The sequence below is a fragment of the Lytechinus variegatus genome, chromosome 7 (assembly GCF_018143015.1).
Source record: "Lytechinus variegatus isolate NC3 chromosome 7, Lvar_3.0, whole genome shotgun sequence".
Classification (NCBI taxonomy): Eukaryota; Metazoa; Echinodermata; class Echinoidea; order Temnopleuroida; family Toxopneustidae; genus Lytechinus; species Lytechinus variegatus.
In genome coordinates, this window is record NC_054746.1 from 18690999 (window position 1) to 18763087 (window position 72089).

A 72089-nucleotide genomic window follows, 5' to 3' on the forward strand; every position below is an offset into this window, starting at 1 on the left:
GTTGAAAATAATACCAGTAAACCTCAATCTGGAATAATATCTCATGAAGTGGATAGTGTTTTCTAGAGAAACATCTAGAAGATGGAAAATCCTAACTTCGATGAAATTTTCTTCTTGAATGTATGCGAAAGAATACAATGAGGGACAATGAATGTTTTTATGTGATTTTATTATCAAATGGTGCCAAAATATGAATTATAGTGGGACTACTTTCTGCGTAGATGTAGTTTCTTTGTGAACCATCGCTTGACACGCCTCCATCTACTCGGCCCTGGAGTTTGTCGATTTGAGTTTGGATGGTATCAAGGCTTGGGCGGTGATCAGGATCATTTGCCATGCATTCAGATCCTATCTTGGTCAGTGCTCGAACCACGGGAGAGTGGAGATCTGAAGTTAGGAGAAACATAAAGAGACGTAAAGGAAACGGAGATTTTTATGCATTGAAACAAAATGATATTCAATGAATGGGTGAAAATCAAAAGGAGAATCAAGAAAATGGTTGCGGTTTGATTATTTCAAGAACAGATTTATTATAGACATCTATTATTTTTGAACAACGAGTTTTCCATTCAATATTATGAGATGGTTATAAAGATAAGATAGTTACCTTCGAATATCTCTCCCATATCCGAAAAGATACGGCCGATCGAAAACACATCTGAAGCAACTGATGTCGGCTGTTCATCCAGGACAACCTCAGGTGCTATGTAGTCTGCCTCCCCTCCATGCACATATGCCATTTTCAGTTCTTTGGTGACCCCAACCATTTTTGCTGGTGCCGTCATTGTGCTCGCCATGCCGAAGTCGATGACGACGGCGTTGTATCGCTTACCGCGTTTTTCTAACAGCACGTTATCATTCTTCAAGTCATTATGGAGAAGTCCGTGATCATGGAACTCCTTCATTCCCTTGACGATATCCTCTGCGATCTTGACAACGTTGCTGACTGATAGCCGTGGTGGTGCGTGGAGAGGGTAGCCAGTGCCTGTCTTCTTGCATCCGATAAACTCGACGGCCTGGCAGAGTTCGTTTCCGAGGTCTAGTGTACCCCAGAACTTTGGAAAGTAGGGACTTCCTGACAACAACTGTTGGATCAGTGCCTCCTTTGTAGCTCTGGTCCTTGTTGCTCTGAGTTCTTCAACCATTTCACCGGGCGACATAAAGTCGTCTGACCAAGACGGTTCTTTGACGGCAAGAGGGACGCCTGTAGAGCGATGACGTGCTAGAAGGACACGACCGTAGCTGCCCCGCCCAATCTCCACGAGCGTTACCAGGCTCTGCCAAATGAATTAAAAGATGTCCTTTAATCCAACTAGAAAGGTAATTCGTATTAATCGATGGAAGTGTGTGTCACTGTTTCGTGTTTTCATTTACGGTTTAAATCATAAGTGAAAATAATATTAATACCACAATATGGGGGTACATATTATGATCTACTCTCCTTTAACTTGTCTTCCCGAACAACACTAAATCAATGTCATATTTGAGATATTGTGCATGTATTTAAGATGAATTTGATCGACATTACCTTTACAGTCCATCCCATGTCAAAGGTCGAGAGGTCATTGAGTTTGAGAGTTTGACACGTGACACTGGTTTGCAGCATTTTGATGACCTCTTCGTCAACACTCTTGTTTTCGTGGACAGATGTCTGTGGTGCAGACTGGCTGTCACAGTGGCTATAAGGTAAGAACAAAATACATTATGCATAGTTATCACCTCTTAAAACTTTACTTTTATTTACTGAAAAATGACTGCAGTGAATAGCTTTATCCATAGTGATTTATAAAGTGTTTAGTAACTGACTTTTCAATGAAGCATCGATTCGCCTAATTGGCTACATTCAAAATGAATGCAATTTTAGAAGCTACATCCCCCAAGCCCTACCTTACAATAGAGGTCGATTTTTCAGATGTGGGTTTCCTGATCCTTCGTCTCAAGGAAATCACCACCGGGGTAAGCTTCAGCTTCTTGCTTAGCTTTGACTAATTCAATGGCTTGAAGGATCTCATCACCGTGATCCGACACTGGTCCTTGGGCTAGTCGTCGAGGCCGATTTGCCATGCGTTGAGCTCTTCGTTTTCTCTGAGCTGACATACTGATGTCTGCCATTTTCAAAGTTTCTGAGATTGATAAAGGATAATGATACGTAAATCGTTTGTGAGATAATCATGCAATGCTCTGAAACAAGAAAGTTTCAGTAAGTCGTCATGTGTATTTAGATTGTATTCTCAGATTTGATGTCAAGCAACATGACTAGAAAATCAGATTATTTTGGATTTCTTGTAATTAATATTGTAAAAAGATCTTGCATAGGTGTAAGACTATTATGTCAGAAAATCAATTTAAAATAATATTACAAGACTTGATGATTTTCAGGAGCGGTTTAATTGCAATTCGATTACCTGGTCAGAAATGGCCAATAAACCTGAGACGAATCGATTGAATAGGGTAATTCAATTGAAGAAAAGTTTCGAAAGCGAGGAAGAAGCAATAGTTGCACTCCGAAAGCTAAATCAAAACTGAGACAAGGAAGGTCACTGTTTGTTACTCAAAGATACCATTCAAAGGGCGCCCTTGTCAACCATTGTTTCGTCATTAGCTTAAAACTTTCAGCCAGTGAAAAAGCGTACCCAACATCACATCAGTGTGCATACCCTATTGACCATTGTGTCGTCATGAGGTCAAAACTTTCAGCAAATGAGAGCGCGTATCAAACGGCACATTTCCCAATATAATGTGCGCGCGGGAGAATCAGCATCATAGAGATGTATATTATTGACACTAAGGCGACTTCATCAAATTGCTGTGATCCATGTTCGGGGCTGCCGCCATCTTAAAGAGGGCAAGAGCGCGGATTTATAACACACGGCTCTATGGAAGAATATCACATATTTCACTTTTTTACATTATATTTTCAATTTAATGCTGTATGCAACGTTAAAATCTCAAGGCAAAACATTTTTATGTTAAAATATATGATAACCATGCATATTTTATAAAGGAGATGGACTGAACATCCAGAAAACGGGGGAAAACGACGAGGTCGACTGATTCTATTAGCCATCATATAGCATATACCGTGACAAGGGTGTCAGATAAGGTCAACTTAACACTTTAGAGTGTTCATATGTTCTCTTGATTTGGTGCTCATTTGATACTCAGTGTTCAAGCAATATGTATTGAAACAACACTTAGAGTGTAAAATAAACACCAAATACTCAGAAGTGTTGAAACAAAGGCACCGTGACAGGTGTTGGATAGAAATATTTTAAAACAAAAATTATTGTTGAAGTTACACTTCACTGGAGTAACTCAACACTGTCTGTTGTTGGGGTATTTTCCGGGGTATTTTAAAAATACCCTAGTGTTAAGTTACACCGTCAGGCTGCAGGTGTTGAAGAACTTGAAATCGGACACCAAATGGTGTGAATCCGAACCGTGAAACAACACCAAAGCTGGTGTAAGTGGTGTTGGTATTTTTTTTACACCAATGGGTGATTTAAACTTTCGTTTAAATGTTCGTTTCTGCAGGTGTTCGAGGGTGTCAAATGAACACCAAATGTTGTCAACTTCATAACATTCTCCGACTCGTGTTCAAATCGAACACCAAGACTGGTGTTGATATATTTTAACATCCTTAATGTTGGTAATCTTAACACCAGTGGCAGTGTAACTCCAACACCAGATGGTGAGGTCCTTTATTGATTGGGCTGCTAGATTTAACACCCGTGGTGTTAAATATAGCTATAACGTCGCATAGTCTCCAATATTATATTTGATGTTATTATCAGGGATTCACCATATGATTTCCTCAAAATTAACTGAAAGGAGGGAAACTTCAGACCAAGCCCTGATCTGTAGGTAATGCACGTACAGCAAACTATTTCCCCTTTTCTCGGGATGTTCAGTCCATCTCCTTTATAAAATATGCATGGTTATCATATATTTTAACAAAAAATGTTTTGCCTTGAGATTTTAACGTTGCATACAGCATTAAATTGAAAATATAATGTAAAAAATGAAATATGTGATATTCTCCCATAGAGCCGTGTGTTATAAATCCGCGCTCTTGCCCTCTTTAAGATGGCGGCTGCGCAATACATGGAATCACAGCCGCATTACGCGCGCGTCAATGCGAGCGATTACTCTAGTGTCAATATATATCTCTAATGATCAGCATGCAAAGCAATATTTTCTGGCGATTCGAAAACACAAGTGTCGATTCGCGTGTTTTTCCTAACTTGCCCTTTATGAGCTTTATTTTGTCCAAATCATGTGTTATGTTCATGTGGTTTTCATTTGATCATTATATGCCTATTTCACGTTTTGAGGGAGAGGGAGAAAGAATTACAGGCGACAGAATGAAAAGACCGAATCGGGGGGGGGGGGGGGTAAGATTCTAGTTTCTTTAATTTTCTGATGATTTATATGTTTTTGTTGAATAACTTTTAAAACACATTTTCTTCGTTAGTATTTTTTTGTATCTGGGAAGTAAAATGTGATTCTAGTATTGAATTTGTTTAGGTAAAGAGTACAATAAAGACAACTGTGAACCCTATCACTATTCGATTTGATTTTGTTTAATGGATAATTCAACAAAGTGCTTGAAGTTTATAAAGAGACCTCAGTAAGTTATTCTTTGGAAAAACATATTTCTCTTCGAAGATACCACACTCGTAATGGCACGCACACACGAGTTGTTTATTCCAGTGCAGTGCATGCCGGACAGGCGTAGGTAAAATTCGAATGTTACCCTTGAAATAATTGATATTCATTATCCATTGTTGTTTACCAAAATAATTCTGAAACAATATGATAAATTGATAGTACTTTTTAAAAAAATTAACCTTTCCAATATCTCTTTTTCTTTTCTATGGACTTCCTTTTTGTTGTATACAAAAGAGTTCAGTTGTTTTTAGTCTTATTTCACCATTGATAATTATTTGTTCAGTACTCAATTTAGGAACTTTTTTTTTTTTTTTGCTTTACAGAGGGCTCCCTCTGAGTGAATACATAAAGAAAATCTCATGGTTAATGGATGTTTTCTTTTTATTTTTTTAAACGAACTTCATAGGAGAATTTGGATATTAATCTTGTCAGCGCGGATGAGAAGTTCCTAGGGAGTGATCTTACTGCTTGAATATTGATTTTGAGACATTCATTGAAGGATAATTATAGGTCTGAGAGCGGGATAAACTTAAGGAGAGGGAATAACAATTCATGATTATCTTGAATAATGCAATGATGGTTTATAATGACAATTTTATTATTAAGGCTTAAGGTACAAATTATTAGGGGAGTGTTGGGAATCTACTGCTGATAGCAGACAGAGCACGGTATAACGATACCACTTTGACACTTGAATGTCTCCCTCTCAAGGTCACGATTTTATTATGACTCTTCAAACCTGGCCACCACAACCCTATCCCCTCCCTCTCTCTTTCTATCTTTTATTCTACTCTCACGCAAATACGCACGCCCGCTTTCCCTCGATGTCTCTTTCTATCTCTCTCCCTCTTCTCACTACCTCTACTATTGTTTTGAGTGATATTTGTGAGGATAATAGAAACCCTCCTTATCATTTTGTCATTGTTCTTGATATCGTTGTTATGATCGACTCTCCTCTCTTTCACAATCGTCGTCGCCCTCATCACATCGGCTGCTGTTCTTATTATCTATTTGGAGCTCACTTCGTTTTCTAGTTGAAAATAATACCAGTAAACCTCAATCTGGAATAATATCTCATGAAGTGGATAGTGTTTTCTAGAGAAACATCTAGAAGATGGAAAATCCTAACTTCGATGAAATTTTCTTCTTGAATGTATGCGAAAGAATACAATGAGGGACAATGAATGTTTTTATGTGATTTTATTATCAAATGGTGCCAAAATATGAATTATAGTGGGACTACTTTCTGCGTAGATGTGGTTTCTTTGTGAACCATCGCTTGACACGCCTCCATCTACTCGGCCGTTGGAGTTTGTCGATTTGAGTTTGGATGGAATCAAGGCTTGGGCGGTGATCAGGATCATTTGCCATGCATTCAGATCCTATCTTGGTCAGTGTTCGAACCACGGGAGAGTGGAGATCTGAAGTTAGGAGAAACATAAAGAGACGTAAAGGAAACGGAGATTATTATGCATTGAAACAAAATGATATTCAATGAATGGGTGAAATGAAAAGGAGAATCATGAAAATGGTTGCAATTTAATTATTTCATGAACAGATTTATTATACACATCTCTTATTTTTTGAACAACGAGTTTTCCATTCAATATTATGAGATGGTTATAAAGATACGATAGTTACCTTCGAATATCTCTCCCATATCCGAAAAGATACGGCCGATCGAAAACACATCTGAAGCAACTGATGTCGGCTATTCATCCAGGACAACCTCAGGTGCTATGTAGTCTGCCTCCCCTCCATGCACATATGCCATTTTCAGTTCTTTGGTGACCCCAACCATTTTTGCTGGTGCCGTCATTGTGCTCGCCATGCCGAAGTCGATGACGACGGCGTTGTGTCGCTTACCGCGTTTTTCTAACAGCACGTTATCATTCTTCGAGTCATCAGGAGAAGTCCGTGATCATGGAACTCCTTCATTCCCTTGACGAAATCCTCTGCGATCTTGACAACGTTGCTGACTGATAGCCGTGGTGGTGCGTGGAGAGGGTAGCCAGTGCCTGTCTTCTTGCATCCGATAAACTCGACGGCCTGGCAGAGTTCGTTTCCGAGGTCTATAGTGTACCCCAGAACTTTGGAAAGTAGGGACTTCCTGACAACAACTGTTGGATCAGTGCCTCCTTTGTAGCTCTGGTCCTTGGTGCCTTGAGTTCTTCAACCATTTCACTGGGCGACATAAAGTCGTCTGACTAAGACGGTTCTTTGACGGCAAGAGGGACGCCTGTAGAGCGATGACATGCTAGAAAGACACGACCGTAGCTGCCCCGCCCAATCTCCACGAGCGTTACCAGGCTCTGCCAAATGAATTAAAAAATGTCCTTCAATCCAACTAGAAAGGTAATTTGTGTCAGTCGATGGAAGTGTTTAGTAACTGACTTTTCAATGAAGCATCGATTCGCCTAATTGGCTACATTCAAGATGAATGCAGTTTTAGAAGCTACATCCCCTAAGTCCTACCTTACAAAAGAGGTCGATTTTTCAGTAGTGTGGGTTTCCTGGTCCTTCGCCTCAAGGAAATTACCACCAGGGTAAGCTTCAGCTTCTTGCTTAGCTTTGACTAACTCAATGGCTTAAAGGACATCACCTTGATCCGACACTGCCGTGTGTTGCTGCCCTCTGCGTTCGTTGGTGCATACCTTATCTGGCTCACATGAGCATTACAGACCCCCATTCACTCGCGTGTTAAATCATAGCTCATCAAAAAAAATCATAAAAAATCAATCCCACGATCGATTTTGGTTTAGTTCACTGACATTTGTCACAATTGACAGTACATTAAGACTTGATACGTCAATCGGGTACTTGTCCAGCTCAATCAAAAGTTAAATGGCCTAAAATAAGACCAGCCATAATTTCGGCCAGTTCATTGCCAGAAATTTCCGAACTGCATTGTGGATAATAATAATTAAAACACCTTAAAGGGATGGTTCGGGCTGAAAATATTTATATCTTAATACATAGAGTAGAATTCACGGAGCAAAATGCCGAAATTTCATCAAAATCGGATAACAAAGAATAAAGTTATTGAAGTTTAAAGTTTAGCAATATTTGTGAAAACAGTCGTCATGAATATTCATTAGGTGGGCTGATGATGTCACACCTCCACTTTCCGTTTTCTTATGTTATTACATAAAATCATATTTTTTTCATTATTTCATACTTGTGTGAATGATTTGTCTCCCTTATAACGAAATAAGTTGCAGCAATAAATATCTAATGCACTAAATCAGTTGTCAATCCAATTTTTCTAGTTCTTGGAGGAAAAAAATTGAATAAACCTCATTTCATATAATAAAATACAAAAGAACAAGTGGAGATGTGACATCATCAGTCCACCTAATGAATATTCATGACGACCTTTTTCACAAAATATTGCTAAACTTAAAAATTCAATAACTTTGTTATTTGTTATCCGATTTTGATGAAATTTTCAGCATTTTGCTTAATGAATTCTACTCTATTTATCAAGCTATACATAATTACTTTCAGCCTTTAACATCCCTTTAATTATGAAAGAGTATGAACATGACATTGTTTCTATCATTTGCATTTTGATATACAAACATTTTGTCTATTTTTAATGAATTATTTTAATCAATATGAACCGCGAGCCAATGCAGAATCGGCTTTTTTGTTGCACTGTGTCTTACGCCTTACGCCTGTCCGACATGCTTTGCGCGCGGATGAACTACTCTCGTGTATAGACCATTGTGTCGTCATATTAGGTCAAAACTTCCAGCCATTGAGAACACGTAACTAACGCGACATTTCCAAACATGAGCGTACGTACGTAGCTAGCCGTAGGTGATTTCAAGTTCATTGTTGACCCTTTGGTGTTGGTATTAGGTCAGATTTTACACGAGTATAACACCAAACATAAAATACAGATGGTCTTGAAAAGTCACTCATTCCTTGTTGAGATGTCAATAGTGTGATCTTTTTCATTAAAAGTCTATTTCATGAAAATTGGAGAGGAAGAGAGACAAGGGTCCCGTTTCATATAATCTTGATATAGTAAAAATGCACAATTTCTATAACCAAATTACTATCAGCCAATCAGATTGAAGGAGTTCAGTAACTTTTAACTGCTATTGCAATTATGTTATTATAACAAGCTTTATGAAACAGGCCCCAGAAGCCTTTTTTTATATTTCGAAAAAAAAAATTGCGACGCCACATTGAACCACCAACTTCTCCCTCTTACGGTGATCATTTTACTTCACGTCATGTGTGATTTAATACAGTGATCTAACCACCCCTCCTTTTCTTTGCCCCCCCCTCTCCTTCTTTCTCTCTCTTTCTGTCTCTTATTCTCTCTACCTTTTATTACGTTCTCTCACTAACTTTGCTCGGGTTTTTCCCCTTCTCTCTGTATGTATTTCTTTTATAACTGTATTCGGTTAAGAGTTGTCAGTTGATGTAATGTAGTCCTTAGATGATTACGTTATCCATCTATTTGGAAGAGTTATTACAATTATTATGTACATGGTGCCACTACGACACCTAATATGCAGCTATTAGTATTTTGTAGTATCGTTTTACCAAATATATTTCTTTTTTGTCTGTATACCAATTCTATTATCTTTGTATATATACTTTGTACGTGTGTGTGATAAAGTTTAAAATTCAACTTCCCCTCCCTCCCATCCCTCTCTCTCTCTCTCTCTCTGGATGTAATAACTGCCTGAGTAATTTTTGTTTTCCTTAAGCTTCCCAATGGAGTAGGCTGGCAAGGCAAGATAATACTAAATGTACACACTTGTCAATAAAACAAATAAGCACATAATTATACAAATATGTATTTGTTTAATATTATGCATAATTTGTTTTTGTTAATCCACAAAAATATAGCACTATTCTATAAAAATAATAGAACAAAATATTTCAAGTGAAATTTATCTTTTTGAACAAATTTATATTGTAAATGTTCTTAAATTTAAGATATCTACAATTCAATTTAGGTCACAATGTTACTAAAATTATTATGCATTCTTATATGATTTATTGTCCAATAATTCTTCGTCAAAATTATCATAAAATAAACAATTACTCTCTTTTAATCATGACATATCTAATTAGATAAAAACAACCTATTAACTGAGGGATAGTAAATTTATTCAACAACTTTATCTGGATACGAGTCTGAATATACAAATTCATTTAGTTGAATCGACTTCTATGATAATTATGTACTTAAAATGTAAGTTATATTGTTTGGTCCATTCTTTGCAAAACAATAGATGATATAACTCTTTGGCATTACCATCTAGATTACAATCTGCCAGTAAAATGAGTTTACTACAAGAGGAAAGGTATTGGAAATTCATTACAAGTATGGTGAGGAATAAAAACATCATCAAAATGATAGGAAATTTGCATTTTTAAAAAAATTTCGTAACCAATTTAAAGCTACGACCACAAAGGTTCATACGAACCATGAGTTCGTACAAATCTAACTGTTCGTACGAAATCTGGATTTCGTATTTCGTATATGGGGTATATATTCTTCAGACCTTTTCAAGAACAACTCAAGGTCTTGACAAACGCAAAGATTATCGGTCATACAGTGGTCCTTGAATTACTTTTTTCGCAAGATGGTCGTGAGTGCAACTCACGGTACTCTCAAGCAATTCACAATAAGATTTTATTTTTAATAGTAACCTACGCCTTACGAGTCACATACGAACGCCTTTTGAACGCCGTAGTATTCCTCTATGAATAGGTTAAGGCGTTTTTACGACCATCGTAAGAATTGTCTCTCGAGCCTACAAAGTGTTGCATGATTCTTTCGAAGTTCATAAGACGTTTGTACGGCAGCCTTACGAGGAGACAGTTTCGTACGACCTTAAGAATTCTTACTAACCATTGAAAATCTTTTATTGGAGGGTTTCCACCTCTGTATTAAGGTGTATCTAATAATATTTCTTGATACAGAGTTGGATTGTCAAAGTGGAAGAAAATTATGTTTACACCGAGCAAAGTTTGTACCTGCAGCATTTTGTAGAAATAAAAGCAAAATAGTATTTTTTTTTAAGGGAGAGTATGGAGAAGGGGGGGGGGGTCTCACTTTCCACATGGCATGTCCAAAGGGCGTCAAAATGATCATGTTTCAGGTACCATAGCGTCGTCGGCATACTTTGGAAACAGGGTTGCTTTTTCAGCACCATCGGCCAACAATAGCTACCATCAAATCAGGGGATCGTTCCCTGCTCACGCCATTTTGTGCATATAAATCAATAGTTAATCCTGTTCGCGACACTAAGGTAATTGGATATTCTTGATACGCCACAGGGTTGAAAATCTGGTGATGTAGATTACACCATTTAGCAGCTGCGGATCCAGGTGGGGGCACGTCCGGTGCGTGCCCCCCCCCCCCAACATAATATGTCGTGCATACGCAAGTGAAGACCCTTGTTTATTTTTGTTTGCTTGTCATTTTTTAAAACAAAAATTCACCCCCCTTGTAAAATCCTGGATCCGTCCCATGCCATTTACGGTGCGTTTCTGAGGTTTATGGACACGGGTGGTTAGCAAAATGTGTGGAGAGTGAGGGTAAGCGGTCAAGACATAGAGAGAGAGACAGAGAGAGGGTGAGAGACGAGGGTAGAGGGGCAGCTACAGAGAGAACAGATTACTGAATCTAATCATATGTATGTACCATTAGGAGATACACATTAAAGGCCAAGTTTATCCGATAATAATAAGTAAATTTGAAATATTAGAGACATACTGCCCATGACGTGCATGTCACCATTTTGCGCAAATAGCCAAAACTTTAGAATCTCAGAACCTTTTTTTTAATCAGGTTACAACAAACTTTCAGTGTTTTCCCCTCTATTCATTCAATCCAATGTATTATTTTGGAGTGAAATTGACCTTTAAGTGTACATCGAAAGATTAAGCGTCTTTGGCAAAGATTTAAAAATATATGATCTATAATATTGTAACTATGGATTGACTAACTTTTTGTTACACCCGCTGATGTAATATTCGTCCCGAATTCGTTACCAAATTGCATTTAAATTCATTTTCTCACTATTTACTTTTGCATTGCACACTTTCTTAAACAAAATGTTTACATAAGCACAATTTTCCGTATACGACATTCTGTAAAGTACTTAATTATGATTAAATAGTCATTTACTCAATTTCACAATATGTAGACTTAAGAAATTATATCCATAATAACCTAGTACAATAAATTGTAATTTCAATCTTAATCAGGTAAGTCGGGGCAATTTAAAATAGTAGTTTTTCTCATTTGTAGTATGGATTTCAAACATTTTGAAAAGAGAAAATGACAATTTTTAGATATCATACGAATGGAATATTGCATACATTATGATATGAAGTGTATTTATAAGGGGAGTGACGAAATGATGTTTTAATAGATGATATTGTCCTCTAAAACAATTGGACGAAAAATATTATCCTAATATCATAGCCATTTCAGAAATATCAATCGGTGCAGTGCAGACCAATTGCGGGAGAAGCTTTATATCGTTATTAAAATGCAACCAAATAATATGCATTTAGGAAAAGTAGGGTCATTCATTTGCCATCTGACAAAATCATGCATTTTAGTTAGGCTCAGCGAGGGATGAAATATCACTTAATATTTTTTCCGTGGTCCTAGTGCTTGCTGTCGTAAGACGCCTTTTTAAATATCGTGAGCGTTTTTTTAAACAAATAACAAATTTTTGACATAGTAAACCCCTTTAAAAAAACATAGTAAACCCTTTAAAAAAAAAAAAAGCTCGTATGGGCTTGCCTTCTAAAATCTAACACCGGGAATGTGAGCGTTGAATTCATACTCCTTTGAACTATTGATGCCTGTTTATACTTTGGTTTTTCGTCAAATTCTTTATAATTTTCGGTTTTTCGTTTCCCCATTCTTTTCCTTTAGTCTCTTCGTGTTACCATTTTGACCCCTGTATATTGCGTCTGTGGCACTTTTCCCCTTGCCCGTAGATAGCCCCTCCTCCAATCAACGTAAGCCTATCTTGTCCTTGTTATTTTTGGCCAACCAATGAGACGCTCTTCTTCACATGGTGTAAACCCCAATGGAAAAGGTTCAATGTTGCACCTTTAGCACTGCCATACCAGGGGCATCTTTTACACATGCAATTTTGCACCTCTCCGATTTTAAAGGTAGAATGTTTCATCTATATAATTGTGCTCCAAAACCAGAAAAGTGCTCACGGTGTGGAATTGGGCTTTAACTTTTATATAGTAAATCAAGAAAGTGTGCAAACCGTAAGCACTGATCGCATTTCAATATCTTCTTCAAGTATGAAATACAACGCTCATTTAGGCTGTTCTTACATCAGCCGACCCGTCACGCTTCCTCTGGACAAATAAACCTGTGCAATAACTCCGTGAAATTGATAAATCTATTCGAAATGAATGATAGAGAGAAAATTGAGTATATTCTATTATTGCCGAAACCCTTTGAAACATCATAATGACTCAACAAATGCGAGTGGTTCAGCGTCATGGCTCCATCTAACATTCTGGTGTGGCAGTACAACGTCGAGGGATGAGTTTTCAAAGGCCACCTTCTCCTCAGCAAAATCGAGTTCCTTTCCCTGATACAGGACACGAGACACGGAACATTGACCGAGATTCACTCTCATCACACAGTCACTATTTATTGATAAGTGCTGGAGCTGCGAACATCCAAAGAGGTTTAAGTACCTCAGGAGGGGTGCGTCTTTTGGTACCGACACAACCTTGGTGTTCCGACACTTCTCTAAGCTAAGATGCGTGATGTTCGGACAAGCATTCAGCATGCATTTGAGTGTGTAGTCTCCAATCATACACCGATACAAGATGAGAATAGATATACACGGTGATGAGAGGACAATGGTCGCAATGGCACAGTCAAACAGGCGAATCTTTCCAACAAACCTCGACGCTTGGATCACACACGACCTTAGGAATACCCTCTCATCACTGCACATGTTGAACTCGAGTTCATCCAGGCTTTCACATTGGACCAAGATGTTGTGAAGAACGGGACACCCAGTTAGGCAGATGTCTTTGACCTGATCCGCAGCGACGATGAGCTGCCTCAAAGACAACAGCTCCATTTCATCTTCAGTCTGCAGATACTGGAGGGTTGGGCACCGGATGGACAGGACGTCACTGCTGAAACCATGAAGGAGACACACAATGCGTACGCTAGGACATCGCTGGGAGTCTAGAAGAAGCTCTGGTGTTGAGACATTACCCATAAGAAGAGTTGATATGGTCGGATTCTCTGACAACAGGTTGTAGAGACTACGAGAGTCTAGGACATCACAATTACGAAGTTGCAGCGTAGTAAGGCGATTACTCTGTACATTTATACTCTTCAAGACTCCAGCACCATCAATCTACAAAGAATCGAATGAAAATCAGATAACATTATTAACTAGATATCTAAATATCTTGTCTACTTTTGCTCTTGTAAAGAGCAATTATTTGTGGCTTATGCACAGGCATTGAAATTTAAGTTATTTTTTATATGACAAAATACAATTGGTAGCTTAAAGCTGACACAAAATTGATATTTTTTGACATTTTTTCATCCGCTTTTCAAATCTCTTATTTCATTCCAATGTTTGTTTGCTGTTGTGTTTTTCAAATCCAAATACAAGTAGGCCTACCAACCGTCATATTTTATCGAGCATGTTATGACTTACATAATTTCTAGGGAGCTGTATGTTAATTTCCATATGATATTTTTGCAATAATTACGTAGAAGTATTACCATAAAGCCAAAGATAGTGATGCATTTAGTGACATTTTATGTAGTGGTGGCGTTGAAGTGGATTGATGTGTGTATGAGAATGCGTATGTGCGAGGTTGCGTTGGGATGTGTGTGAGGGTGTGTGTATGTATGAGAGAGAGATAGTTAGCGCGTGCAATGTATTGATCTCATTCGGGAGATTATCCGCCAACAGGAGAAAATGTGCTTACCTCTAAAACCCTGAGCTTTCCGGCGAAGATCTCAACATGTTCGTTTGATTCTAGTCCGTCATCGAGGTGGAGCATGCGCAGTGAAGGTGCAGTGATGCTTACGAAAAGCGCTGACCAGAGATTAAAGAATACTATCTTCTGAAGAGATGAGGAATGGATGCGTACACCATGAAGTCTCTATAATGACAATGATGTGAGGAAGAGAGTGAAAGATAGGGGGAGAATGACACAGAATGGGAAGTGGACAGAGAGGGGGATAGAGACATTAATTAGGGCAAGTGATTCAAAAAAGTGATCCAATTAAGGGAGTGGAATACAAAAGGCAATGTGTTATGGGAGACGGTGAAATAAAGAAAAAAAGAGGGAGAGGTCAATAAAAAGTGAAGGCTACAAAATCAGACATTTAATATCATATTATAAAATAGAGAATGAAAAAATGTATATTCTTCTTAAATGTTTGAATGACATTCATTCTACAAACACCATAATATGCTTAGTTTACTATGCTTGGCTTACGTCATAATATTACAAACAAAATGCCTTTGTTTTTATGCCGTGCATTTTTTCTTATACTTACATCTGTAACTGTATCATTTTTTCCAAACATCTATCTTGAACGGCAAAGCCGAAAAGCCTACATTTTCGTGTAATCAGGGGCCGCGGAACGGTTTTCAAAGTGGGGGGGGGGGGCTGACCATGCAAAAAATCACAATCATATGGTCATTTCTACGTTTTCGTACACGGTTTTGGGAAAAAGTGGGGGGGGGGGCTGAAGCCCCCCAGCCCAACCACCTCACAACAAGCTCTTTCATAGTTGCAACATGAGATTTGAAAAGAAAATGCAGATTGTACACCGAGATAAAATGTCACAATTGTTTTTTTTATATACATAATGTGAGATCCTTTAAAAACACTGCTGGATGTCAGTAATCGCGTGCGACCAGGAGAACGTGCAAATAACGGAGGAGCAACGTATGGGCGCCACCTGGTTTTTATCGTTTTCATCATCACCCATAGTGAAGGAGTTTTATTCATGATTATACTTTGATAGTCTATACATACGCAGGCTTTATTTTCCCTGAATGTCATCGTTTCTTGCGATTTGCTCATAAAATGACGACAATAAGGTAAATTACGCTTTTAACTTATCTCAAGCATTATTGTGTGGCGCCATTCTTCAGTGGAATTTATTAACGGTGGAGAAGTCTTATGTGATCTCTCTGGTAATATCTAATAACAAACGACAGAATAATGTATTCACATTGCTTCATAACGATATATATTTACCAGCAATTGTCAAATTTCTTACTTTCATTTTAAGATTTCTTGAAAGTGCCTGGATGCGTAATTCCAGTGGCTTAATTTGCAAAAAAAGGCGTGTCTGTTTTTCGTGTAAAATGATGCAAAGTACTTTGTAAATCATATTCAGTGTTGCGTTGAAATTTACCCCGAAAATGTGCATTTCTTACAAGATTGGACAAATCTTACCCAACAAAGATGTATTTACTCTTGATACCCCCAAATTGGGTATTTTTTTAACCCAATCCTTTTACTCGTCGCAAATCGGGTTTAGAATTTAAAAAGAAAAACTGAGAAAATTGCCAAATTGTCCGACTTGAATGTAGTTTAATTCCCTTCTCGAAATTCCATTCCCTATAAGACTGAATTTCGAAAAGGTCATTCTCGTATAAGCAAACACCCAATTTAACAAACATTATTTTCTTTCTAATTCAAAACACTTAATATATCAATTTCTTAAGTGTGGATGCCTGCATGTAAGTAGAGAAATACTGATCGGATACAATGTAATCCTTTTTGGGAGGTTAAATTCTATATTATTTAACTATGTCTTTTGTGTTATATGCTCATGATTGCTTCATTCTTTGTTTTTATTTCATAATTTTTTTTATATCACATGTATATTGCGTCTTAGATTGTGTTTAACTGAGTACACCTATCCTCTTTTCTAAATAATTTTTGAATGAATTAATAAATAAAATTCTCTTTGTTCTTTATGAATATGTCTTTCCGTGTTTGGACACTAGGCCTATTGGACATGAATAAATACTAATTTGAATTGAAATACGAATGTATTGATGTACTTCGATATACACGGTAAATAATTGGAAATATCACGTTTGTTATACAAGTCATGTCCATATTTCTTGTATCAAATAACTTATTTGATGCAAGAAATATGGACATGTATATTTTTACTGCCTACACACGGCCACATCCTCAACCCGACAGGCAGTTGAACCATTTTGTCATATATATGTTTAAGGAAATTAATCAGAAAAATTGAAAAAAAAGAAGAGTATAGTGTCTTTTCATCTTTTAACTCTGTCCAACATTTCTTTTTCCACGCATCCACCTAAATGTATTAAAAAGGAAGACAGTAATGATTAAAGATAAGCTTTATCCCACAGAACGGCAGTACATCTATCCCTTTAAACGTTATCTCACAATCGCTGTCAAGATGATGAGTCACGGGGGCATGATTTCACAAATGACAAGTATGCATTCAAGTTCGCTGTCAAATATGAAAATCCGCAGAGTGAAGTTGATAATTATTTAAATAGGTGTTGGTGAACCTGGGCTTATAGCCGCCTTGTGAAACGCTGCCTTAATAAAAAAAAAAGGGGGAGGGGGGTCAGTTGTAATAAATTGACCGACTGCATCAAAATCATCAATTTAATTTGCGTTGACTTACAGTTGTCCTAGATAATAATGCAAAAATATATATTTTCGGGGAGAGGGTGCATACATCACACTCCAACTGAAAATTAATACCTCAATAAGTCTACGTTTTGGTCCCAAGAAATTTGACGAGCAAATTAAAAAAAAAGGTTTCAACACAAAATGTTTGTCTTTTTAGATACATCTCTCAGATTTTGCACACCTATCAGATTTCCAGGGGGTGCTGCCTATGGAAAATAATACACGCAGCACCCCCTGGGAAAATCTTGGAGGTACTTCAGCACCCCCGATTACCCCTGTTCCCAGGGCCATGGGATTTAATTCTTTAAACTATAGTATAGGGACTATAAGACAAAGCATCGAGTTACTAACCCTAAAAAAAATTACCCCTGAAAAATAATCTTTGTTAGATATGAAAGAAGTGGTTTTCACCAAACTGTAAAATCCATTATTTTTTTTCCGTTCAGACTTTTATAAGAATGGATGCAAACACCATTCTATCGAATGAATGCAATCATTCTATAACTCCAAACAATTTCTTCATCACTCACCAACATACTCCGATATCGAGGATTGATTTTCTCTTTCATGGAGATCAGAAAATCATAATCAATAATATAGGATTGATAATTTCACATCGTCAATAATTTTAGGATTTCTTTAACAAACACAAAGAATATAGATAGGAGATTGGAAGCGTACCTCTTTATTACTTTTAGAGGTCTTTTTTTAATACAATATTAAAATTACTCATATGGGAAGAAGTGATGTTGCTCTTCTCTTTGTATGCGTGTGTATGCATTTTTTTAACTGCTTTCTGTAAGATCTGGCTATACTATTTGTTCCTAATTTGCTACATAATCGTGACATAATTCGTATCGGCGGTGTTTTCATTTCCCCTACTTGCTTTGAGCATGTAAAGCTTATTAGCGGATTTTTATAGGGTATAGAACGGGCAGACGATAAACAAGTCTGAATGTTCTAAATATACCGACAGCTCACCGATATTCCCTGAATCAACAAGCCAACTTCCCGGGCAGTCTACATTGCCGTACTTTGGCAAAAGGAAGCAAGTTACAAACGTATAATTTGTTGTAAATGATCAATGTGCTTTCGTCATTTACATATATGCGTCAATGCAATTGAACATCATATTTTCTTCAATATCTTTCGATAGAATGATCATTTTTCCCAAAATTTTGCCTGAACGTGCAACATACAAAGGGTGTTTCAGAAACAACCATAACCCAAATTTGACTGGTGTGTCACTTGCTTCCTTTTGCCAAAGATGGGCAGTATAACGATTGATCACATAGAGCAAACATTAACACTAGTCTACTTCCCCCAGACCACCCTTCCTCGCCATATGTCATCATTAACATGCATAATAAGAACAGATTGTGTTGGAAAAAAAATCATTGAAGTGATTTAGCACTTTTGCAGACTTCGCGACAGATTTTGAAAAACATGTTTAATTGGCTGAAATTATGATTAATGAAGTATCTTTATTCACCTGTAAACAGGTAATAGAAATAACACTGATTTCATTTTTCAATACAATAAAATGTCCCACCTAAGTTTTTTTATATCTTTTTAAAAGGGATTTTTATATTTTAATATCGTACTTTGCTAAATTTGTGCGTAAAATGTTTTAGGGGTATTTTTTAAAATAAGAAATATACATACTGTTCTGCATCATTTTTTAAACGATATTAATTTTGTTGGGTTTTTCACTTCATCTTTAAGGATAGTTTCTTTCCATCGTAATACAAACCTGACGAAATTAGAACAAATAAAAGTTTGCGCTCCCTCTGATAATTTATTCTGAAAATTACTTTCTTTTTGTGATACAGACCGAGCATCAGAACATGGCGTCTATAATAGTAGACTGTACTTTCCCAGGAATAGAACATGACGTCAAATCCACAGAAATAGAACCATGAAATACGTGGGCGCAAGATGCTTTTACGTCAATCGAAAGTTTGATGGGGGGGGGGCGTCTGTGAATAACAATATGCTGCTAAAAGCTGCCGTACGGCACCCTTTGCGATAACACAGAATCGGCTGATTGTCATGCTCAATGCAGAAATCACTTGGATTAAAGACATGACGGATGTACATCATGATTATGCTGTAATAATGTTTAAAATTAAATTTCATTCATTCTAGCATGCTCTTTGTCGCTATCTAATGAAGTAACAAAAGGTGATTTCGTCACTAAATCCCGTGTTCTTTCCTTCTTTCTCTTGTGCAAATATATATTATTAGAAAAAAATCTTTCTCACACTATAAACATCATCATCGACATCCTCAAGGTTACTGTTATCACTTTTCTTTCTGTTTTACGATGTCATCATTGTAATGTTTTAATTGGTAGTGGTATTGATGAGAAACATTAGTCGTATAGAAAAAAAGATAGAAAGAAGAAAAAGAAAGTAGTAAAAGTAGTAGTAGTAGTAGCAGTAGTAGTAGCAGTAGTAGTAGTAGTATTAGTAGTAGTATAGTAGTAGTAGTTGCAGTAGTAGTAGTAGTAGTAGTAGAAGGAATCTTAAAAAGATGATTGAATCAAGGAAGCTAAAATGACTTTATTTTAGCATATTGATAAACGAATATGAAAATATGCCTGTTTATAATTTACATGCTACCTATATACGATACCTCGCAGTTGGCCACAACCAGTTTCTTGAGTCTTGGTAGCGCGTTGACAACAGCCCAGAGTTCATCCATCTCTAAAGCCAGGAAACTAAGACTCAGGGATGTAATGGCTGCACCTCGGACCCCTTCTTCAAGATGTCGGGTTAGTTGGTTTCCACGCAGCATTGCCTGCTCGCTGCGGATATCACTGATAGGCAATCCTGCGTTGATCTTAAGCTTGCAACGCGTCAGGTTCGGGAGAGCCTCGAGGAATACTTCAATGCCTTTGTAGGTAATCAACCAACATGCGTTCAAGGTCACGTCTCGAAGTGCAGGGAAGTTACAAGCTGCAGAGATAAGGTCTTCATCATGCAGTTCAAATGCGCCATTGATTTGAAGTTCTTCAAGACGGGTGAGGGGTGAGAAGGTGTCCACAACACCGCGATTCCAGATGATGGGTAATCTTAGCACTGTAAGGGATGTCAGATTAGGGATAAGAAGGAAGACCGATTCATAAACTCGTGTACCAGGCATCCATGTCAACTTCTGGACATGGCTGCCATAGACGGTAAATATGGTACAAAGGGTTGCGTAGTGTTTTGGACGGTAGTCTTCAGGCTCGATGTTGAGTTCTCGCCAGACGGTTGAAGCTTCAAGAAGTACCTTGCGCCACTTACGACAAACTCCTGCATAGAGTGGCAAGCCATCGTTGACGGGGTGTAGGAAACTAAATATCCGTACAAGAAGTTCCTCGGGCAAGCGATGGAAGTGGCATCCGGCCTGCTCAACAGTAGGCACCTCGTAATCAGAGAAACTTGACGACTCGGTACGCGTCCGCTGCCGTCCCATGGCATTCTTGACAGCTGTCAACGTCACTTCCATTCTCTGTTTGCCCCTGTATCTGTAGAGTCACAGGAACGCGTTATCTGTGTGGAAATATCATATCAGCTGCCGGTACAATCAGCGAGGGCACATGGGAGATCTCGCGGCGTGCAATAATTATCGAGCGATACATTCCATTGCATGGGGCAATACTGCAGCACATCTACGGTAGACAGCAGCTGTACGTTCAGGTCTCCTGCTTCTCAGTTGCCAGACGACACATGCGAATGTTTTACAAAGCATCGTCTACCATGCTGATGTGTCTTCCCAAATGCCTCTTGAAATAGGTCAAAGTATCACAGGAAAGGAATGGGAAGACATAGCTCGATGCAGCGTGCATGTATAATGCTTGATAATACAGCCCACCAACCACTCACACGCCACCGGCTCATTGCTGGCATCGAGTGTTACGGAGGAAGAGGGGATGAAATATTGTTCCCATAGTAACGAGAGAATGACGTCAGATGCAGACAGCCATATGTTGAGTGTCCCACGCCTCTTTTGAATGAAGTGCTGTGTCGGATGTACTTTGAACTTCGTCCCAGATAAACCATCCTGTTTAAAGTGACACGTTTAGCTTTCAATATTAGATTAAAGCATGGAACGTCGTGACTTCAAAATTCTCTTCGGAATTTTCCCAAAAGCAGAATCTGTCCTTTTGAAGGATGTTTGTTAGCTGAAAATATAAACATGACATTATTCAGTTAAAAATACACTGTGTTTAAAATAAGAACGGATAAAACTAATTCCTCTTTCCATGGAAAAATAGATATAGACCTACACACACTCATACAAATACATAAATAGACATACAAACATGTTCATGAGCATTTCATTTTCCGCAACATAGGGCGTAGACAAACAGCTGCAAATCAGATTGTTACAAGAGAATCGGAAGTAAAAATGAACTAGAACAAAACACACACACACACAATCACCCTCACACAAAAAAAACATGTTTGATAATTAGAAAACATATACACCAGCTGAGAATTCAAGTCAATAACTTCCATCATTTCATTCGATGCTGATATATATTTAGAAACATATGCAGGTATGTTAGGGTGTATTTGTTATATTCATGTTTCTTGTATACGTTTTATATATTTAATTTATAATAAAATATCACACACGACACAGGATTATATACACCAGCTGACGATTCAGGTAAAAATAACTACCATCATTTTATTTCATGCTCCTTATATTTAGATACATTAAATCTGTGCTCATGATACATGTAAGTATATAATTTGTTTGTTGTTTCACGCTTCTTGTGAATGTTTTTATTTTGTTTGTCTGTTATAGAGCCAGTGTAGAGAGGCCTTTAGGTCGAAAGCTTTACAAAATATTGTTACTACGTCTACAGTACTACTACTATTACCAAACTACTTTAAAAATATATTAAACAATAAATACGTTTTATTAATACTACTAATGCTGCTGTTACTACTGCTACTTTACTACAACTACAACTACAACAACAAAAACAACTACCGGTACTACTACTACTTCTACTACTACTACTACTACTACTACTAGTACTTCTACTACTACTTCTTCTACTCCTACTATTACTACTACTACTACTATACTACTACTTCTACTACTACTACTACTACTACTACTACTACTACTAGTATACTACTGCTGCTGCTACTGTGCCTCTTCCTCTCACTTCTACAAGTACACTGCCTCCCCCCCATATTGCTCTACATAAACGATTATGCCACTCCTGTACGGGTGAATGGACTGTCACCCGTAATCGATAGGCCCTAGTATGAGATCATACTGGTGAAAAGTGATACATGCACCTGTTATCAAGCTTATACGACTAAATAGAGCAAAATCCAAAACAGAGAATTTCGTTACATAAATTTAAGAAAGTTGTGCAATTGTTGAATTGTTAAGTTTTGCGTTTAATATGTAAAAATGTGATGCCTACTGTATACTGTTTCATAAGTTAGAAGAATTTCCATTACGGATTTCTATATACCCTCCAAAAATTGATTAAAATAAAAATACATACATTATTATTATTTGCTTTTTATCTATTCCAATGATTAAGGAATACATGGGCATTGACACCGAGTGAGTCAGATTTAAAAAAATCGTCAATTTATTGGGGGAAAAACACGTCATAAACACAAAATTATCTTCAGATATCCTGAAAGAGTATATGTCTTCATCCAAAATCTGGTATTATTTCATGTGGGATATGTTTACGCTTGGATAATTAGGAATCATTTTTTGTTATGATGTAAAGTTCGATGATTGTCAAAGCAAGGCATAACTACAATTACTTAATCCAGATAATGATATCCATCATGTCTAAACTCATGAATAAACTCCATTGCAACATATACCTTTCTATTTTAGTTAACATGAGAATGCATACTAAAAAGTGTTTTTTTAAATAATGATAATGATAATAATAATCCTTATTATCCAGGTGCAAACATAATACCGCATATGAATCGAATATTACAAGCAGTATTTACAAGCTCACGTTGATTAATAGCAATATGTTCATCAGGGTATTGTGTTTGTTTATAACCGTCTTGTATCGGGTTTTTAAGGAATAGTCCCTTTTAATTTACTGAACACTATTATGCATAGTTTTATCCAGTCTTTCTGCTCTAGTGTTTTTCTTCGCTTCTTTTACTTTCTGTATTTACACTCCTTAGATTTCCTCTCATATTACTTCCTGACTGATCTCTTTTTCTTACTTGACATTTCTCCCATTCCTGTGCTCCAAGTTCTTCCAACCCTGTGTTCTTCACGTCTATCACTATATTGTCTCTTTTGCTGTTGCACCCAAGTAATTATATTTTAGAACACAATGGGTTTTTTTTTATACTTTATTATATTTTTTCTCAATGTATCATTATTTGATGAGCTTCTTCCCGCTTATATATATATATGTGATAATGTGTGTAAAATTGAAGTGTGCATTTTGTACCCATATTTTTAAAGGTCATTCGGCTAGTTTAATAAAGTAGTATAAGATTGAATGGAACAGCATAGTTTATATTATCAAGGGAGACAGTACTCTTCAATATTACTGTTTTGTGTTCTTTTCATGCCAAGAAATATAATTATATTGGCGACCTTTAAGATGCGAAGTTTTTCTGACTCCCCCGGAAAGCGTATAAACTAAGATATTTACTTATACAAACTTAAAAATCTCCTCACATTATTGGTCCAGGAGTGTCGTTCTGGGAATGGAAGAATATTCTATAAACAAAAATGAGCTACTGCATTTCCCATCGTATATTGAAAATACACTCAGCAAAAAAAGTTCTTGGACACTTATAAAAGTTAAAATATTCCATATAGATATTTGATTAAAGGCTAATTATTGTATGTCAACATGACCAGACAATATTCCTCTTCCAGTATGACATGACATTTTCATGTGAACAGTCATGCATGGGTGGTTAAATGCTTTAAACAATAGCGATGTCAGTAAAAGAAAATTGCAAGAAATGGACCACTCAAATGATAATGAATATGGCCATTCTGTAGGCATACATTCAACAATTTCAATAGGTGGTTATCATTCGAATTAAATGCTTAGGGATGCATCATGAGATGGATCATTTTGGACACTCACTTTCAAGATAAAGCTATCAAATCAAGAGCGTGCAAGGGCAATAGGAATGCATTCTGGGCAGTCATGTAGACTAGTCGCTCGATATTTCCAAGTTTCACCAACAACAATTTCACATTTGAACCAGCGGTATTTGGCTTCTGTGAAATTCAGAGACCGCCCTAGGAGTGGTCGACCTATAGGGCCACCACCCCTGCAGAAGATAGGAGGTTAAGGATGCTTGCGTTGAGAAGGCGATTTGTCACTGCACCAACTATAGGATCTGAAATTCATTGACTAACTTTGACTTAAAATTCCAGTGGAATAGTGATGCGTCCAAGTTGGATTACTTTCTCTTCTCTTTTAGAGTGGTATTCGACTTTACGTTTGCTTTTATCGTTTAATGGATATTTATGCCATATAAACTTTCACAACTGAAAGAATGGCTGATCATTTTCTTGCAATTTCCTTATACTGACATTGCTATTGTTAAATGCCTGTAAACAGCCATGCACTGACTGATCCATTCTTGCAATTTACTTTTACTGACATTGCTATTGTTTAGAGCATATAACCACCCATGCATGGCTGTTTACATGAAAATGTCATGTCATACTGGAAGAGGAATATTTTCTGGTCATGATGACATACAATAATTAACCTTTAATCAAATATCTATATGATATTTTAACTTTTATAAGTGTCCAAGAACTTTTTTTGCTGAGTGTATATCCAAAATAATTTCACGAAATATTGGTATTATTAATAGGCTAAAATTTTGCATTCCCTCCACATCATTAATCATGCTCTACTCATCATTAATCTTGCCTTATTTAAACTATGGGATTCTTATTTGGGGTGATACCCATCAATATTGCTTGCTTGCTATTTATACTTATATAGCCTACGTGTGTAATGGTTGTTCAGCTTAGTTATGCAAGATATCAAAGTTTTGTAACATAACGGATTTGTGGAAATAAAACCTAAATGAATGAAATGAAATGAATATTTATGAGATAAATTGTTGCTTTTGCAAAAGAAAGCACTTCGTATTATTCATAGTACATGTTTCCGTTCTCATACGGACCCACTTTTTCTAGAAAGTAAACTGTTGAAAGTCAAAGACCTGTATTTACTACAGTTAGGGCACTTCATGTATAGTTATAATAATAATGCACTTCCCCATATTTTTGATGCCATGTTCCCTAAAAATCAATTTTATCATAACTACCCCACGAGACACTCTGACGAACTTCACATTCCACTTTACAGAACTTTACTGGCCAAAAATACATTCCTATTCAACGGTCCGAAATCCTGGAACTCACTCGCAGATAATGTTAAAGACAGTGTCTCCTTTAATTCATTCAAACGTAAACTCAAACTTATCCTGCTTAATTCCTATAATTCTTCGCAACGGAACTAACACTTCATTATCTTCATTATAACCCTTACATTTTTCACTTTTATTTTATTTCTTTCATCTATATTGTCCAGTCATGTCTTTTGTTATTTCACCAGATCAAACTCAAGGGCGCCGGAAGCGGGGGGGCAGGGGGGCACTTGCCCCCCCAAATAAAATTTTGGGGGGGCAAAACGAGATTTTGCCCCCCCCCCCCAACGTGCCCCCTGAAAGATGAAAAATGATAAATTATTTAAGGACAAAAGTAAATGAAGGCATTTTTCTGCCTGAAAATTGTCATTTCCATTGTCAAAAATGAAAAAATTTTGCCCCTGACGGGGCAAATACATTATCATAGTAAGCCTCGCGTCTTTTGACGAACAGTTCCTCTGTGAAACATAGCTTTGATAAGCCCCCTTTCCATCTTATTACAGTGTGATAACGTTTAACCTTTTAATGAATACATTTCAGACTAAAAGCGAATGGCAAATTGATAGTGGTCCATCAATGATTAGGTTTACAATTCTATGATGCTGGCTGTGTCGTCTAACAAACGCGCGGTCGCCCAGAAACGCTCAGACCGGACCCGATATCACTAACGCGCGTGAACAATAGTTACTCGAGCAAGATATGGAATCTATGTCATAGCTGTCAAGCCCAGAAACCATAACATCTCGAGAAACTTGTTTCAATTATTTCATTTTCAACTAAATATGAATTGAGTTAATACAGTGATAACAAGAGAGCGGTGTTGGCTCAGTCGGTAACGCGTCTGCCCGTCGAAGTCGAACCAAAGATCGTAGGTTCGAGTCCACCCTGGGCGGATGACTGAAGTCAGTGCGTTGTGTGTAAACGTCTCTCCCATGTTTCATAGATGCAGGCTATGTTACAATGGAAAACACTCCGTCCCTCGGATAGGACGTTAAATGGAGGCCCCGTGTAGAGGAGAGTCACCACCCTTGCACGTTAAGAACCCACTGCACTATTCGTATAGGGGGAAACCCCGGTGTCGAGGTCCACCTGCACCCCCCCCCCATCAGTTATATCGGGAGGAGAGACCTGTGGATCATAGTGATTCAGTTCGCTTTTCGCCTCCCAGGCACAGGTGACGCCAAACAAATAATAACAATTCAGCGCCCTAAAGAAAATACCAAGGTCATTCCAACTCAATATAGACATGTTATCAGAAAATTACACTCAGAATAATCATGTGTAGAGGATTATAATTTATTATTTGTAAAAATGGTGAATCCAACTCGAAAGCAACTTAGAGATAATGTTCATATTATCCGAGATATGAATAAAAATGTAAAGAATATAAAAGAAAAAAAAAGCGTTACAGTACTGCTCTACTATATAAAAAAAAATCTTAAGATATTTTCACAGCCCCGTATTTTCCTCTATTCCTTTTCATTGGCATGATTGGAAGGCGTTTTGTCTGATACTATTTCAGCTCATATATAGCACTTATATATGTATTTTAGATTCCAAAACTTCTTCCCATTACCTGTTACTAATCAGATCGAGATGGCAGCTATGTTCTCTGGTTCATCCCAGCTTTTGTTATTCATGGACGTTTGCAAAAATAAAAAAAACAACCCGGGAGTGGGTGGGGCTGCAAGACCTAAATTTTCGAAGAAACGTAAGAGCGAGGGGATTTGTGATGGGGGAGCTTTTGCATTTTCTAGAATAAAATTGAAGGATTTCGTGCACACTTTTGGTGAATTTTGTGAATTTTGCCCTCTCGATCGGCGGCCCCGGCTCGTACGGTCATGTTTGTCATCTTAAAGTCTTTAAAAGGCCTATATAACATTGGTTTGAAACAATTTCGTTTGCAATAAGGCTCGTAATTTGCTGGAACTGCGACCCTGGTCATGAAGAAACACCAGGCTGGGTCAGAAGGGAGGAAACAGAAGGAGCAAAAAGAACTCCAAGACTGTTTAATTCTCAAGAAATTCATTTTTGAATGCACTTAGAAACGCAACTTTTATACTAAATTTTTACACAAAATCCTTACCGTGGGTATATTGTACTGTACTAGGGGGGGGGGGGGTCCCATAGCCTCTCCCGCTCGATCGCTTCGGTATCTCACGCTGTCAAAAATATTGTGCCCCCTTCGGGATTTTGCCCCCCCCAAAACTGAAAGTGTTCCGGCGCGCCTGATCAAACTGGTTCATGGTCAGCCCTTTCCCATTCTTAGTTTTACTCCTTTTTAATAAAATAGTTGTCTTGTACTGTCCTGTCTCTTGTTTTGTCTTGTCTTCTACGTCTTGTCATCCCCTCTCTCTGTTGTTTTTTCTTCTGTCTTGCGCAACATATCCTTAACAACGAAGACCTCTTTGTGTGAAAAGCTTTGCATTTGTTCAGTAATTATGTTTCCATCAATATGATTTCTTTTTCTCTTTTTCTTTCCTGTAATACATGCATGTACGCATATAGTAAGTCGACTATAATTCATTTCCAAGGGGGATCCACAATTTTACAAGCTTTGCTTTTTAGTGGATCTCCCTCATTTCCATTTATGCTCTATATTATACTGTTGTGTGTTTTTTACGAAGTAAGAATGTCCTTCTGTAAAATTGTACTTGATTTGTATTGTTTTATATTACTTTGTGTTATGTTTTGAATGGAAATGAAATGAAAGAATTGAATTGAATATTGTAATACATACCAATTGCATTCATAACACTATAATTCACTTGAATACAAATAAAATTCCCTTTATATTAATTGTATGAATGGGTTTGTGTACAATTTCTAATATTCTTTTTACAAATAATTTTGTAAAAAATTTGTAATTCATTTAAAAATTTATTTTTAAATGAATACATTCATTATAACATGAAATACAGCACTCATTATATTAATATATTAGGGGGAGGGTAGAATAGGAGAGACAAAGGGGCATCGAGGGGGCAAGTGAAGGGCAAAATAAATTTATGTGGTGCAAGGGCGGATACTCCACAGGTTTTTCCTCCATTTTCAAAATGTCATGGGGCAAATGAGGGGGGTGGGGGAACGGTTCACTGGAGGGCCAAATGCCCCGCTGCGTCCGCGTGAGAACAACAGCAGAAACAGGACAAGATATAGATACAACACAAAATAAAATAACCAAAAAAGACGACTGTACTCGAAGATGTATTATCATTTGCCAATTGCGAGTAACTTGTCTTTTTTTCATTTCTGGTTTATTTATGGATATATCATAATGTATATACGCCCCATACAACAACTGTATATTCTTATTATTTTGGGTGTGTCGGTGTGTTTTGTAGTTCATGCTCAATCATGCATTTATATTTGCATTAATTCTTTCCCTTTTTACCCCGTGCTCTCTTTTTTTATGACGGGGAGAGCAAAAAAAAATCAGGTAAACCGAAGCCTATGCTTGAGCTTCTGAGGGAGAATGGGGTGGATTTTTTTTTCAGTGTGCATACATAATAACCTAAAATTGTGTTATTTCGGATAGAAATTTGATAAAGGTCGATGCGCTCTCCTTGTCTATTGTCTTTTCGTTGATGCCCACGATAAATTATTATCTTCATGAGAAGAATATTGCCCCTGCTCCTGTGATATTCTTTTGATCTATGCCCCGAAAGTCGAGGGTCCCCAGCCCCCATACCATGATTTATCCTAGTTTTATTTTGGGATGGGATGATGCGGAGGCCGAGGAGGGGGCGTGGTCTGGAATGCGTTACGAAGACAAGTTGACCTGAGGCCGAGCTGAGCGAGCTGTGCAGGTTGCAGTTATTGGAGAACCTGCTTTTTAACATGAATGATAAATTGTGGCTTTTATGACCTTTTACATGTTTGTGGATAGAGATTTGACTGATTAGATCGTCACCCAGGATCACTGCGCAGATTTATAGAAGGCCTATTGTACCAGTGACTACCGTACCTACTGACTGGTAAGACTTAGTTGCAGTCCCACTCGTTGATTTTCGCGTTTTGTCCAAACTGATAATATTGTGACATCATGCCTTTTTGGGATGGGAAGATTGGACTGAAGACAAGTGCTAGAGAGAAAATTTCGGGCAGTTATTTTAAGATAACTTAAACTCAAGATAAGGCTAAGCAATTTTTTGTGGAGGAGGGGGAGAATGCTGGACAAAGCCCAATATTTTTTTTAAGTAAAGATTGCTACAGTCCAGTCCAAAATCAGATAGAAACTTTTCCATCAGGGCTCTCATCCAATGAACAAGGCTATCAGGGTTTTATTTTGCTGGCAAGCACTTAGTAGTCAAGGCTCAAGAAATAACTATTTTTAGCTTCTTTTCTTTTAAATTATTATTAGCTTATAAAGTTATATCATATTTGAGTTTTTTTTTCATTTTTTCCTTTCTATTTTTTTTCTTGACTTTTGCCTTTTTTTTCTTCTTTGATGTTATTTTCTCTTTTTGTTCCTGTACTTTCTGTTCATTTTTTTCATTATTATGTTTTAAAATCTGATCTGTAATTGTCATTAGTTACAGATCTGCAACATTAGACTTTAAGCAGCAGCCCCATGTTACTGTACAATATGAATTTCTCAAGACAATATAATAATGGATGAGAGTGAATCCACAAATTGCAAGAGTGAGAGGAAGAGCTGCTGATAGTTGCCAACTTCTGAACAGTACATGTTATATTAGATATTAAATATATTAACGTTATGATGAGGAAAAGAAAGACTTGATTATGAAGACAAGTAAGCAAGATTAAGAATACAAGAAAGAAAGAAGTAATGGAGGAGAGAAGATTGAGGAAGGGAGATGATTATTAATAAAAACATGTAAGCAAGGAAGAGGACTTGTAGGTGTGTTTATTGTTATAGTTACCTGTAAATGCACTAACATTGACATGGTGAGTCTGAGAAATATCACTAACTCCATCCAAAATTATTTGAGTTTCTCTTGGATAAAAAAACTTATACACACACACCTTTAAGTTATTTTTAAAAAGAAGGTATTGTTTCATTAGGAATAAATTCCTGAACATGCTGTAAAATGAATAGATTAGTCTATTATTATTAAAAAGTAATAAGCAAAATAAAACTAATATTTAGGGATATCCCTAAATAAATGTCTTGAAAAGATACTGGAACTGGGCAAATAATCAATTATAGGTGTAAAATATTCATATATTATATAACATATACCTTGAAACATACCTTGTTGCGGGCGTAAAGTTTGACCTATGAAACTTGTTTGCCCCTTTCCTCCTTCCAATTTCTTGATTTCTTGATTTCATAAAGTCAGTATAGTGGAAAAAAACTGGAACTAGTTGTATGGAATGTGTGCTTTCAGCAAGTTAATAATGAAAACATGGGCATGTAAAAGATAGGTTTGGGTTAAACTTATCCTTATTCGGCTTCCAAGATTTCTGCAAGTTTGACTTGAAAGAGTTTATGGAAGTGCTCATCACTACTTGGCTTGGCAAGTTATTCCACTCAGATACTACTCGATGTGAGAAAGAATTTTGTCTTTTTTGAGTATTTGCTCTAGGTTTCTCGATCTTATATATGGGTCAATCCACGTCAAATCAACCAATTTTCAGACAATTTGTCACCCGACCCTCTTCGATTTTCTTTAAACTCGCACCAAATGTTGCCCCAAGTGTCTGACGGAAAAATCTGAAATATTTTGCCCCAAGGTCAAATGGTTGCTAAGATACGGCCTCCCATAGCAACCAATGCGCACACAACAAAATTATTTTAAATAAAATTGCCTATATTTGATTGACTGCTGCAGCAAAGTTTGATTGATTACAGTCTTCATTTTAAGTAAATTGGAAGAACTTTTTGGTCTTAACATGCAGAGTATACTGTAGCGCGGACCTGTCAACCGGATTTCGCACACGAGGTCACCGAAAATGGCGTTAAGCATCCGTGTCAATGATTTCAGAAGCATGTTTGGAGGCTCATAAATCCAAAACTAAATTAACTTAGAACCAAATATTATGCACATTTATGGACTTTCAGATACTCAACAGAATTACAAAAAATTGACCCAAGAGTATGTGTCGTTTTCCTGTAGGGCGCCCTCAAAGTTGGATTTTTTTCAAAAGATGCCAAGTTCAAGGTCACGGATCACCTCCCGTCCCATTGAGGAGGGGGACCAATTTCAGTGTTTTGATAGACATTTACCCATATTTTCAAGTGTTACTTGAGAAATTTTGCTACCGGAATGTTTAGGGGCTGATTTGCGCATTCCAAAATGGTCGTAAACACCCTAAAATTGATGTTAATGACACATACATGCTTTTCAACACTTTTCAAATTGTCATAACTCAAAGATGAAGAGCCCAAAGACATTGATATCTTCTGTGATGATAGTCTGTAATTAGTATTAAAAGAATATATCTTAAGAAATAGTTTTTATTGTTGGTAATGACCTTGAAAACACACCTAAAATTCAATAAAAACAGTAAATTGGTTATTTTCCAGAATCAAATGGCATTAAAAATGGTGTTTACATTGACTTTCAAATGGGTGTCATTTCAATACAAAGGGTGAGCTTAAGCCAAAACTTGAAAGACATGTTCAACTTTTGGTCTACTTTGAGCAACATAAAATATTTGAACTCAAAACCATATCATTTGACCTTGAAATTATTCCAAATATAGCTATTTGTTGCTTCATAAGTAGCATATTCAAATTGCGCGTGTACATTGTACTTTGCAACACATTTCAAAATGGATTTTCTCATAGAGAGAATACCTGATCAGGCTGATATTTGCAGTATAAGTATTCTGTAATGGGTTCTTGGAGGATCTACAGATTAAGTACCTATTCTCTCATGACAATGACCTTGAAAATACAGCTGAAAATCATAAAAATCAATAAATCATACAATTTTCATTAATAATCAAGTGTTTTTATCCACTTTTAATTGTGTGTTATTCCATCTTAGATTGTGAGTTCATGCTGATAATTGCAAATCATGTTCCACTTTTGGTCTACTTTAAGCTACATAAAATATTTGAACTAAAAACCATATCATTTGACCTTGAAATTATTCCAAATATAGCTATTTGTTGCTTCAGAAGTAGCATATTCTAATCGCGCGTGTACATTGTACTTTGCAACACATTTCAAAATGGATTTTCTCATAGAGAGAATACCTGATCAGGCTGATATTTGCAGTATTAGTAGTCAGTAATGAGTTCTTGGAGGATCTACAGATTAAGTACCTATTCTCTCATGACAATGACCTTGAAAATACAGCTGATAATCATGAAAATCAATAAATCATACAATTTTCATTAGTAATCAAGTGTTTTTAACCCACTGATGATTTTCAGCTGTATTTTCAAGGTCATTGTCATGAGAAAATAGGTACTTAATCTGTAGATCCTCCAAGAACCCATTACAGACTACTTATACTGCAAATATCAGCCTGATCAGGTATTCTCTCTATGAGAAAATCCATTTTGAAATGTGTTGCAAAGTACAATGTACACGCGCGATTTGAATATGCTACTTATGAAGCAACAAATAGCTATATTTGGAATGATTATTAGGTCAAATGATATGGTTTTGAGTTCAAATATTTTATGTTGCTTAAAGTAGACCAAAAGTTGAACATGTCTTCCAAGTTTTGGCTTAAGCTCACCCTTTGTATTGAAATAACACCCATTTGAAAGTCAATGTAAACACCATTTGAATGCCATTTGATTCTTAAAAATAACCAATTTACTGTTTTTATTGAATTTTAGGTGTGTTTTCAAGGTCATTACCAACAATAAAAACTATTTCTGAAGATACATTCTTTTAATACTAATTACAGACTATCATCACTGAAGATATCAATGTCTTTGGGCTCTTCATCTTTGAGTTATGACAATTTGAAAAGTGTTGAAAAGCATGTATGTGTCATTAACATCAATTTTAGGGTATTTACGACCATTTTGGAATGCGCAAATCAGCCCCTAAACATTCCGGTAGCAAAATTTCTCAAGTAACACCTGAAAATATGGGTAGATGTCTATCAAAACAAAGAAATTGGTCCCCCTCCTCAATGGGACGGGAGGTGATCCGTGACCTTGAACTTGGCATCTTTTGAAAAAAATCCAACTTTGAGGGCGCCCTACAGGAAAACGACACATACTCTTGGGTCAATTTTTTGTAATTTTGTTGAGTATCTGAAAGTCCATAAATGTGCATAATATTTGGTTCTAAGCTAATTTAGTTTTGGATTTATGAGCCTCCAAACATGCTTCTGAAATCATTGACACGGATGCTTAACACCATTTTCGGTGACCTCGTGTGCGAAATTCGGTTGACAGGTCCGCGCTACAGTATACTCTGCATGTTAAGACCAAAAAGTTCTTCCAATTTACTTAAAATGAAGACTGTAATCAATCAAACTTTGCTGCAGTAGTCAATCAAAAATAGGCAATTTTATTTAAAATAATTTTGTTGTGTGCGCATTGGTTGCTATGGGAGGCCGTATCTTAGCAACCATTTGACCTTGGGGCAAAATATTTCAGATTTTTCCGTCAGAAACTTGGGGCAACATTTGGTGCGAGTTTAAAGAAAATCGAAGAGGGTCGGGTGACAAGCATTGGTTGATTTGACATGGATTGACCCATATATGTCCTCTAGTTCTGGAGTCTTCATTGAATTTGAAGAATTTAGAAGTCTCTAGATCGTCAGTCTCTTGAGTTATTCAGAACACTTGGATAAGATCTGCTCTGTGATGCCTCAAAACTCAAACAACATGTGTTGTGGCATGCACCTGTAATCCAAGGTAGACAGGGGAAGTTTGCAATTTGATGCAGATGTTTGAGGTTTGAGAGCTGGTCACATTTTTTAGAATAGGGACATTATGTCGGTCCCAAACGTAAATAATCATATCTGATAGGTCTATCGTAATTTTTTCTTGCATATTTTTAATGCAATGTGTTCTGTTATTACTATAACTTTCTAGGGTTTTACAATGACTACTACTCAACCCACCAAAAAGCTTACAAATGACGTCGATCGATGCGTTGATGAAGCGATAGAAGGACTCATTGCTATAACACCGGGTATCACCAAATTAGCTGGTCACCGAGTGGTTTTGCGAGATGATTTGAATGATGTTAAAAAGAGTGGAAAGGTGACGTTACTTTCTGGGGGAGGCTCTGGCCATGAACCAGCCCATGCAGGTAAGGATTGTTGAGATGGAAATTTGAATGAATATAGAGACTACTGTAAAAAGCTGATGGACAAATGGAAGGGAGTGAAGTCATACAATTTTGATTTTAATGATTCATTAATAAGGATCTCCCAAAAATACAACGACTTAAAGAAAGCTGCTATCACCTGAGTAATTTTTCATGAAACGCAGGTGATGGGTTATAGTCAGTGATATTAGTAAAGACATCCCCAGCAATTAAATTGAAATGGTGAAATGGACCCACTCTCTCCTACTGTCTCGATACTGGACTTACTAGATCCACTGTCAGTGCAGGCTGCTACTGTGCACACATTTCCCTACACATATCATTTCGTACACATACATCCATGTGTATGGGGGGGAGGGCACAGTCATTAGAAGGCGAACACCATGTTCTTCCGCATACTTTTTACATCCCTTTATGTACGTGTATTTATACATACTTTTCTGGACAAACAAAACTGTTTGCTTTGCATCCATATTTTGCCTACCTTATATATTCCTGAACTATAACTCAAATATTGACACCATTTCAAGTATGAAAATGAGGCTTTTTGAATAAAATCTCACAAAGTTAATATTTGCCTTTAACCTCTGTACAGAACTGAGTCTCAATTTAGCTTGTATTTTGACCCTGAAGGGCTAATCATATCATATTTTGTCCCTGTGCACTTCCAAAGAAATTCAAGGCAGTTTGGTAGGATGTGCAACACTCATCATAAAAGTTGGTAAAGCAAAAAAATTGCTAAGATAGCCTGCATTCAATGCTTGGTGAGATACACCCTTTGATGGGAAGAATAAGATACCAATGTAGTTTGTTCTGTATTCATTATGCCCAGAAGCCCATCACAGAAATATTTGTGATCAAACACATCTCCAAAAATCAATCACAACTTGGTTTTCAACCAATGGAAGAGCTGTGGTCTATTGGTTCTGACTCTGGTCTTGTAATGAGAGGGTTGTGTGTTCAAATCCTACCATGGCCTAGCAACCTTTGGCAGGGTGTTAATCCATATTCTGCACTCTCTCTGTGCTAAATGGGTACCTGGTAGGATGTAAAAGTCATGATAACTTGTCGAGTACTATGTGCAACTCTGTGCCTCAATGGCGAATGGCTGAAAACATTCCCCAGGGAGTGGAGAATGTGCATACTGTACATTGTGTGTGTGTGTGTACCAATATAGTTTTGTTATGCATTGGGTTTATTTTTTATTTTTTGCTTTTATCATTTGCATTCATCATCCACTTCAGTGATCATCTCATTGCTCTTGTGATATGTTGTAGGTTATGTAGGACGTGGAATGTTGAGTGGTGCTATCGCTGGATCTGTGTTTGCTTCACCCCCTACCAGCTCAATACTAGCAGCTATACGGGCTGTTGGTACGGATCATCCAGGTAAGATGACAATGGATTCAGAGTCCTGTTTTATAAAGATTTGTTATCATAACACTGCACAACTTCTATAACAAGTTAACTTTCAGCCAATTAAATTGAATGATTTCAGTAGCTTTTAACTGTTATTGCAAGTTTGTTTGTAAAAAAAAGTTTATGAAACAGGTCCCAGAAGTAATGCTTGAGAATTATTAGGCCAGAGGTCTGCCTCATAAATTTATTTGCTGTATTTTGCTCTGCTTTATAGCATGATGGTTCATTTGAGGTGTTGCTTTAGGCCCTTTGAAAGGTTTGGGTTAAAAGCTATTTGTAAATTTAAGTAATATTTCATTATTAAAGATAAATTCCAGTTTTGGTAACGATCTCTAAATGACTTTTTACAGAACCTAATATAATGACCACCCAAGTGTCTGTTAGTATGAATAAAAAATATGTGCCAAAGGATTCTGGAAGAAATTGCTGAGAAATAAGCAAAATAATCGCGGATTCTGTCACTTCCGTCGGGTCTTTATTCCAGCAATTATGATATACTGTCCCACGTGTGCCTATCTGTGTTGGCGATCTTCAGTGTGATCGTATTTCAGCTTAGATTTTATGATTTCACAAAGTTTAGTTTATGTAACTGTACCAGATCTAGATCCACGATGATATAGTCATACTTAACCTTGGTTTTTACAGACTTTCTCATGAAATCAGTGTTTTACTGCAACTACTATCATTTAGCTATGACAAATTAGAGTCTTGTTTAAGTTTTTAAATCTATTTACTCAATTAGAAATGTGCAGATGTTGGTTACCATCTTTATGGTAACAAATATGGTATTAATTTAAATGATACTGGATGGACAATCAGGTTTGATTAAAGAGCCAATGACATTAATTAGAATGAGATGATGCAGTCACATTTCAGTCAGATAACTCTGTAAATATCCATGCAATGCAGGGGTGTGAGAGTTCAGATTTTCATCTGATTTCAGATTTTTTTGTGTGATTTTCAGCTTATTTTGGCTTTCATCTGTGCAAAAAGAATGGGAGCTCTTTCTATTTCAGACTTTTTCAACACTCTTCAGCTTTTTTCAGATCTTTTTATTTGTGATCACTCACACCCCTGGCAATGCAAGTGGCGCAATGAACACCATACATACAGTACAAGCGGCTAAAATTGATAACACGAACTAATACTTCTCACAGATACCTGCTCAGAATTTATGCATTATTAAAGGCTCAAAAAAATTGTTTTATCTTTCATTAATGTTCATGTTTCTTGTTCATTTTTTTACTTTTGCATTACTTTATACTTTGAAATAATGTGTTTTCCCTTACCATGCTAATGAATTTCACGCCCAAATGTAAACATTACAATTTCAAATTTCCATTTGATAGTCCATAAATATTTTAATTTATGTACGTATCCTCATGTGACCAAATAGCAATCACTGATGGAGCGTTCCCTACTCACATTGAATGACTAGAATGACTGGGACGTGGTGATGAGAATTTAGGTTTCTGTTTCTTTATTAAAGCCTGGCTTCCGAGTGTCCACTCAGCCTGTTTCTCCAATTCATCAGTTCACCAACCACAGTCATACCAGGGAATAGAATAATTTGTTTGTATATATAACAATAGTACTTTATTAGTAAGTGGCAACAGATTATTTGGTAGCTTATCATAAGCTATACTCTGTGGCTTTCTTATTACCGGAGATAGTATGACCACATAATCTCAGTTTAATGACAACCTGAAGACACTACAGGTGGCACTGGAATAACTGGGCATCCTATGTGGCATTTAATGTTTAACCTCTGTTTAACTTTACAAACATCCTCAATTTTAAGCTGGAACATTATTGATTGTCAAGAATTATACTGGAGACTGCATCAACTTTGGAATCGCCTTGGAGAGGGCCAAAGCGGAGGGCATTCGAGTAGAGATGGTAGTGGTCAAGGACGACTGTGCTCTCGCAGGTCAAGAGTTAGATGATCGGAGAGGCCTGGCTGGAACTGTCTTTATTCATAAGGTATGATGGACAAGATCCTCATAGTTGTGATATTTAGTAGTGTTTCTATAATATTCAGTAGAGTGCTGAATCATGTTATTCATGAGAAATCATAAGAGAAAAAAAAGAAAAGAAAAATATAATAGTATAGTGGGAAAGAAATCAGACCAGAAATACTATTATTTCCTGCAGTCACAAGTTGGTTTTGATGTACATTAAGTATCGTCAGATCTTTAGTTCATGAAAAGGGTCATGCATCTGATTATGAAAAGTATAAAGTAAAATATGACTGCTATTAAGTTCTATAGTGTTATGAAATCAATACTAAATGTAGGATGTTTAATACAACTTCTTTTCTTTTTTAATTTCACCTCCCTACTATTTGGTGACAGCAGTGGGATGAAAACCCTCACTATCAATATTGACTAGGCCTGGAATGAATACCCTTTTTGCCATTTGATTGTTCACCCGGGTAAACAGTTGAATAATTTGAACAATCTAGTTTCCTGGATTATCAGAAATTTACTGATAAAAAGTTTACCTTTTCACATGACCGACCAGTGTTCACACATAATGAGCGAGCTGACACAGTTGAGTGTCCCAGTACAGTGCCTATGAATGATGCATGATTGCTGGAACAGCCATAATTGTCTTGATAAAGTTACAATGTTTGGAATTCATTAAATTTTATATTTTATCTTGCATTTTGTTGTCCAATATCAAAGATTATAGCTACATGTATGTACTTTTGGTAATCGGATGTCTCAAACCAGATATCAACATCTGATTTACATTTGATTAGTGTAAAAAGTAGTATTTGGTTCCTGATAGTTGGTAAAATGATCAACTACATTGATTGTTTGAGTATTACTCCCAGGCCTAATATTGTCTTCAAGTTGATTCATCTGTGACGGGCAATTAAATCATATTTTCTTTGCTTTGTATTTTGTTGTAAGATGGCAGGTGCAATGGCTGAAAATGGTTTATCATTGGATCAAATAAAACAAACTCTTGAATCTGCCTGCTCTTCATTGGGTAAGACTTTAGATAAGTAATACATTTTAAAAATCTTTGTAAAGAATAGAAAAATAATTGAGTGTGGTTTTTAGTCAGGCCAAATTATTTTTATTGTAACATATTTTTATTGTTTGCCTTGCAGTTCTAGTTGTGAAAAATGTCTAAACTTTATTATGTTTGTGTTCCAGAAGTTTGTAACCTATGTCTGAAAAGGTCTAAGATAGAAACAAGTGATTGTTGATATCAGTGCATTGTCAGGAATATTTAGCACAACAAAGGAAATGTCATAGGTAGAGATTGGAGTGGAAAGGGGGAAACTGCCCCTTGCCCCCTTCCCCATTCTTAACAAAGTAAATCAAAGAGGCAAAATATAAAATGAAGGAAACAGTGGGAGAGATGTAAAGAAAGATGACCCTCTGGGTCTGCTTGCCCCTCCCCTTATCAGAATATTATGCGGGTGTTACCCCTGACATCAATGGTGCCATGAAGATCGTAATCATCCATTTTCTTATCCCTTCCCATGACAATACAGGGACTGTCGGAGTGTGTTTGTACCCCTGCAGTGTACCAGGAGCTGGCCCATCATTTACTCTTGGTCCACAGGAATTAGGTCTTGGACTTGGTATACATGGAGAAGCAGGGATCAAACAAATACAGGTGAGTATACTAAAATGAGGGTGGAAAGAAGATCAAGTTGGGAGGCTGGTTACCAAAATAGAACTTGAATACCCCTCACTGCTGCACTTTGTCCATGAAAGTGGTTCTGATCATTATTCACAATTCATCGTTGGAGGAGACTGAAAATTTTGAATTATTACCTATTACTTTTGGGGTCGAGTGACCCCCCCCCCCACTGGTATATGATTTGCTGACCCTGCCTGTTGGGTAAATTGCCAATTTGTCCACTGCCGACTTGTCCACTAACCGCATGGTCTAACTTCATTTGTCTAATGCCTTTCTGCCCATCAACATGTCGTCTAACAACCATTTGGTCCAATCATCACTTCGTCTACACTCCAGTTGGTCTATGATCATTTCGTCTCTCAACCAGTTGGTCTAATAATCGTTTTATTTTCATTCATTTTGCCAAATCATGCTAACACTAATTTACTTAAATCTGTCAACTTCCGTTCCTGATAGATATCAAGTGCAAATGAGGTTGTAGCTACCATGTTGGATCACATGAGGGACTCTACAAACAACTGTAGACTGGACTTAAAAACTGGCGATGAGGTTGCACTTCTAGTAAACAACCTAGGTGGTACATCAAATCTTGAGATGTCCATTGTAGTTCACTCTGCACTTCAGTATCTTAGTAAGTACATTAATTTTTCAGAATCTGCGGAGTGATTCATGAAACACCTTGTCAATGATTTTCACTTATGAAGTTAGTCAGGGCCAATCAGATGTAAGGATTTCAATAGCTTGTAACAATTGATAGCAAAATCACTGACTATTTTGTGTTTCATGAAATGCTCTCCTGTTGTTCCATTTGGCAAAAATAACACCGCTTTACTTAATGCTACAGCAGAGCTGCCAAGTAGTACTGATTTTCAGTATTTAGTACTGAAAAGTGAGAAAAAATACTGATAGTTTAATGTAAACTTCTGATAGTTTAATGTAAAATACTTATTTCTAAAGTTTCAGCTTTATGTGTTGTCCTATGGTATTTTTTTTTAAATACTGATTTCCTCACCGAAATACTGATTTTCAACTTTAAAAATACTGAAATGTTCTTTTTCAGGTTGGCAGCTCTGCTACAGTGTTTGCGTTAGAGATTAAATTTAATTTTGGGTGTGTATTTTAATTATGGAGCAAATTGTTTCAAAGTGATTGTGGAAGGCTGTACGTTGATAATGCACCTATTGACTGGTGTTTGCTGTAAATACCCTAAGATGATAAATTGATTAACTTGCTTTGAAGGTCAGTTGCCTTGCTTGCAAATAAGAATGTGTGGGACTTAACCAGACTTGTCAGCCCAACAGTTTGCGTTATTGCTTGTTAAATTTTGAATGCGAGACCATTCCTTTGCAGTGGACCACTTTTCATAATTATCTTCCAAACACTAAGGAAAGAATGTGTCAGCTCACAGTGATTTATTTCCCGCAAATTTTCTTTATCTTTAAAATTCAAACACATGAAAGACATGAAAGAAACTTATTGAAAATTTAAAATAAGTGGAAAATATCAAAAAGCTCTACAAATTCTTCAGTTTTATTAAACAGAACCTTTATGAATTTGTGCATTTCATAACACTTGTGACACCTACAAAAATTACTAGTATCACGAGAGGCCTACTTTTCCAAGCGGATCAACATCTTTATGAGGCAAGTGAGACTTGAAAAAAATACAGAAACATCAAACTGAATGAATTCAAAGCACTGAGAAGAAGGATTGATCAGTAAAACTACAAGTGAGAACCCAAGAAATCTGTAATTGGGTGCAGATTTTATGAAATGCATGAATCCAAAGAGTAAGATTTTGTACATGTATTTATTTCAGATAATGCAGGAGTGAAGGTAGAGAGAGTGTACTCTGGTTGCTTCATGACATCATTGGAGATGGTCGGTATCTCACTAACTATCCTCATCCTTGATCAGGATGGATGCCTTGCTTCGTATCTTGGTGAGTTTTTGCCACAGCTGTCTTAAGAAGGTGTTACAATCTGGCCCTCGTCTTGCAAAGAGTTACGATCGATCCGATCAATCATAACTCCATAGAAATCCATCGGTGTCATAATTTTTTCTACAGGAAAAATGCAAAGTGTCTTTTGTAAACAAAAGGGAACACAACAAATTGTCAAGAAAACAATGAATGTATGAATATACATCATATCTAGAATTTTTTTTTGAACAACCATGCATTTTAGATGTGGGCGTTGCTGGCTTTCTATAGTTGAGATTGATCAGATCAATCGTAACTCTGTGTAAAGCAGGGCCCATTCATTCAGTTTGTTCAATATGAAGAATTTTTATTAAAAAAACCTGAAATACAACTCACTGTTCCAATGCATCGCCAATCATTAATTGACTTCTGTAGGCAAATGATTAACCCATTAAAAGGAAGAGCCTTTTAATGTATGGTTTAGAGGTATTTTTATTCTAATATCAAAGCTATTTTGGGTAATTATTAAAAGACGTAAAGCCTTATTACCCAGCTTCTATTCTTCAAATTGGCAACATTACCATTTTCCTTTCAATGTCGTACTTTCAACACTTGATTCAATGGTAGAATTGAACTGAATTATAATTCTTCTTTTTCAGCACTGGTTCAGGTATGATATTTCATTTATAATTTTGAGTCTATCACTCTTTCTAACAAATTACTAAAATGATAGTCTCCCGAAGGAAAAAATGCTTATTGAAATGTATCAATGATTTGAAATTAATGATGTTTTAGTGTTTTGAATGTGTTTAGAAATATGTTATATTTATGTCAGACTATATCATTCATTGTCAAAATGTATTTATTATCACATAACTGATATTTTTTGCAAGTTTTGTTCTTGCAAAGAAATGAATGTTTATAGAAGAAAAGAAATAATGCCAAACAAACAAACTAAGATTAATTTCCTTAATTCACAACTTGGCCATTTCTTCTCATCATCAATAGACCAGCCAACCTCAGCTCCTGCATGGCCTTCTGTTTGTCATCGTCATGGTAACATATCACTTGGTAAAGAACTTCAGGTTCCAGAGCAGGATTCATCTGTATCTAGTTCTGTGACAAGCAAAGGAAAGAAAATGAGTAATGGTAAGCTTTTCATCATTTCAATAAGGAACTTACTGCACAAGCCATTGTATTCAGGAGTTTTTAAGCCGCTGTGCTGTAGCCACATGGAACAATGCCATCTCAAATCCTAAACTTCCCTATATAGACACTTCATCTTTATCAAATTCAATTTCAATTTATTCAGTGTCAATTTCATTTATTTTATCCAGGAAGAAAGTCTCATAATATTTAGTCACTTATATGTTCTCATGACAATAGGGAATAATTTTTGTCTCACCTGCGAAGCAAAGTGAGACTATAGGCGCCGCTTTTCCGACGGCGGCGGCGGCGTCAACATCAAATCTTAACCTGAGGTTAAGTTTTTGAAATGACATCATAACTTAGAAAGTATATGGACCTAGTTAATAAAACTTGGCCATAAGGTTAATCAAGTATTACTGAACATCCTATTAGAGTTTCATGTCACATGACCAAGGTCAAAGGTCATTTAGGGTCAATGAACTTAGACCATGTTGGAGGAATCAACATCGAAATCTTAACCTGAGGTTAAGTTTTTGAAATGTCATCATAACTTAAAAAAATATATGGACCTAGTTCATGAAACTTGGACATAAGGTTAATCAAGTATCAATGAACATCCTGCATGAGTTTCACGTCACATGACCAAGGTCAAAGGTCATTTAGGGTCAATGAACTTTGGACGAATTGGGGATATCTGTTGAATTCCCATCATAACTTTGAAAGTTTATGGATCTGATTCATGAAACTTGGACATAATAGTAATCAAGCATCACTGAACATTTTGTGCAAGTTTCAGGTCACATGATCAAGGTCAAAGGTCATTTAGGGTCAATGAACTTTGGCCAAATTGGGGATATCTGTTGAATTCCCATCATAACTTTGAAAGTTTATGGATCTGATTCATGAAACTTGGACATAATAGTAATCAAGCATCACTGAACATTTTGTGCAAGTTTCAGGTCTCATGATTAAGGTCAAAGGTCATTTAGGGTCAATGAACTTTGGCCGAATCGGGGGTATCTGTTGAATTACCATCATAACTTTGAAAGTTTATTGGTCTAGTTCGTTAAACTTGGACATTAGAGTAACCAAGTATCACTGAACATCCTGTGCGTGTTTCAGGTCACATGTCCAAGGTCAAAGGTCAATGAACTTTAGCCGAATTGGGTGTATCTGTTGAATTACCATCATAACTTTGAAAGATTATGGATCTGATTCATGAAACTTGTACATAAGAGTAATCAAGTATCACTGAACATCCTGTTCCAGTTTCAGGTCACATGATCAAGGTCAAAGGTCATGTAAGGTCAATGAACTTTGGCCATGTTGGGGTTTTTTGTTGAATAACCATCATATCTCTGTAAGTTTATTGGTCTAGTTCATAAAAAGAGGACATAAGAGTAACCATGTATCACTGAACATCTTGTGCGAGTTAGAGTAGTATGCAAAGTCAGCACTGCTGCTATATTGAACCGCGTGATGCAGGTGAGACGGCCAGAGGCATTCCACTTGTTATTATAGTCTTTACAACACACATACGTGAAAGGATATATGTATTAAGACTATCCTATTGCATGTAGGCTAATGGCAGGCAATTTACAGATCTGTATATGGTGCCCCTTCAAATCTTTCAAAATTGCAAATCACTCCCAGTATCATATAAACAGAATTTTTGTCTCACCTGCGAAGCAAAGTGAGACTATAGGCGCCTCTTTTCCGACGGCGGCGGCGTCAACATCAAATCTTAACCTGAGGTTAAGTTTTTGAAATGACGTCATAACTTAGAAAGTATATGGACCTAGTTAATAAAACTTGGCCATAAGGTTAATCAAGTATTACTGAACATCCTATTAGAGTTTCATGTCACACGACCAAGGTCAAAGGTCATTTAGGGTCAATGAACTTAGACCATGTTGGAGGATTCAACATCGAAATCTTAACCTGAGGTTAAGTTTTTGAAATGTCATCATAACTTAGAAAATATATGGACCTAGTTCATGAAACTTGGACATAAGGTTAATCAAGTATCACTGAACATCCTGCATGAGTTTCACGTCACATGACCAAGGTCAAAGGTCATTTAGGGTCAATGAACTTTGGCCGAATTGGGGATATCTGTTGAATTCCCATCATAACTTTGAAAGTTTATTGGTCTAGTTCGTTAAACTTGGACATTAGAGTAATCAAGTATCACTGAACATCCTGTGCGCGTTTCAGGTCACATGACCAAGGTCAAAGGTCAATGAACTATGGCCGAATTGGGTGTATCTGTTGAATTACCATCATAACTTTGAAAGTTTATGGATCTGATTCATGAAACTTGGACATAATAGTAATCAAGCATCACTGAAAATTTTGTGCAAGTTTCAGGTCTCATGATTAAGGTCAAAGGTCATTTAGGGTCAATGAACTTTGGCTGAATCGGGGGTATCTGTTGAATTACCATCATAACTTTGAAAGTTTATTGGTCTAGTTCGTTAAACTTGGACATTAGAGTAATCAAGTATCACTGAACATCCTGTGCGCGTTTCAGGTCACATGACCAAGGTCAAAGGTCAATGAACTATGGCCGAATTGGGTGTATCTGTTGAATTACCATCATAACTTTGAAAGTTTATGGATCTGATTCATGAAACTTGTACATAAGAGTAATCAAGTATCACTGAACATCCTGTTCGAGTTTCAGGTCACGTGATCAAGGTCAAAGGTCATTTAGGGTCAATGAACTTTGGCCGAATCGGGGGTATCTGTTGAATTACCATCATAACTTTGAAAGTTTATTGGTCTAGTTCGTTAAACTTGGACATTAGAGTAATCAAGTATCACTGAACATCCTGTGCGCATTTCAGGTCACATGACCAAGGTCAAAGGTCAATGAACTTTGGCCGAATTGGGTGTATCTGTTGAATAACCATCATATCTCTGTAAGTTTATTGGTCTAGTTCATAAAAAGTGGACATAAGAGTAACCATGTATCACTGAACATCTTGTGCGAGTTAGAGTAGTATTCAAAGTCAGCACTGCTGCTATATTGAACTGCGTGATGCAGGTGAGACGGCCAGAGGCATTCCACTTGTTATACAATATAGATGATGTAGGTTAAGTTTGAAAGTTAGTCACCTGTTGATAAGATTGAAATGAATATGGAATGTTTAAAATTGTATGCTGATAGACTCGCCAAACTCGTAAAACAGATACATCGCTTAAAGAAGATTTTTTTTCTAACTAAAATAGTTTTGACCAAGATTGAAGAGCATTATTATTTAATTGTATTTCATCTTCATAAACTGTTAACAATGTTTTACTTTCAGAGAAATAGCGATTTTACCAGTTTTGACCATCGATTTGAAATTGATCTATGCCAAAGAAATACCTGTCTTGAAACTGCTTTTGGTTATGTGAGACTTATCCTTAACTATGATTCATTGTAATTACTCATACCTCGTTTCATACCATTTTTCATATTCTTCTCATGAATGACTTTTTCTTTTCTTTATAATTATGTTATATATTATTTTATTATTCAAACTCATACCACAAGTACATGTATGAGATACAGTAATTACCTTCTCATTTTACTGTTTTGTAACAGTACTCTTTGGAGGTTTATGCACATTATTGAAAGAAGGAGAACTCCTTTTTTTTTCTTTCCAGAGGAGAGTAAACGAATTAAGGCTGTTTTGAGTCGTGTATGCAATAGATTGATAGAGAGTGAGAAACTTTTAAATGATCTTGATACGGGCAGCGGAGACGGTGATTGTGGCTCAACACTCAGAAGGGGTGCAGAAGGTGCAGTTTGTATTCTTTTTTCAGGAGATGGTATTTGTAGCTTTCTAATATCCAATCATTGAATTTGTAAAGTAAGTGCTCAAAGGGCTGTTTTAGAATGAAAATTTTGTATAAGATATAATATAATGTAATATAATGTAATTATATTATATTATATAATATAATATTATATAATATAATATAATGTAATGTAATCTAATTTACTGTAATGTGATATGAAATAATATAATATATAGATGGCAAACTGAAATTCTAATGGCTGAAAACATCCCATGACTACTACACTTTTGTAATATTAGAATGGTAGATGATACTCATGTGTAATTCACTTTTCTGACTCTTTACCAAAAGTGTAGGCGGGCTTTAAAGCTAAAACTGTTTGTAAAGATAAACCTAACGGCTGACTGGAATATGATTAGATATGCATGCGGTCTCAGTCATCATTATTTTGTTAAAGTTGATTAATGCACGCTGAATTACATATTTAAAATTAAACTCTTTCACATCACTTTCTGATATGACACACAGCAATGAAGACCTGGATTGAAAGTGAGGAGCTGACGTCAGTGAGTCATGTGACTGGTCGCATGTCTATCATAGCAGAGGAGGCAATGGGAGGAAGCTCAGGAGCTGTAAGTTACTTTTATGATATTCTTATTCTGGAGGAAAAATTGATCCCTTGCAGAAATTGCAATGTGTATTTTGATTTAATTTGAAGCTCTAGTGAGCTGTGAATACTCTCTGTTTTTGCACCAACTGCTTTCATGATTCTACTTGTGACTTTTGCATACAGTCAACAAGAATTTCTATAATGCTTTTAATTTTTACATAAATTTCATGATTTCAACATTCTGTCAGGTACCAATTGAATACTTAGGCCCATTTGCATATTTGTTTTTATTATGGTTACTTTATCATTCAATGGTAACTACCATGGTAACAGTCCTCTACACCCATTAATGGATTATATGGTAGTTACCAATGAATTGTAATTGTAATAGTAAATTTCATGCAGTGGGACCGTTGGTAAAGAGTGGCAAATGCCGATTAACATTTTCAAAGGATATTGATATAATCTTGAGGAGTTCCTACACACAAGTGAGTATCAGATGGCATAATGTACAAATAATGCACATAAGCACGTGCATGTAGGGCCAAATAATGAATGATGTACGAGAAGAGCGAATGGATATACCGCACCGATTTGATCTGAATTGTAAATAATTATAGATAATTCCAGATCTCGCACTATCCTGCACTCTGATATCAGAGTGCAGGATAATGCATTTTGGATGCCATAGTGCAATTCGCTGAATATCATGTGATATGATTTAGACCAATAAGATAAAAGAACATTCTTGGGAGTTGTATAATATTTTTTATTACATTTCTTGATCTTGATTGTAGTTCTATGGGTTGTTCATGCTAGCGGCTCAACAAGCATTGGGAGATCAACCAGGATTAGGTGATTGGGTAGAGGCCCTTAGGCAAGGCATGACAAGCATCATGAAGTATGGTAAAGCAGCAGTTGGAGATAGAACCATGGTAGGTCTTTATTTCCTTCAGGGGTCTGTTTCATGAAACAACTTGCCAGAGATTTGCATTGGAAATATTTGCACTCCACCAATAGGATTTGTGGATTCCAGGAGCTTTTCAACACTTGTTAGTGAAAAGAAATGATGAATGGCTTCATGAAACAGTCCCTTGGACAGGCTTTATTTATGAGGGCTAAACTTACTTTTATATGATTCTTTGTGTTATGTAATCAATCAAATGTGTTGTTCTGCCATTGCATAACTTCACTTCAATTACACATACATACACTTGTATCTGTTATGACATTGGAATTAGCATTATTAAAGCCCAGTACTGACACCGAGGTGATGAACCTGAGGTTTTTATTGTTACTTTTTTTTTTTTTTGAAGTCTAGCCCTAACTGTAAACCCATGCAAAAGACACTGCTAAATATGATTTATATTCAGATCAGATTATATACAAAAAGTGCATTTTTTGCCTCTTCTGAATTTTTTCCCAAAGTCAACTAGCATTATGCTTTCCAAAGAGATTTGACTTCTTTAGGCAGATTTTGTTGTAAAACATAACATGATACATGTATATGCTGGATTCTCTCCTAATATATTTGTGGTGTAACTGTTTTGTATGTGATGATTGTTTTTGATCAGCTGGATCCCCTTGATGCAGCATACAAAATACTGAAGGAAGGTCTCACTCAAAAGTCAGATTTGATGCAGACTTTGGGAGATGCAGTCAAAGTGAGTTAATAAAAGTTGAATATTATGAGATAATTGTGAAATGAAATGAGATGCTGGAAGGCAGCAGAATATGCTAGAATCAAATACTTGTTGGAACATGATAGCATGTTAAGCTTGGAACCAGTGGAAAGTAACAGGAATTAAAAAGGAAAAACACTGTTGATTGTTGGCACTCACATTTTATGAACAATAATATATCAAATTTCATTTATTTATGTTAATAGATTCTATAACTTTCCCAATTTCTCAATACTATAATTAAACAGGCTGCTGAGAAAAGTGCTGAAGCTACATCCAAGATGGCCGCCAGAGCCGGAAGAGCAAGATACATCAACCCAGATCTATTGGGACGGCCTGACCCTGGAGCAATGGCTGTTGCTATATGGCTACAAGCAGTGCACAATGCTTTGGCAACCATGTGATCAGTCTTCCTCCATAATGCAGGTAGAACACATCTCCCTGAACTTTATGGTCCTACTTAATTGTAAAATTTACAAAGGGTTGGTACAGGGCCATCTGGTTCCAATATCTGACTAGATATAATGAGGATTCCACCCCAAGATTCAAATAAATTTGACCCCTAAAAAAAGTGGATTTGAATTAAAAGAGAAAATTCAAACAGGCGTAATGCTGTAAATTTCATCAAAATCGGACGAAGAATAAGAATGTCATGACATTTCAATATTACACTTATGAAGAAAGAAAAGTTATTTGTGCAATATAAATGTAAGTACCAGGGTCCAGTTCATAAAACCTACAGTCTAGTAATCACTTCAAAATTATGTACTATGGCCTTTGTTTTTTGATGATAACCAATCTTATTCACATTTTATGGCTATTTGCCCAGGTTGCTTCTATAGAAAATAAATTACTATCAATACCTGTATGTTAAAATGACCTGCCTGAAAAGGTAATTTTAGCTCATCCGGCCCGAAGGGCAAGATGAGCTTATGCCGTGGTGTGGCGTCCGTCGTCCGTCCACAATTTCAAAATGCTACTACTTCGCCATTTCAAGTCTGATTTCAATTCTGTTTGCTTTATATGATAGCACTAGGTGGGGCATTCAAAACTTCTACACAGAATTTTGAAATTCATTAAATATGCTAATTTATGTGCATTTTTCAATATTCACAAAAAAATGCTTCTTCTTTACTTGTTGACCGATTTTGATTTTTTTTTGCTTCCATCTGGTAGAGCTTCATGAGGTTCACCAAACTTCTACACAGAATTTTGAAATTTTGACCAGAACAATTTTTATGCTAATTTATGCATATTTTTTAAAATTCACATAAAATGCTTCTTCTTTATTTCTTGACCGATTTTGAATTTTTTGCTTCCATCTGGTAGAACTTTATGAGGTTCACCAATCTTCTTCACAGAATTTTGAAATTTTGACCAGAACAATTTTTATGCTGATTTATGCAAAATTAATTTATGCATATTTTTAAAAATTCACATAAAATGCTTCTCCTTTATTTGTTGACCGATTTTGAGTTTTTTTCTTCCATCTGGTAGAGCTTCATGAGGTTCACCAATCTTGTACACAGAATTTTGAAATTTTGACTAGAACAATTTTTATGCTAATTTATTCGAAATTAATTTATTCATATTTTTAAAATTTCACATAAAATGCTTTTTCTTCTTAAATTGTTGACCGATTTTTACTTTTTTTCTTCTGCCATCTTGTAGAACTTTATGAGGTTCACCAAACTTCTACACAGATTTTTGAAATTTTCAGTAGAAAATTACTTATGCTAATTTATGCAAAATTTATTCAGAAATCACAGAAAATGACTCTACTTCTTTATTTGTTGACAGATTTTGATATTTTTTCTTCCATCCGGTAGAACTTCATGAGGCCCACCAAACTTCTACACAGAATTTTGAAAATTGTCAGTAGAAAATTATCTATGCTAATTTATGCAAAATGTATTCATAAATCACAGAAATTTCCTCTTCTTTATTTGTTGACAGATTTTGATTTTTTTCTTCCATCTGGTAGAGCTGCATGAGGTTCACCAAACTTGTACACAAAATTTTGAAATTTTGTCTGGAAAATTATTTATTCTAATTATAAATGCAAAATTTATTCATAAATCGCAAAAAAATGTTTTTTCTTCTTCATTTGTTGATTAATTTCAGTTTTGTTTGCTTTATATGATAGCTTGAGGTGATGATACAAAATTTAAACATAGAATTTTGAAACTTATTGAATCTGCTTTCTATTCATATATTTTCAAACTAACAAAATTGCTTACTTATTTGTTGATTGATTTTGGTTATTTTTGTTCCATCTGAGAGCACGAAAGGGTCTTTCTAAGGACCGTCTTTCGTGTCGCCCATCTTTTATGATACGCTATAAGCAGGGTGTTTCTGAAATTTATGATAAAAAATAAGATTCGTTAGCTTGCTTTTAAATCAGATTTTATACAATTTCATGATATATCACATCATTTCATAACCGAATATTTTGCTTATTTTAACGGACGAAAGAAATATGTTTGCAGATGATTTATTTAAAATGCGTTTCACATGGCGCATCATAAAAGATGGGCTACACGAAAGACGGTCCTTGCAAAGACCCTTTCGTGCAATCGGCCCCAGGTTTCTACACAGAGTTAAGAAACTTTGACTAGCTAATAATTAATACTTAATTCATATGAAATTTATTCATAGATCACAAAAAATGCTTCTGTGTCATTTCTTCATCAATTTCAATTCTATATCCTCAATTTATGTCACCAATATAATTCACTACAGTGTCAACTGGGCTGGAATGAAAATTGTGTTAAATTGTGTTGTGAGATGCTGGATGAGCTCCACATCATTGATGTGCTAGTTTGTCTGTTTTCAGTGGTCTAAATGAAACATTAACAAGTTATTATGTTTCATTGTATAGATGTAGTGTCATTGTTGGCAGCATTAATTCATATGTTTATTTATTTTTGTGATTGCAGGTTGCAGCTATCACATCTCAACATGCGTGACGGAACAATCAGAAACTGAACTCTTTTTTTACTGGAGTGCAGAATAAAAATGGAATATCTTCCAAGAAGCAAAGGACGGGAGACTTCACTCAGGAAATATCATCCGTGCAGCTGGGTTACATGTATGGTAGGAAAATCTTGGAGCGCCTACCTGGGAAGGGGGCAAGTAGACAAGATACAAAGAATTACAAACAGTAAACACATTTTATCACATTAACAGAGTCTCTGAAGCACCAATGTTGCAAACTTTCTGGTCACAGGGCTTTTGTTTGTCCCTTTTCCCAATTTACGGTATCTTTGATGTATATTTTTCTATTATCTTTTTGTACATATTCATATCGAAATTTTACTCTTTACAATTTTATGTAATGCAGCCTTTGGTTATTAATTGACTTTTATTATAATAGAGATAGTTTATCAATGTATCATACTTAGCAATATGAATAGTCATGTCTGAAGAAATGGTCCAATGTCTATTGTCCACAAAGTAGATAAATCATGCCAAACAAAATAACTTTTAGTCAACTCAAGCCCATTCATATGGTGAGGTCTCTTCTAAATATGCTAACTGTTTGCAGGGTATCTACTGTCAAATAATCAACAAGGTCATCATCATGCAATATCATTTTGGATGTCTGTTTAATGAAGAAAAATATCATAGTCCGCTGATAAATCAATAATTCATAAATCAAAATAATATTGCTGATTAAAATCACAGGTGTCTCCTGTTCTGTCGTGGCACAAAATCATTCACAAAGGTCAAGATTCAAGTGCCACTTTGCGAGCTGCCCAAGCGAATAGCAGATTACATAATCAAAACTATACTTCTTACAGGATAAGTGGTCCTCTCTGTACAATTAGTTATGTCATCTCAGGGTGATAGTATTCAGGATTTGATGGAGCATTGACTTGTAAATCTAACTGCCTTGAATCTGCGTCTCGTTAGATGTGTGACATGTATTTTTAAGTATGTGTTTTATTAAGGAATCTCAATATGATTCAATCTTCTCGATATATTACGTGATAAATACATATCGTAAAAATTACAAATTTACAAATGATTGGCACAGAAAATCATAAGAAAAAAAGATAGCAAAAGTTCCCAAATGCATGTACATACTCTTCCTTCAACTTCTGTATGCATGCCTTCCTTAATTATTACTTAAGACTTGTACTTAGTGGTGCAAGGGCTGGTTGCAGGGACAATCAACTTCGATCAAATTTTTGATACAGAGCAATCCCCAGACACCAAAATGCTTTCATTCAAAAGAAAAAAGAACATGCATAACTGTAACAGATTCATCTGAATCAAATAATCTGCTCACAGTTAAAAATTTTCATAGTTTAATGATGGCTCCAATGGACATCCTGAAATTGACAACTTTAGCAAAATTTCAATGTCATAGCCAACAACTCTAATTTCAAATGCCTAACATGATTCTTTCCAAAATATTTGCAAAAAAGAAATAACAATGCTATTGCTATACCCACAATTTTGCTTTCTCTAATAAATTAAAAAAGAAAGTGTGAAATTTTTCACACAATATTGACACAACCCAAAACAACAACCTAAGAAACTTCCAAAACAGGTGACAAAAAAGGCTCATGAAACAAATATGACAGACAAAAATATTAATATTGAACATTTTCTTATTATAATTTTTGAAATTCTAACATTTAATTCAATAAGATTTTAATGAAAATAACATTTTTAATTCTTTACATAATCATGGTAAAACACAATAAAAAAGTGATATTATTTATTCAACAAACAAATTTTTCAAAATTGTCAAGTAATCTATGCTATTAATGCAAAATCAATATTTCTTCAAACACATTCTTATGAGTGTTAAAAACCAATATACTTGATGATTTCTACAGAGACCTACTATCATGTAAAAAAAAGATCAAAATACCTGAAAAAAAAAAATAAAAATAAACATCAAGTAATTCACTAACAAGACTATCAATACCAAGATTATCAACATCAATATGACAAAAAGTATACATACCCATCAGTAACATCTCCAATCGCAATAATTGTACAACGTGCATCTGTCAAATCTGGGATCTGAATACATTGAAGAGTTTGGGGGCTCTTCATGAAAGGGGGAGAGTGCAAAATGTAGACTTTCTAAACTAAGTCAAGAAAGTCGCACACACACAAGATTAGAAAATAGGCAAAGTGAAAGCAAGAGTCAGGACAGGAAAAGGAGGAAACTCAGATATACTTACAAATACGTCGACGACACCCGGGACATCGCCGGCGAACATCACAGCAATTATAACAGTCAGTAAAAAGTGTCACTCAGTATCACTCAGGATTGGTTGGTGAACTTGGATGGATGTGAGCGCGTGTTGGAAGTCCCCGAACCCGGAGCAGCAAGTGTAGGTTGAGATCCTCACTGATGCTGCCCAGATCCGAGAATGGCGGATCTTGGCCGATACACCTTACGGGCTGCAGGGGACGCACATAATACGCGCGTGTGCAAAAGTGTGCACACGCACACGTAAGTGAGACCCGTCAGCCCAAAGAGGATGGATACCGAAGAGACAACACAAATTCACAACATTCCTCCCGGTTCCCAAGATTGTGTGGCATCTCCTTGCCTAAGGAAAATCACACAATCTCTGATGCATACACATCAAGGAACCTGGGAGCGAGGCCAATAAGAACTTCAATTCATAACTGAAAGCATCCCTCCAAACTAGAAGATTTAAAAGTTTGATTAAATAACCTCAAAAGGCAAGAACACCTGTCCAGGCAACTGCAGGAAAGTAATCTCCAGATTCCGAAGGAAACATACAAACCAACATACTAAAATTTAGCAAAGATGGAGAGGACAAGGTGTACTCATTTAAATAAGGGATACTCTTGTTACCCTAGTTAAGGAAACACTCTGTGTAAAAGACATTTTGGTTCATTTATGTATAAGGAGTTACCTCTGGTGAGATATATGTTACTGCCACAGTATGGCAAGGTCAAAGTTATATCATTAAAATAATATTGGTTCTTAACCAGTACCCTTTGGGTGTATGTATGAAATGGTTCATTTTTTCACACATGTAATCCTTCCCACAAATTGAAAAAATGTAGAAAAGCAGATTGTTATAACAGAGTCTGCGATATAAAGTGAGGAGTATAGATAAGAGAAGGTCTCTCATAACACTTCTCTGAAAGAATATTGTTATACCTGAGCATCATGTCTATTTTCAACATCTGTATTAGTAGGAGTTACAAGAATAACTCCTCAATACAAAAAGAATGTTACACCAGAAGGAAAGACGTAAAATCTGTACTGATAGGAATCATATAAATGTTCCTCAGTACACAATAACGTCACACCAACAGGAAAGACGTAATAATCAAGATGTGGAACTGATCAAAACATTAAGTATTTCACAGGCTAAGAATCAGCTTTTCCACAGACATAACCTGGATTACGAATTTTTAGAAATTAATATGTACATAAATGATCCACCAGTAAAATTTTTAGAAATTAATATGTACATAAATGATCCACCAGTAAAATTTTTCTTCCCTTTTTTTTCAGTGGTAATTTTTAGAAACCAATATTACTAAGCAGCTCAAAATAATTCATTCACCTGTTAAGTCCTTTACCAACTTGGGTAGTTAGGTGCGAATGTATTGCCTTTCAAACATAAAAAATATCTCCTAAAATATGTTCAGAACAGACTACCTTCTGTAGTTGCATCATAGGTATGAAACGTTTATTCGAACCATACATATTCATAAAATTAAATGATGGAAATCGGTTTGTGTTTATTTTATAACATTAATATAGACGTTTCCTATTTCATACCTATTAGATAAAATTTGGCGAGTAAGTAACTCTCAAAATTCATTAAAAAACAATAAAAACTTATTTTTCAACGAGTGTTCCAACTAGGGGTGAAGTTCTCTGGACTGGAGGCCTACCCATAAAGCCGCAGCCCATTGGCAAATGTTATGGTCATGATCTCTGTAAGGGAGGTCCCACGGTATGTCGCCACCAATTGGCCCACATCACCCAGATAGGCAGGGGTATTATACGCCTGGTCTGGATGGACCTTAAGATGGGGAGAAGCAGTCTCCAACAGGAGCCGATCCCGCGGGATCTCCCGGACCGCAGCACGCTGCTTTGTAGAGAAGTTCTTGCAATAACCCGTTATACCAAAGTAGCAATGGGGGAAGGCTTGGGTCCATTCGCGGACTGCATAGAGGTCTCCAGTGAAACAATGGAGATGAATCCTCTGATGCACCAGGCACTTCTCCCGTAATGCCTTAAGGACAATAGAATAAACATTCTTGCCCAAACGGTCCCGATCCGATCCCCGAATATGCATTATTAATACCTTGCCCAAGGTACCAAGGCTTAGGAGACGATACAGGAGAGCCTCCTGATGTCTCCATACCTCTGGACTCATGGTGTGATCGAGCCCGACCTCACTGAGTCCGATTACCCTGGGAAAGGCAAGGTAATGCATTAGCAGGTCCCATTGTCTCCTAGTATAGAGATGGGCCTGCTTGGGATGGATCCCAACAGCAATCTTCCACATTGCCCCTTCCTGAATATTCAGGAGATCCTGTTCAAGGGCAGGATTAGTGAAAAACTCTGGAAAACAATAGTTTTTCACTCCCCCCTCCACGTTTACACAGTGGACGGGTGCCCTCCCAGGAGCCATAGGGGTAGGATGCTGGACCTGCCTTGCAAAAGCATGAAGACCGTCCGGGTGAAAATGAGAATCGAAACCCCTAAGGGTCAATGTGGATTTGACGGGGTCAGTAGGGCCCAAGTCAGGTCGACCTCCCTCTGGCTGAGGCACAGGTGGAGGGACCGACGTCGGGGTCACAGACTCCTGAGCTGCAGACCTCACAGGAATCTGTGGCGCACGTCTTCCTGGAACCTCTCTCAACTCAACGATATGCTTTCGCTGAGTATCAGAGAGTAGGTCCAACAGAAAAACTAAGGGACGGTAATGAATCAACGCTGCAGGCGTGTTCACTCGAGGCTCGAGAGCAGGGTCTACTCTTGGCCACTTATGGTGGTCAATCATGGCCCTCATCTCGAACAGATCCTCCTGGGAAACCCGAGGAGACTCTGCATGCCATCTTGAGTTCACATGCTCTACGAGCGCGAACTCATCCGCCCTATCCCCTAGCAGGCATTGCGAAATGTAATGCCATGCAGCCCGCCGAAGACGAAGTGCTTCACGGAATCTTGGTCCCGAATGCACCTTGCGCGGCCTGAAATATTCGGGAAGGTGCTGCAACAAATGTTGCTGCATCCTAACGGTCCTATGACCGCATCCGCGCATTGGGCACTTCTGAGAACCCCTCTTCTTCTTTGAGGAAGTTTCCTCGCACTCCTCCGAAGCATCAGGCGTGGCTAGCCTGGGAGAAGGGCTAGGAGCAGCGGGAACTGCTCCTCTGCCCCTTCCGACAGCAGGAGAGACACTGCTGCCGGCCAACAGAGAAAGGTCATGAGACGCAAGTCCACGACCTCTTCCAAGAGAAGGAACAAAGTCCTCTCTGGCCCGAGGGGTCATACCCCTTCCCCTGCCCAATAGGGCCCTATTGCCAGAGGCAACAGGAGGGAGCACTTCTGGCTGGTCCACAACATCCGAACCCCGGTTAGGATTCGGCGGAGTAGCCACAGCCGAAGAGCTGGGGTGTGTTTTCTTACCACCTTTTTTCAGCCACCACCTGTACTTTGAATTTTGTACTCCCTATTTTCTTTGGGAGTACGTCTGCCCAGGCGGGATGGTTCTGAAGGTCTGCTATGTTGGGCAGCCCCAACCTCAGCAGCCTTCCTAGGAAGTTTACTGGGCCCAACAGAAGGCTGAGCCGTTGAAACTTCCTTAGGAACCCCATGCTTGCGCGGTCCCACCTGGACACCAATGGAGACTGTTGGGACCACAGACAGAGTGGCTGTGGTCGGCTGTGTCAAAGTCTCCTGAACAGCCCCCAACATAGTCGGGACTACAACAGACGGAGCTGTTGTAGTTGGCTGGCTCAGGTCTTTCTCTACAGCCCCCAACACCTCATGAGTGAGGGAAGCTACTGCCCTTTCCAAAGGGTCAATATCCTCCCTCTTTATCTCTCCGACCTCCATAGGCGTATCTGGCCAACACCACACCCCCCCTCATTCCCTCCTTCCTCTCCCTTAGACCTGTAGAAGGAGACAAAAAAGAATGAAAGGGAAGGCTACATTAGGAAAACATAAAATATACAACTCAACGACAAAAGAAATATTGCAAGTCTTATTGCTTACAAAAAGGACAAAAATATTTATATCAATAATCATCCCTTCACCGGGGGTAATATTGACACAACGGCCATGAAACCACTCGTCACAGCCGTCGCACTGAATCGTAAATAAACTGTCGTCGGGCTGTTTACAAAAACAATACAATTCCTGGTCTTTCCTCGCCTCGGGCGGAGCACTCTGGTCAGTGCATTTCTTCAGCTTGTCATGATTCACCACAAATACCTTATTGCGGTAAATCACTCTGTAAAGATAAGGCGTAAATCTCTTAAGGATCACAGCAGGTCCTTTCCAAGGAGAGAGCAATTTCTTACTTTTACCTTTGGGGACTGCTAAATCCAAGAGATAGACCTTGTCTCCTACTTCAAACTGACGTACATGCACCTTGATGTCATAATCCCTCTTCATTCGTTCTTGAGTCGAACGCAAAGTATTCCTTGCAGTTTCATGAGCTCGATGCAGTGCCTTGGTTAATTCAGAGGAGTAATCATCCGACAGCTTGAGCTCAGAAATAGGAAGGGGGTATATGAGATCAGACGGAACATTGATCTCCCTACCTAACATTAAACGGTTAGGAGTGAAACCTGTGCTCCGATTAACCGTTGACCTGATCGCACCTGCGATCTGGGCTAAATGCTTGTCCCATTGATTCTGAGAGTTACCAATATAACACCTGACCGCGTCCATGATGGTGCGGTTATAGCGCTCCACTTGTCCATTGGACGACGGTCGATAAGGTGTTGTCTTGGCTTTGTGTATCTGCATAAGTGTACACAAACTGGTGAAGAGTTTGCTCTCAAAATTCCTACCTTGATCCGTAAAGATTTGAAACGGATACCCAAACCTACAGAAAAACTGAGTCACAGCTGCATGAGCTGTAGTTTCGGCGGTTTGAAAAGGCAGAGGAACGCATTCCACCCACTTGGTAAACTGATCCACCATGACTAGGATGTGCTCATTCCCATTAGAGGTCTTAGGAAGTGGACCCATGAAATCCAAATGAACCCTCTCCATAGGAGAACCGGCATGATACTTGATAAGAGGGTGTTTACCATATCGGACAGATTTTTTATTCCGATTACAAGGAGAACATCCTCTTATATAATTTTGGATGTCTTTTGTCATTCCATACCAGAAATATTTACCTCTTATTTTACTTTTAGTACGGTTAATGCCTGCATGACCGGCTGAGGGCACATCATAATTTAATCGGATCACCTCCTCTTTCAAGGAATCAGGAATAACTAATTGAACTTGAGATTCATCTTCTTGATCCCGCTTCCAAAACAAACCATCCTTAACAAAAAATAATTTCTTATTAGTCCATAAAAATTTACTGGCGGGGTCCAGTAACATAAGAACTCCTTCATCTATGGAGTCGTCCGAAGTAATCCACTCAAATAAACGTACTAAATGGTCGTCTGATTTTTGTTTTTCATGCATAAAATCAGCCGATGAAAAATCCTCCTCGGACACATTAACTGAATCGATTGAAACCCCATTAATTGAAATAATAGACGTATCCTGTTTTACGGACACTTCCATATGACTCAAATTATATGAACATACTGAATTATTTACTTGGACCTTTGATACTTGATCTGACTTGGAAACAGCATCAACAGAAGATTTAAACGATAAAGGAACAACATCGTCAACGACCTCAACAAAATGCGACCAATTTTTGTGGGCGCGTTGACAATAAGGACACCCACCACAAGGGAGATCTTCAGGTCGGACACCTAAATGATAATATTTACATAAGTTTGACGCCCCAGGCACCCGCGACAACGCATCTGCATTCTTATGAGCCCTGCCCGGTCGATGCTCAACTACCATATCGTACTGACCTAATTCTTCAAGCCAGCGAGCCAATTGGCCTTGCGGCTCCTTGAAGTTGAGCAACCACAGTAAGCTCCCATGATCTGTTCTTACTGTGAACCGCTTAACGATTGCCAATAACTCTCTTCTAGTGACACAATACCTCCGCTGCTCAGGAGAAAGGGACAAACTTGCATAAGCAATGACCCTCTCCTGACCATCTTGCAACTGAATCAATTCAGCACCGATAGCAGTCGCAGAGGCATCTGTTTCTAAAATAAACGGGTCTGTTGAATTGGGAAGAGTTAAGACAGGGGCTGATATCATCAACTTTTTAATCTCATCGAATGCCTCTTGATGTTCTACATTCCAATGAAATTCGTGCTTGCCGGTAAGGCCATATAATGTGGTCATAACTCAAGCACAATTCTTAAGGAACAATCGATGATAGTTCACCAAGCCTAGGAACCGCTCGACCTCCTTGGTGTTGGTAGGAGTGGGCCATTCCTTAACTGCTTTGATATGTTCCTCTTTAAGAGAGATACCAGAAGAATCAACTTCCCTGCCTAGGAACTCAATCTTCCTCTGGAACAAAGCGCATTTCTTAGGTTTGAGCTTGAGCCCGTGAACTTTTAAAACGCGAGAGAACCTGGCGTAGATTCTCAACATGATCCGGAAAAGAAGTTCCCAAAACTACAACATCATCCAGGAATGCGAGTGCAATGTCCCAATTTAACCCTCTAAGAATCAAATTGATTACACTGGAGAAAGTTGCAGGAGCATTGCACAGACCGAAACCCATACGAACAAATTCAAATAACCCATGTTTGGTAATAAAAGCCGTTTTGTTACGATCCGCTTTCCTAAGTTTAATCTGCCAGTATGCAGAATTGGCGTCTAATTTAGAAAACCAGGAGTTGCCTCCTAGAGTATCTAAACACTCCTCAATACATGGGAGGGGATATACGTCCTTTTTGGTGACATTGTTTAACTTTCGATAATCAATGCACCAACGGACTCCACCATCTTTCTTTCGAACCAGTACTGGAGGAGATGCCCATTCTGATACTGAGGGTTGGATTACCCCTGCAGTCAGCATCTTGTTGAGATGCTCCTTTTCTTCAAGAACAAAATTTATAGGCGTCCTTCGCATTTTTTGTTGAATGGGTTGAGCATCCCCAGTGTCTATTTGATGCTCAATTTCAGTGAAATTCCCTAGATCAAAGTCTGTTTTTGCAAAAACTTTCCCATATTCTATAAGTAATTCCCTAAGAATGTGTTTTTCATGGTCTTTAAGATGTAGGGAAGACAGTTCATACAAATCTTGAAGATGAGACAGAATTTCCTGACCAGAATATTCGGTTGGTTTGATGTTTTCATTACCAATAACTTTACATATTTTTGGGTCAATATACGGCGCTTCTTGAGCTTCACCTACGATTCGATCTTTTGCCCAATGAATATTCTGATCCGTAGGATTTATGACCTGAAATTCTATGTCGTCATAAGTATTCTGCAAAGTCCGAGGACTTAAACTATGGGAATCAACATGAGGTTCAACCAAAAATTGCGAAAGACGTTCCTTAATCCTACATGACACCTTTGATACTGACCTGGGAGGAATAGTAACTGAATCCTTAACATAAACAGGGACTTTTGAATGCTGCATTTCTCCAAAGATCATGGGGAAATCCTTACCATGAAAGGATATATTGAAATTAGGCAAATCTATTTTAGCTTGATGCTTATTCAACAGATCTAAACCTAACAACATTTCATCCTCAATGGGGGCAACATAGATATTATCCTCAAAAGTAAAATTACCCATTGTCATAGTTACAGGACCCACTATCATCCCAGTCATTTTCATGTTACGACCAGCTGTATTAAGCGTAACAGGTCTCAACACAGGTGGCTTAGGATCTAAGGACCTATAAACCTCGTCAGACAAGATAGTAACCTCTGCAGCCGTATCAATCACAGCGATGAGCTTACAGTCAACAACCTTAAGACCAACCGTGAAAGTTGATGTACTGCGAAGTCGACAGACAATCATATCCTCTGACTGACCTCTCTCCGCTTGAACATCTACCTTCGTTAAATCCCGAACAGAAGGGGGAGGCCAAGGCGGGAGAAGCCAAGGACACTCGAGTTGCTCGACTATCCCTGGAAGTGCTTCGGATCCTTGTCCGGAGAACGAACCCTCAATTTCAAACGCTGAAGGGCTCAACTTCTTCGAACTGGATGTTGACATTCCAGGAGTAGGAGATTTCTCTCCTCTCAAGCTGCCTTCCAAAGGATCCGCCATGTGAGTATGTTCAGATGACTCTGAACATGGTGAATCTCCTAAACTACTATCAGGAGAATCACCCCTACACTGGCTCTCCTGCATGGGGTTCAGGGCTGAGCCTCGTCCGCTGACCCCAATTCGTTTCCCTCCACTGGAGAGGCAAACGACACAGACCTCTCTGGGCAATCTTTCATAAAGTGCCCAAATTGGTTACACTTGAATCACACTCCGCTAGGAGTCCTCCTGGGAGACCTAGTTGGAGACATCGCGTTTCGATCAACCAAACGTCCTGGTGAAGGAGAACGCGCACGTCTAGTAAGCCCTTGAACGGAATTAGCTAGCCCCTGGACTGTAGACTGTAAGGACTTCATTTGTGTCTCCAGTGAAGATTGAAGGTTGTCAACCTTCTTCTCAATACTAGACACTCTGTCCTCCAGTTTGTCCAAGCGGGACGGCTGCGAATTAGAGGTGCGCCCAGAACCACCCATACGGCTGACTCTAGGATCCTCCTCACCACTGTCAGAAGATATCTGACGGACATCCTTTCGCGATCGCCCATAAATTGCTTTATGGGTATGTTGAAACCATTGCACCCGATCAATGGCTTCGTCCAATGTATGTGGACGCGAGTTCAGCGCGAATTGACCTGCTTCGTGATCCAACAAACCTTGACAAAACTTCTGAACGATTTGCTTATCCACATGTCTTTTGGACAATTCCGGGAATGCGCGCGTCGCAAAAGCTTGAACGCGATTAGCCCATTCCATCTCATTCTCAGTAGCTGCCTGCTTCGCGAAATTGAATTGCAGCTGTGCAACTTCCGGAAGTTCTCTTGGAGCAAACCTTCGCTCCAACTTATTCACCATATCACTGAAGCTAAGGTATTTACCGCGGCTGATTAGATCAAAATATTCACTCGCGCTACCTTCTAAACACCAGCAAAGTTGGTTGCTCTGATCTTCACTCCAACCACTCTCGTTGGCATGAAGATCGAACTTCTTAATAAATGCATGCCAACTTCCCTTTCCATCGTAGATCACTGCTTTGGGCAGCAAGAATACTCGCGCTCCAGCATTCCCATTGTACGGCCTGTGGGAATAGTGACCTCGATTCAAGGGTGGGGGTGTTTGATGCATAGACGGAGAAATTCGAGATGGAGGTGGAGAACTGGGCGCGCCCCTGCAACTTCCCCCTCCCACCATTGTTGCAAACATCGCATCCATCTTTGCATTCAATTCGTCCATGCGCAATGCCAACAACTCATCCTTATCAGACATTCTTACATTCGCATTGGGATACAGTTCGGTGTTTTGCGCGAGAAAAGTCTTATTCTCTTGGCGCGCTTCCTCAATTGGATTCATGTTTCTTTCTGCCATACTATTGTCTAATGGCAATTGATCAAGAGGAGGAGTAACGGAAAAATCAATTAATGGTTCTATAACTGCAAAGTTTCTGATATATGGAATACTTTGCAATAGCTCAGGAGTTAAAATACCGTGTTCACTCCTCAAATTAATGATACGCAAAGCAAGTGCCTCCCCAATACCTGGGAGCGTTAGTAAATCGTTGACTTCACAATTTTGAATTTGGACCTTGTCCATAAATAGAACCCAAAGTTAAATGACAAAAAACCAAATAATTCAAACCCTAAATGTTGAATTGAAAGGATCCTAAAATATTTTAAAGGATCCTAGAATAAATATTATGAGAAAGCAAAGTCTGGAAATGACTAATATAAATATCTTCAGAGCTACAGGACTTCTTTAAAGTAAGGAATCTCAGCCCTGACTAGGAAGCTCGTTGTACAACGTTAGGTCCCTAGCTAAGTAATTATAAATAGTCAATGGATCCTGTGACCAAGCCACCCAAAATTTATTCTCAATCCAAACAAGGCAATCAAAAGAGAAATTAAAAGTATGGAATTATTCTTCACCAAAGAAACAATTGGAAAGAAAGTTTATCACTGATAAGGCCTCTCTTCAATAACCTCACAACCACAAGATTTGATTTCTTCCCTGTATTTATTCTTTTATTTATTCTTCAACCACTCCTGGTTGTTTTATTTTTTTTTTCCTCTTTTTTTTGTAGGGAAAGAAACCACAACACGCAACAACAAAAAAACTCACTGCACTCAATACCTCATCAGTGTAACCATTGCCTATGAACACGAGAAACAAGCAAACTGCGCTTTGAATCTCCGATTATCTTTTTTTTTTTCCAAACAATTCCTTCGGATTGATCTGTTCTATCCTTTTGCCAATCCACAAAAAAAAGCCAAGAAATTCTATCTAAAAATAATATCTTATGTTATTTTTCTGTCTGTTATTATTCTCTGACAAATAATGTCCAATTCCCAACGTGTACTCAAAGATTGCTAAAATCCACGATGGAAAAATAAGCTGACAATAATGTCTTATCAAACGAAAAATAACCAGCAGCTTATTTCGCTAGATGGCCGAAACGCAGCGAAAAATATAATCCGATCAAAATAACAAATGCCGATATTCACTTAAATAAGTCAGCAAAATTATGTTTTGAAATACGTAACATAACATATGCTGCCAAGAACACTGAAAAGAGTATTCTTGCTGCCCAAAGCAGTGACCTACGATGGAAAGGGAAGTTGGCATTCATTTCTCTAAAAAATATTGTCATAAGTACTGGTACATAATCAATATACCAATATTGGCTAAACACACAATATTCATGTAATTGCTTTCTAAGATTCACAATCACATTTTTAATCATCATACAATGCGTCCCAGAAAAAACGAAACCGAGATTTAGCGATGATTTATAATCTAATCATAGATAAAATAGACAAATGACCTACCAATGTAAAGCGTAGAATCTCCTCTTTCATCTGGTATTACTTAGATTATTCCTCATTCACGCATGACTGAGCAAAAACAATTCAAAGAAAGAATGCCAAAAACTCATTTGGTGGGGGGTATCTCAATTTCAAAAACAAAATCACATGACTAAAAGATCAATATCTGCTCTTTTCTTTGATACCTTAGTTATGATCTCTCGAAACAATGCTTGCATTTCCATAATTTCAGTAAATAAACATTTTTTCACCGGTTTCCCATATACGCTTTCACACAATAACAAAAGACTTCATGCGTGGCTGATCGTCAACAAAACGGAGTGTCAAGTGAGTTTGAACGCTAGCTTGTAAAACCTCTTCATTTTATAAAATTATTGAAATTCAAGCCTTATTTCAAATAACCAGAACTTTGTCATTTCTTGACCATTTTCTGTAATTGAGTACAAATTAAAGAGCAGATATTCAACTTTTTGAAAATGTGGTTTTCTTTTTAAAACCCAGATACGGCCCACCAAGTGAATATTTGGTATCCCCTTTTTAAATTGTTTTTGCTCATTCAAGCGTGAATGAGAAATAATCTAAGTATTTTCAGATAAAAGAGGAGATTGTAAGTTTTACAATGGTAGGTCATTTGTCTATTGTATTTGTGATTAAGTTATGATAAATTATCGATAAATCTCAGTTTCATTTTTTGTGAGACACACTGTATATATACAATAACTACAAAATTTCTAAACATTATGACTTCATAATAGATAAAATATAAAAACAAAATAATTAAAATACCTCAAAAGTTGTTGATGAAGTAGACGCAAGCCTTCGATCCTCTTTGATAAGGGCATGGATCTTCACATTCGTGGCAGGAACCAACTTCTGCTCAGCAGCTTCACCCCAGAGAACTACTTCTATTGATGCACCTCCGCCACTCATCCAAAGACTACGTCTTTTATACGTATCAGTCACAGTACACTCACCAACCTTTAAAACAAAACAAAAATATTATACTATAAACAATTCACCACTTAATATTTAACAACTCAAACAATCAACAGAGAAGACTGGTGATAAAATAACACACACATAAAAAATCATTCAAAACCATACTGTCATAAAAAACAGTTTATAACAAAGCCAAATAAAATCAATTCCTACTTTCTCATCCAAATTTTTTGACAATGAGTAAAAGAGGGTTCCATGTTTATTTGATATTTTTCTGACACCACAAATGCTATTACATCAACTTCAACACATTTTTCACAAATTTAACAACACTTACATATATTCACTACAGACACTCATAACAAGGTGTAATTGCTTTATGGCCATGCGATTTGAGTTGGGCCCATTTCAGTTACAAGTAACATTTTCCTCCAAAATCCCACCATTTTATACAATTGTATTTTTTTCTTATATTTGATATCCTATACCCATAAAAGTATATATATTCTGAAAGGAAATTGTCTGAGGAATTCAAAAATGCAATCAGAAAAGGCATAGGGTAATGTCATAAAAAGTTAAAGGTCAAGATATGTGGAAAACTGTGAAAAAAATATACTTCCCAATAAATCTGTAAATCAGATTAACTGTACACCCTATAGGGAAATAACGTGCATAAATTTTAACTCTTTAGAGTTAGACCTTTACAGTTATATATAACTTGTTATGGATAACTCTACCAAAATAATTGGGCACGATCATCTTTTAAGACCAAATTTCACGTCACATTTTTTTGGGTAAATATGTATCAATGCTTGATTTACCCCTAATATATTAATTAGTCTTGCCTTTAGTTGCATAAATATGCTTGCAAACACTAACCAGTATATTATAATATATTAACTGTGGTTATTATGAATAAAAATTGATTTCATTTCACTCAAATCATGGGATTTGTCACCTCTTGGCTCAAAAACCGGTGGCCACAGGTTGACAACTGAGAATCAGGTTTAACATATAAATATAGGAAAAATGTGAATGCACAATGAAAAGTTCTCATTACTGCTTTAGCTTATTTAAACTTAGTGTGAACAAAAAAACTAACATACTAAATCCATATACCTGGCAAAAATACTTAATGTTATTTTATAGTGTTATATTTTAAATATATCCTCTTACTAGACATTCGGCAGGAAATGGTCTTTTGGTACGGTTCTGGGTTGAATGTCAATGCACAAAACAAATTCTATGGTTACAATTGCCTCTGTTTAGTGTAATCTTTGAACCAGTTTCATTCTCAAGTACTTTTTTGATAATTTGGAAAAATATTCTATGAACACTTTTGTGCCAGCTAAATATATCTACTGATTTATAGAAGCAGTGTGATGTAACATTAAGAAAAAAAGTAAATAGCATCAGATATTAAAGGGCTTTATTGCTACAAACAAGTTTTCATTAATTTAAAATTTCATAAAAGGTTTATTTGGTATCTGTTATGTCACCAGAATAATCTGAAGATTCCGACACATCAAAGTTATCACTATCAGTCTACGATGTCAAAATTGAAACCATGAAGTCATAAAACTCATAATTAACAATAAATTGATTTATCTCTGAAGTCTTTAATTAGTTTGTCCTTTTCTTTTTCAAATTTTTGCAGCTTCTAAATTTTATTAAATGTGTAACCCACAACTATATTTTATCTCTCCTCATTTCCTATACGTCAGACAGCCACAATTTCAATCATGTTAAATTCATGATTTACATCAATTAATTATACTAATTAGCTTAATTAGGTATCCTTTAAACTTGTGACCCACTTATGATTGAAGAATAAGCCAGTGAGCCTCAAAACTATTACATATTTAGGTACTGTGATGTTACACATTAAGTTTCTTAATGAAATGAAAATTTATGCTCCCCTCGTCTACCACCATGCAAAAATGGCCAATTGATGTTACATAATTGCTAATTACTAGTAAATTAAGTAATCTCAAGTATTTCTTTTCTTTCAAGTAATTGGTATAAAGATTCCCTTTAATATGATACCAAATATACCCATGTAGCCAATGTATTTCAAGTTTTATACCATAAATTATTTCTATGTTTGTCGTGCAAATGTAACAATACCACCTATTACATTTGTAGCAGGCCCAACTTAAAACGCATGGCCTTATATTAATGGTTTGTGGTATCTCATTGTCTACATCTACATGTCCTCATATTTTTATTTACATGTATATCATTCCATAACAAAAATATCAAATAACAACAAAAAATTGAGATAGCCCCCCAAAAAAGATTAAAAAAGAAGACAAAAACAAAAAATATCTTTATTTGACCTCACTATCAAACCAAATAAATTTAAATAAACTTACACCAATTACAGACAAAATTGTAAATCACACAGATAAACACAACCACCTTTTGAGATGCCCCTAATAAAAAAAATACCACAAAATGCTATTTTGCTATAAAAACTATTCCTACTCTCTTTACCATCTATCATAAAGCTACATAATACATCTCCCACTTAACAAATAATAATATAAAAAATAAACAACAAACTTCTTATATCATATTACGAAAAATCATACATACATTATTACTTGATAAAATAACAAGTTTAACAAAAACTGAAACCCCCATTCTAAATCAATCTCACCATCATCATAGACCAACCAGGCTTTGATCCAGTTTGATCTTGATCCAAACCATTCTTTCAGTCTCAGAGAAATGCCACTTCCTCTACTTGAGCAAGTGTATATTTTGCGGATGCTTACAGCTTTCTCAAAACAGCCAACAATATCGAGTTCTTTACTTATGAAAGTAGGGAAATAGCACACTGATAACAATGAAAAAGAAAAGATAGCAGACAGGAGAGATTTTGAATAATCATTAAAATTATATGTACAATTTTGCAGCATTCACAATTCTTTACAAATTTACATTTGAAACGTTGAATTGCTATTTTAATTGATGCGTTAAGTCTCCTATAAAAGTGAACCCAATTGTAAAGATACAGAAAATATTGCTGTCCTTAATGTTTTAGAAACAGCATTGATTTCAGCAATATCAGTAGCCAATTGTATATACACTAAAGGTATGGGAAGGCCTATTTTAATTACCCCCACTTCCACAATGATGCCAGGATATGACCTGGCGACCTCTAACCCCCCCCCCCCCCCCTCCGACCCACTTCAGTGCATTTAAAGTATGTTTTGATTGGTTTATGATGAAAATCCTAACGACAATTGGAATCATATAATTTATTCTAAACATATATGCCCATGATGCAGCTGACATTTATTTCCTTCCATTTCACAGTTTTGTCAGCATTAGGTCATACAAAATCACTTTGTCATAAAATACCGATCATGTTTATAGGAGAAGGTGTAAAGTTCCTAAAAGCAAAAGCTTGAGGCATAATATGCTTATGCCTGTGAAAAGATCAGTAGTATTAACTATTTTGATGAATGAAAACCATTTTCTATCTTGAAAAGTGTGTTTCGGGGGATGATCGCACAGGCCATCCCCCTTTCTGAAAAGTGGAGGGGGGAGGGGAGTATGAATATCTTTGTTGTAGACAAAAAGATTGCAAAATGAAATTGGAATGGTATTAGTTGAAAATTTGTACATGAATATGGCTGTTTGGTATGTGTTGATTTCATCAATTAGAAATTTGCGACACACATAGAATTACACTTTTAATTCACATCTTTCTTTATGCGGATTTTACTTTTGTGATTGACGCTCAGATGCATCCATCATTGAGCATATAAAAGCACAGATGGTGATGCATCTGGCGGAGCAAGAGCCTAAAAAACTCCTTTCTTGGTTCCCTAAGGTCAACAGAACCTTCACCTGTCCTATCAATTGCCGAGATGCGGAATATATCCGGCATGCCAACGAGATTGAAATTAGGCGCTTGATCGCCCGTATTGCTCCCGAAAGTGGATCTGCATGCAGCACCCGTTTCATTGTGATCTTCTCTGGGTCTAGGCCTGAAGCGAGTCGGGAAAGCTGCACCTGGAGTGTTTGCCTGAAGGATGTACCATTACAAAGAGAAGGGATTAAAATCTCATAATAAAATTATTAGGTAATTGTTGGTGCATTTGTGCACCAAATTCAGATCTTGGCCCTGGTTGAGTGAATCATCAACAAATTTTGCCAACATGAAGGTATATTAATACTCTTATGAAGCTTCATTTTATTTCATTTATCAGTTAAGGTGGCAAATAATTTAGTTTATATAGTTATGCTTGCCTCTCCTGTTTTCTGGCATTTTTCTGCAGTCTGGACAGTACCATTTACCATGTGGAATATCCCTTATTTTCAAACATCTCAGATGGAACCACAAGATTTTGCATGACTTCCCATCACATGCAACCGTATCTCCTTCTCTCCATTTCTACAATAACAAAATGTGTCACATTCACTTGACTTGCTACTGATAGTGTCATCCTTGCTATAGAACTTTGCAAGAAGTCCGGGAAGAATGGCTTTTCGAAATAGCTGTGTCGTCTTGTCAACAATTTCTTCCCACATGCCCTTGTTGGGTCTGATTCTTTTGATGTGGGTGTCCTCTGGTGTCCAAACGATGAAATTAGCAAATTCTGCATTGCATGAAAGTAGTTGGGCCTGGATCTGGTACATATACTGGTTGTCTGGTTTGAGGTGAACACCACTGTCTGTTTTTTTTCAGACATGAACTTTTTTCCATCGCTATATATTCTTCAACAGTCTTTTCTTTTGCGCAGAAAGGGCACTTTACTTCTACAACCCCCGTGCCACAACAGTCGCAGCTGACAACCCCATCAGGTAAAGTGCCAAGATGTGGGTACTTGGGATTGATTACCAATCCCGACTCATGTAGTGAGAAGTTTTCATGTGTGTACTGCATCTCTGCAATGTATGCTTGTCTTGCCTTCTCCTCATGTTCACATCCATATGAGGTGGCCTGTGTCTGGAAGCTTGTCAGTTCCAGTGAGATGAAATCTATGTGTGATGGTACTTGATGAAATGGTCTGACTGTATGGTTCTTGTCCTTTTCTTCCTCTGGGGTACAATGGGGTCCATGTAGATGTTGCTGTTCCCCAAACCCAGTGTACTGTGATGCTTTCTGCTCAATTGCGATGACTTTCACAACTTGTGGCCATTCATGTCTGTAATCTCCAAGATTGACACCAATCATACACTCAACTCTCAACTGAGGAGGAACCCTTTCAGGTCGTTGCTTAGGACCAATTTTAACTGGGTAAAGACACAAAGGAAGGCAAACAATTACTTCAAGTTAAAAGTATCTGTCCAAATAATTTAGAAAATGTGATGTTTGATATTATTTTGAAGTGACAAATATTTCAAATGTTTGTAATAAAGCTGCTTCCTTGCACCTGGTCTTGAGCAAACAACACGATCCGGTCTGTACTTCGGAACACCATTTGGAAGACTATAGTGTCTCCCAGTAAGCTGTTCACACTCCCTGTCGGTTTGATTCTCCTCTGGCAACAACCTTTGGCACCCCTTTTTAGCTGCATTCTTGTGACTAGCGCAGAGTCCGTGGATCATTTGGAGACAGAACTGTCTGTGAGTCATGTTGTCATCTTTAGTACCAAGTCAATATGAAAGATAAGCATTAATCATCGCATCTTCAAGCATGAAATGGTGAATAACTCGAATACTCTATACCATTCAAGATGACGTTGAGGATAACTCATATGCTGGTCCAGCAGAT

General features: G+C 37.1%; 3 protein-coding genes across 3 annotated transcripts; 1 reads left to right on the forward strand and 2 right to left on the reverse strand.

Moving 5' to 3' along the window:
- Nucleotides 1–12437: 12437 nt before the first annotated feature.
- On the reverse strand, nucleotides 12438–21409 carry LOC121418648. Its single transcript, XM_041612626.1, has 3 exons — nucleotides 20011–21409; nucleotides 14653–14829; nucleotides 12438–14066 (listed from the first exon to the last, which is right to left on the reverse strand). The coding sequence occupies exons 1-3, from the start codon at nucleotides 20866–20868 to the stop codon at nucleotides 13149–13151; spliced, it is 1953 nt and encodes a 650-aa protein (XP_041468560.1). The 5' UTR covers nucleotides 20869–21409; the 3' UTR covers nucleotides 12438–13148.
- An 8136-nt stretch (nucleotides 21410–29545) lies between these two features.
- LOC121418649 (triokinase/FMN cyclase-like) lies at nucleotides 29546–53665 on the forward strand. The gene is made up of 15 exons (XM_041612627.1): nucleotides 29546–29770; nucleotides 34772–34991; nucleotides 36287–36397; nucleotides 38229–38410; nucleotides 39346–39424; nucleotides 39939–40063; nucleotides 40547–40721; nucleotides 41909–42031; nucleotides 43019–43159; nucleotides 46814–46948; nucleotides 47477–47580; nucleotides 48356–48493; nucleotides 49133–49222; nucleotides 49489–49666; nucleotides 52180–53665. Exons 2-14 carry the CDS (start codon nucleotides 34781–34783, stop codon nucleotides 49642–49644), a joined length of 1770 nt encoding a protein of 589 aa, XP_041468561.1. The 5' UTR covers nucleotides 29546–29770; nucleotides 34772–34780; the 3' UTR covers nucleotides 49645–49666; nucleotides 52180–53665.
- Nucleotides 53175–57769, reverse strand: LOC121418650. Its single transcript, XM_041612628.1, has one exon. It carries the CDS (start codon nucleotides 57757–57759, stop codon nucleotides 56146–56148), a length of 1614 nt encoding a protein of 537 aa, XP_041468562.1. The 5' UTR covers nucleotides 57760–57769; the 3' UTR covers nucleotides 53175–56145.
- Between the last annotated feature and the right edge of the window lie 14320 nt (nucleotides 57770–72089).

Excerpts from the sequence above, each read along its gene's own strand:
- LOC121418650 (XM_041612628.1), bottom strand. The coding sequence starts at position 57,759 with ATGACCCCTCGGGCCAGAGAGGACTTTGTTCCTTCTCTTGGAAGAGGT.
- LOC121418649 (XM_041612627.1), top strand. The coding sequence starts at position 34,781 with ATGACTACTACTCAACCCACCAAAAAGCTTACAAATGACGTCGATCGA. Across the intron at positions 36,398-38,228 it reads TGTTGGTACGGATCATCCAG|CTGGAACATTATTGATTGTC; the intron begins GTAAGATGACAA and ends CTCAATTTTAAG. Across the intron at positions 43,160-46,813 it reads AGGAAAGAAAATGAGTAATG|AGGAGAGTAAACGAATTAAG; the intron begins GTAAGCTTTTCA and ends TTTTCTTTCCAG.
- LOC121418648 (XM_041612626.1), bottom strand. The coding sequence starts at position 20,868 with ATGGAAGTGACGTTGACAGCTGTCAAGAATGCCATGGGACGGCAGCGG. Across the intron at positions 14,830-20,010 it reads TGGTTGTGGCCAACTGCGAG|AGACTTCATGGTGTACGCAT; the intron begins GTATCGTATATA and ends TTGTCATTATAG. Across the intron at positions 14,067-14,652 it reads GAAAGCTCAGGGTTTTAGAG|ATTGATGGTGCTGGAGTCTT; the intron begins GTAAGCACATTT and ends GATTCTTTGTAG.